General features: G+C 47.8%; 1 protein-coding gene and 1 long non-coding RNA gene across 3 annotated transcripts; one reads left to right on the top strand and one right to left on the bottom strand.

Annotated features, from left to right (window-relative positions):
- Positions 1–26,220: 26,220 nt before the first annotated feature.
- On the bottom strand, positions 26,221–49,138 carry LOC140849439 (uncharacterized). 2 transcript variants are annotated; one of them, XR_012131247.1, is made up of 3 exons: positions 49,004–49,138; positions 44,234–44,373; positions 26,221–26,599 (listed from the first exon to the last, which is right to left on the bottom strand). It is a non-coding gene; the product is annotated as an uncharacterized lncRNA (long non-coding RNA). The 2 variants fall into 2 exon arrangements; XR_012131246.1 differs by lacking the exon at positions 26,221–26,599 and adding an exon at positions 41,779–42,041.
- A 40-nt stretch (positions 49,139–49,178) lies between these two features.
- On the top strand, positions 49,179–57,610 carry CIMIP1 (ciliary microtubule inner protein 1). The gene is made up of 4 exons (XM_073236406.1): positions 49,179–49,343; positions 51,340–51,421; positions 52,866–52,967; positions 57,204–57,610. Exons 1-4 carry the CDS (start codon positions 49,276–49,278, stop codon positions 57,363–57,365), a joined length of 414 nt encoding a protein of 137 aa, XP_073092507.1. The 5' UTR covers positions 49,179–49,275; the 3' UTR covers positions 57,366–57,610.
- The last annotated feature ends 14,142 nt before the right edge of the window (positions 57,611–71,752 follow it).

Genomic DNA, 71,752 nt, shown 5'->3' with positions numbered 1-71,752 from the left:
GATAAAAGTACAGCATAGAGAATATAGTTAATAACATTGACATACCTTTGTATGTTGACAGATGGTAAACTACACTTATCCTAGTGGGCATTTAATGATGTAAACAATCGCTGAATCACTACTGTACATCTGAAATCGACACAATATTGTACATCAACTATATTTCAATGAAAACAAAAGAAATGAGCTATCACATCATGAAAAGACATGGAGGACTATTAAATGCATATTACTAAGTGAAAGAAAACAGTCTGAAAAGGCTACATCCTATGTGATTTCAAGTATATGACATTCTGGAAAAGGCGCAACTATGGAGACAGTAAAAGGGTCAGTGTGTGCCAAAGGATGGGGAGCTTTGTGGGGAAGAATGAAAGCAGAACACAGAAGATTGTTAGGGCATGAAAATACTCGAGTGGTACCATAATGATGGACACACATCATATATTTGTCTAAACCCATAGAATGTACAACACCAAGAGCAAATCATAATGTAAATTATGAACTTTGGGAGTTTATTGTGTGTCAGTGTAGGTTCATCAATTGTTAACAAATAAATGTTCCACCTGGTGAGGATGTTGATAAGAGGGGAAGCTATCCACACGTGGAGGCAGAAGACTGATGGAAATCTCTACACCATCCCCTCAATTTTTATGTAACTTAAAACTGCTCTTAAAAAAATTATCTGAATTTAAAAAATAGAACTCATGGCATAGACAATTTTGAATCTTTGTATCTGTCAAAAAATTTCAGCTAGAAATGAGAAAATTCATTTCTATGACAATAGATGATGCTTCAGCTCTGTTAAATCAAAATTTCAGATTTACAAGAATTTTAATACCAGAGACTGATATTTCCCTTGGTGTTTTATTCAATCTATGATACATATAAAATATCTGTTTTCAGTTTTCTGGAGCAGACTGAATAGTGTCATGGATACAACAGTTAAAATCATTTAGATTTACGTACAAATGCTATGAATCACCATCAGTTTATAGACCTGCTGAACACAGAAGATGATGAATGTAATGATCTTGTGTTCTCTGCTCATGGGTTGAGTCATGAAAGAGTTTTACAAAAATTTCCAAGAGTGTTAACTCCAATTCAAGATTTCTTTGAAACAAAAGATATACTTGCCAAGTATTCAATAATCAAAGACAACAAGGGCGGATTTGATTTAAAGTTTTCTCACTATTATCACACAACGCTGGAAAAAGCTCAAGCTGAAGCTCCAAAGAAAAGAAAAGCTTACTGGTGACCTAGATAGACAGGTGCCAGAATTTATACTGAAATTTAAACCTTTTATAATACAAAGCAATAATGATGATTTTCACACTTTTTCCAACATGCATCAACATGCAGATTTTAATTGCAATTGACAGCATTATGTAAATTGGCTGCAAAAACTGTAAGAAAAGTTATGAAGAATGCTCCTTTGATAAGAATAAATTTAGAGTTGTTTTTCAATTTATGCAATGCATCTATTGCCTTCAGTGTTAATAATACTGGGTTAGCACCCGAGTTAGTGAACTTACTTGGACAGTTTTAAAACCGATAGGTTTTTGCTTCAAAGTCAAATCACTTCTAAAATAGATGGGCCAGTTTTGCAAATCCAAGTATGAAAGAAAAATGACTTTTTATGCACAACTCAGTTACTGGAAAACTTTTCAGTATTTTTAAAACAATTTAGAGATGGGAATATACTTTTCCAATTAAACCTAATTTAAATACAGATCAACTATTTCTCATGAAAACTCAGCAGCTAAATTGGAATGCATGGTAAAGTGTAAAATACACATGCTAGGTTTCAACTTAAAACAAAATAAAAAGAATGTCAAATATCCATAATTTTTGTATTTTAACATGTTGGAATGATAATGTTTGGATATATGTAAACTGTTTTAAAAATGATTTTCATCTGCATCTATTTTTTTAGTGTGTTTCTAGTTTTTTACTAGGGATTTTTAAATTACACATGTGTCTCACGTTATATTCCCACTGAGCAGGGCAGTCAGACTTCCCTTTCAGAAAAGCTGAGGCTCACAGTGAGGAGCTGCCCTTCCCCCCTCGGGCTCCCCGTTTCGAATCACGAGTTCAAGCGCATTTTAATAAAAGTTGTGAAATGGTGGCCAAATCCAATCCACAAATTTGATTTGGTTCATGTCCAATGTTCAAAAAAATACATTAGTTGCCAGCATAGAAAACTTGGAAAATCACACACAAGCATTTGGTTCTTGGCCTTTTTTGAAAAGCCAATTTCTGCCAATCTGAGCCCATTTCCAAGGGGTGATACCAGGGCCAGAACCAGTGCCCGGTGGTCCTGGCTTGCTCAGTGTGGCCCTGCTTGTTGACCAACTTATCAAAGTTGGGTGTCCAGAGTTGGCCAGACTCAGAAAGTTAATTGAGAAGATTCTGTTCTTTTTCAATGGGATGATAAAGTCTAAATTACATCTTCTTTGAAGATTAGCTTGAACCCCTATAAAATCAAATTCATTTATTTTTATGATGGATAAGCATTTTATGTATTTAAGTACTCTATGATAAAGTATTTTATAATGGATCTTTGATGAATTTTTAATTTTTTTCTATGGTTTTTCCACATAGGGATTTTTCAAAGTCTTCTCATGTCAATTTTACATATTTATAGTGCTCCAGAAAGTCATCCACCATTTCACTACTTAAAATATTCTTATAAAAAATATTCTTATAATTTTTATTATTTTTTATTGACTATATTCCCTATGCTGTACTTTCATCCCCATGATTAATTTGTTTTATCCCTGCAAGTTTGTACTTCTTTATCCCCTTTACCTAAATGTTCTCTTATAATTTGTAAATAGCCTCATAATTTATAAAATCTTATTCATATCTGTGCTCATATGTTATTTACCTTTTTTTAATGTTGCAAATATTTCTTTTACTCTTTTTATAATACAAGTTTATGAGGTAGTTGTCTATCTTTGGAAATAGCCAACTCTATCAACTTTACTATTTTCCTAATTAATTTCTGCTTCATTCTCTAATAACTTTCTGGTTTATTTTTATTGTTTATTTTCTATATTATTTAGTTGGATGATTAGTTCATCCATATCGACTTGTTCTCTTTTTTTAATAATAAAAGTATTTTAGGCTATGGATTTTCCTCTGAATACAGCTTTGGCTACATCTAAGATGTTGGTACAATATATTGATATCTAAAAGAGATAATATTTAAGTTTTCATTTCCTCTTTGATCTAAAAATTATTCAGAAAAATGTATTTTAAAATTTTCCAGTGAAATTCTCAAATTAGATTAGCCTGTGGTAAATGCATACCAAGGAATACTACATAGCAATAAATGAGATTGATATACACAACAGTATGCATGAATGCCACTGACATCATGTTAAGCAAAAGAAATCAGATAAAGCAGACTACATGCTATACAATTCCGTTTGTATAAGATTCAAGAACAGACCAAACTAATCTATGGTGACTGGAGTTAGAAAAGTGGTTGCCTCTGGGGAGAGGGCATCAACTGGGAAGTAGTGTGGTGGAAACTTTGGAAGGTTCTGGGTGGGTTCACATGTGTAAAAATTAATCAAGGTGTATACTTAACATTTCTGCACTCTGTGGTATGTAAGATATTCTGTTAACTTTTTTTAAGGGGGAGGAAATCTATTTTTCTTACGAATATCATAGAACATCATTGGCAGAGAATGTGGCCTGTAAGTTATCTCCTTTCTGTAATTTGTTAACATTTTCTTCTTGGCGAGAGTAATGGACTCTCTTGATTTCCATTCGGCATCCTTTTCCCTGTCCTCCTTCCCTCCCAACCCTTATTCTGCTCCAGGATTCCCTCCCTCTCCAGGCAGCCCATGGGGAAGTGGGCTCCGTCCAGCTCTAGGGGGGATCATGAGTGGTCTCAATCATGATGATGCCATCCATCTTGCCCAAGGTTCCAGGTTTAAGCCCATCTGTTCATTCTCTTGGCAAAACTTTCTCGGCTCAAGGGAAGGTACGTGATATCAATTGGCCCAAACATGACCAGTGGGAAGGACTTTTATTCCATGGTGGAAAGAAGTTCCTCCCTCCTTCCCAGTGGAGGGAACAAAGGGGCTCCTGCCTCTGTTGCTAATTCTCCCCCCAGTCTCAGGATGGAAACATTACCATGGACAGCAGAGTGAAGAGATGCAGAGGACCCCAGTCTTTGAAGTAACCCATCCTGGTGCCCTTTCTGGACCACCTGGATGTGAATGCACACGTTTCCTCCTGGTTTAAACCTGGCTGAGTCCAGGTTTCTGCTTGCTGCAGCTAAGGATGCTACCAGTAAGCCAAGTCTATGACTAAATGTTGAGAATGCTCTATGGGCCAGGGAGAAGAACGGGGTCCCTCCTTTGGAACAAAGTTATATTAATAATGAATAAATCAAGCTTGTCAACTGTGTTGCTTCAATTCTTTATCTGCTCATTGATCCACGTGATCTATGGAATTAGGAGAGCAGGTCAAAGTCTATTATTATGATCATGGCTTTGTCAAGACCTTGTATTAGCATTTGCACTAAGTGAAGCATTTGGTGGATTACGATTCGTGCCTGTTGTAGTGTTTTGGGGGACCCAAGATTTTCTCAGTATCATGTGTTCCTCTTTTTCCTGCTCTGCTTTCGGCCTTCAGGTCTTCCCAACCTGACGTTAATGTTTCCCTCTCGCCTGGTTTTCCCTTTGCATTGCCCAGCTTGCCTTTCTCACCTCTTCATCGTTAAACTGTCCGCATCATTTTATTTGCAGTATGTCTCTGGGTACCAGGTTACAGCTGGCTTTTGTTTTTTACATAAGATCTGAGAGTCATAAAGGCTCCACCTGTTCAATAATAATTCAATATATCAAATATATCAATAATATATTCAAAATCTATCTAATTTTATTTTCTGTTCACCACGTTTTTTTCCTTTCTGTAATTGTACGGAATTAACCAAGTTTTCCCTGTTCTCCCTGTTCTCTTCTTGGACTTTGGAAATTGGACTATGCTTGCCTTTAAATGTTTTACCAAACACATTGAAGCCTGTATTTCTCTGTCAGTATCAAAAATTTTAAGTTAATTTCTCATCACCTCCACTCCCCAAGGCAAGGCCTCAGGCAGCTTCCGTGAGCAAACTATTTACAAGCGCATCCTCCAGCCCCAAACTGGAACTTCCCGTCCTCCCCCTGGTCTATTTCCTCCATAAAACTTACGGGCCCCTGGCCTGCCACAGAAGTGTTTGTCTACTCTCTACACTGGCTCCAAGAGGGCAGGAATATTCCTCTTTTTTCCATCTGTTATATCCCGAGGGCCTGGCACAATGCCTGGTATGTAACACAAATCTCTGTTAAATAAATGAATGAATGCCTTTATATCTCTCTCTTCCCAGGTTATAAGTGATTTGGAATTTCAGTCCCAAGATACTAATAATTTTTTCCTTGTGTATGTGATTTATGCACACAACCTATGAGGTTAGTACAAGAATTATATCCATGTTGTAGATGAGAAAATGAAAACTCAAAAAGGTTAAGTAGTTTTGTGGTGACACAGCCTAGTATTGGCCAAGCTGAGACTTGACCTGGGATGTGCCCAATACTAAAGTCTGTGTTCTTAAGCCACTGCTGGACACACGTGCACGTACACACACAGCCACACTGTAAGTGCTTGCTTTGGTCCCCTCTCAGCTCAGCTGGAGAAAGCTCAGGGCGAGGACCCCAAGCCATCCTGATTAATGGCACCCCTTCCTCAGGCTCTAGTCCCAATGCCTCCCTTTCCAGGGACACCTGTCCTGGTCTCTTCAGTCGGCATAAATCAGAACCTTTTACCTTTTCTTTGCTGACTGTGTTCATTTCTAACTTACATGTGAGCATCCCCTCAGTTCTCCAACTAAATCGTGTTCTCCCCCAGGGCCCCCATCTGATGTCCGTCTTGCCCACTGCACCTAGAAAAGTGTCCAGCCAATCTGGTGGACGGAGTTGCTGAGGTTTGGGGCCAGTGGCCTTGACTCAGCAAGTCCAAGATCCAGCTCCTCCAGGCAGCCTTCCTGGACTACTTCTGGCTCAACCGCGACTCCCCTTCTCTGACCATTAACTGCTGTGAGAATTAATTCTATGAATTCTGGCATTTGGTTGTTCTTAGAAGATAAACTAGCCAAATGAGAGTCTGCAAAGCCCTAGGAAAGAAAGCAACACATGCCTGGGAGCATTCTCTCTCAAGTGCTTCCCTCTTGTGGCCTAACCCTGGAACTGCAACCAGGCAACTCGGCCTGAAGTGTGATTTACTTTCTGATTTCATTCCTAGCTGGCCCGCCCTACACTCCTCCAGAAAATCATTACATCTTGTTAAAGACTTTAAAAATCTCCACTACTTTTCCTTCCAGAGCTCACTATTCAGAGTTGCCCATGTATGATGCGACTCCACTGCAAACCGGTATCTGCATTTTGCAGCATCCTCTGTGGTGACTTCAGGTTTGGGGTTCACTTTTGAAAGTTCTGTTTGTTTTCAGCAGATGCAACAGTGAACGGGACAGACTCTCCATGTACCCATGAGTGTACCTGTTAGTGGGGGAGACACTCAACAATAACCCCAGAAACAAGTGCTTGTGATTACGGGTTGTGGATCTACCATCCAGGATAGAAAGCTAGCCATGTCTCTAGTGGCCCTAAGTCAGCTGTTCTGTGTTCCATGTTCTCCTCTCAGGCATGAGGACACGGAAGGACCAGATTTCTCTGGGAACAGAGGCTACCAAGTGGCTTCAGAGGCCAGATTTGGGAAACAAGCTCTTTGCATCCTCTCTTTGCCTCTTGCAACTTATTTAACCTTAGGTAAGTTATTCTGAAAAGCCTTCTGAAAAGTTTCCTCATTTGCATAATGAAAATAATAATAGTACCCACTGCATAAGCTTCTTGAGGGAAGAAAATGAAATCATACCATCACGCCCAGTGTTGAGCATACAACAAGCACTTAATAAATGTAGCTCCTGTTTTACTCATGTGTGTCCACTGTGCTTAGTGTATGGAACTGGGTCTAAATCCCTCCTGACTGACTGACCTGCATTTATGTGCAGGTATATTCCATTCTACCAGGGAAGGTTAACACTAGCCACCTCTGTTTTTCCCAGACAGTGACAGGTCAATGTTGGGGACAATACCACGCAGGGGAAACTATCAGATCCCTGCCCAACATCATCCCCCTTCTCCTTTGTGAACTCATACCAGGTGGATTTGGGCATCAACAGCCAGCTGTGGGTCATGAAACATCCCAGCCTAACCAGAAATCCAGCTTCCCACTTTCCCAGCCTCCCTTGCAGCTAGGAGTAGTCATGTGACTCAGTTCCAAGTGGAAATCTGACTGTGGCTTTTCTGGGAAAGTTTCTCTTTTTCTGATGAATGAGCCATCATGTGGTTAACACAACCCTTACCCTTTCTTCCTGCCTTGAACTCAGATGCAACACCTGGAGCCATGGCTCATCTTGTGACCATGAGAGAAAAGCATGAGGAAGCTAAGCCAATATGCTGAGGATGGTGACACAGAAACATAGAAAAGGTTGGGTCCCTGAGGACATAGCTGAAAGCTGAGCCCAGAACTAACAACCCACCTACTACTGGAATTGCTTATAAGGACCCCAGGGCAGGCAGATTTTCTGCAACCTGCAACTGAAATTAATTCTTCATGATTTGCTTTGCGTGACCCTCAAGCAGCAACTCTAATCTGAGGGACTTTTCTGAGAATGGCTGTTCTCTCCCCAGCCAGTTCCAAGCCAGACTAGAAGGTTGGATTCCTCTGTTTGCCCAGGCAGTGGACTGACCTCTGAGAAGAGACCTTTTGTCAAGAAGGAACCCATCAGCCTGGGTATTTTTCTACCTTCCTATGCCCTGAACTAGAGCAGGCTGAAGGTAGGCAGCAGGGTGATTAAATAAGACGCTCTCAGCCTCTTTTCACCAAGACCCGTGGTTGCCTCACAGCAGACTCCGTGACCGCAGAAAAGAATTCTGGGGAAACGTGGATTCCCAAATTCCCACCCACCCCTCCTGATGGGCTCACCACCTTCTGCTCAAGGTCCTTGTTTATTATTATTAAAACTTCATGGTGTTTTGCCAACTGCATGAGCTGCAAAATTCCTAAAGCCAAGGGGGTGACATGCTGAAGTAATTTTACTGTTGGGCTTCAGGATAAAAAGGGTTGGTATGCCCCAAAGAGCAGCCAAAATCCCTCCCATCCTCCCAGTTTGCATACATCTCGCATGTGCACTCAAACCTGCCCTCTGCATGATGCTCATGATTCCCCTGACATGTCAGCCAGGGTCCCCTTGTCCTCTCTGCTCCGCCGGGCTGTCTTTGGCTGGACGTACAGAATTCTTGCTCCCTACGCCACCCCAAAGCTGTCTTCCTCCCCAGACCTCCATCACAGTAATTGGCACCAGCATCCACCACCCAGGAGCCACTCCTCAGCTCCTTTCTCTCATCCTCTGCATCCAATTCAGTACCAGTCCTGCCCGCTTTACCCTAAAAACATCCATGGAAACTTCCCACGCTCGCCTGCAGCTCTACCACTCGGGCCGAGCCCCGGCTCACCTGGAGGAAGGCTTTTCTGGCCCCGCTCAGCTCCTGCCCACGACCCAACGGCAGGCAGCCGCAGTGACCTCGCCACTCGCCTCTTGTCCAGCGGCTTCCATGGCACAGAAAATCCGGGGTCCTGAGCTCGCTCCGCCCCGACGCCCCCAGCCCAGGTGGTGGGGCTCCTACTCCGGAGGCCTCGCTCTGCCCCACCCTCCCTGGCCTCCTCTCTCCCCCAGGGACATGCCGGGCTCCTTCCTGCCGCCCTGCTCCGCCTCCGACCTGATGTCGCCTCAGCCTGGACCATCTTTGCATCTCCACGTGCCCCACGCCTCAGCCCAGGCCCGCCTCGTCACGCCCTTGAGCCCACGCGGCCCCGCCCACCGGCCCTCGCGGCCCCGCCCACCTCGTTACCCCTGTCAGTCACTGTCTTACTCTCCTCATGGCGCCTTTGCCTGCTGCGGTTTTCTTGTGTATTTACCTGGTTCTGTCAGCTTTGCCCCCACTCCCTGCCCACAATGCACGGTCTTTGAGGCCGGGGGTTCCTCACTCCTGCTTTCCGGGCGTCTGGGGCATTGTTCGGAACAGAGCTAAATGCCCAGTATGTGTTGGACGCTTCCACGACTCTCCAAGTTAGGAGATCCAAAAGTCATCTACTATAGGATTGCAAACGTCAACAAAAAAATTACAATTGCCAGTTAACTTTGAATTTCAAATAAACAATAAATTTTTTTTAGGATAAGTATGTCCTATGCAATATTTGAGACTAATTTATACTAAAAAATTGGTCATAGTTTTATCTGAAATGTAAACTTAACTGGGCAAGCTGTGTTTTCTCTGGCAACACTAATCTAACAGAGCCATCATCTTACGCTAAGGCATTAGTTTCCAGACCTGGCTGGGAAGCTTCCTAGAAATATCGACCCCTGGGCTGCACCCTAGACAGATTGATTCACCTTTTTGGGTTTGGGCCCAGCTGCTCCGTGATTCTGAGCATCGGCCAAGTGTGAGGAGCTGAATGGTGCTGAATGTCTCAGAACATGTCCAGCAGGTGGGCACCCAGCTCTGAAGGGTGGGGGACTCGCTACCCACCCTGGGGAGCTCTGGCTATTACTGGGGAAAACTCCCATTGTCCCCCTTTTCTGGACAAAGGGAAGAAGGCCCCAGCCCCAGCCCGCCTGGCCTGGCCCAGCATTGTTCCAAGTGTTTAGTCCTAACTCCCAGTGGTGGGTAGGATGGTGACCCCTCCTTCCCCCAACCAACAGATGTATCTGTGCCATAATCCCGGAACCTGTGAATGTGGCCCTATATGGAAACAGGATCCTTAGAGACGTAACCAAGTGAAGAGACTAGCAGTGAGGAGCAATGTCTTTCGAAAGCATTCCAAGTGACACTAATGTCTGACCTGGGCTGAGAACCATTGTCCTGTATGGTCTGACCCCCTGCCTCGTGCAGTCACTTCATACGGACTCAGTTTTCCTATCCTCCACTGATTCAACAGATGTTTACGAAGCACTGTGCCAAGTGCTGAGTAGGGGACAAGGGGCTGGCAGTCGAGCGCAGGAGGGACCACTGAATAAGCCACCGGCACGTATATAGCATAATGCAGGACGATGCTGAGTGCCAGGAAACGGAGCAGAATAAGGCAGGGAGGGGAATACAAGGGCTGGGAGTCCTCCCCCTCACCTGAATGAGCTGAGAGAGGGCAGCCTGGTGGCATCTGCGCCACAAACAGCATGTGCAAAGGCCCTGAGGTGAGAGCAAGCCTAGTGCTTCAGCCAGCTGGCAGGAGTAGAGTGGGAGGGGAGGCAGCAGTTAGCGGGCTTCATAGGAGAGGTGAGTGTGAACACCTGCAGTGGGAAGGCTCGGAGGCTTTGGGCAGGGACATTACGTGGGCTGGTTTTCCTTTTTAAGATGGCTCTGGCTGCGGTGCAGAGATCAGGCCAGGAGGGATTAGAGGAGAAGCAGGAGTCCCAGCTGGGGTCCTGATGCTGCCGGGGGCCTGAGCTGCAGTGGCCCCGTGCAGGTGGGGAGACGTCCAGGCTGGGGATGCACTTTGCTGCAGCAGGGCCAGACCAGCTCTTTGCTCTACCCCAACTTGCCACATCCACTCTGAACTGCACAGGGATGCCTCCCGACCCTTGTCACTCAGCCCACCCTGTGGAAGCCTTCCAGTCCCCCTGCTCTGTGTGGGCTACAAGAAGGCAGGGGCACTTCTCTCTGGCAGGAAGTCAAGAGAGGCCCAGGGAGAAGGTGAAGGTAGAATCTGAGCCTGTAGGTGGGGTCATTTGAGACAAGGTGCTCAGCCTTCAGCCCCTCAAACCTGCCTTCAGGTGGACTGTCTGGCAGGCTCACACCAGGAACTTCCCTAGGAAGCCTCCAAACATCCCCCAGGCCTGCATGGGCACCCCCTTCAGTCCCTGCAGAGATCTCACATTCAGTTCCGGCCACAGGCTGTCCTGATGGCCACCCTAGCTCTGTCCTCGTCACAGCTCTGATCCTCCCGCAGCCTGCAACCCCCAGGATAAGGAGGGTCCCCCAAAGGGCAGAGGTCCCAGGCAGTAGTGAAAGGGCCCTTTCTCCCTCACTGAAGGGCCCTATTGTCCTGTGATTAGCACAGGACTTCTTTGTGTGGGGATAAGGCAGAGAGGGAGTCATAAAAGAAACTATGAGCTGACTAGCGTCTCCATTTGCTGTGAATCATAGCACATCCCTTAGATTCCAGATGATTCCCCCAGATTACCTCCTTTTCCATGTCCCCATCCTTTCCATGTCTTTAAAGGACTCAGTGGGGCCAACAGCGGGAGGAGGTCGAGGGGCCCAAGGTCAGTCTCAGGAAAGCATCAGTCAGGAGGCAGAGTCCCTGCTCTATGGTGACAAGACTTGGCACTGCAAGCCCCTCCCCTGCCCAGAGCCCTCTCAGCCCTGGGACAACGAAACTGTCGGCTACTCTCCCTTGTTGCTCCCACTGCCCGTTTCCTGGCAAGAAAGTGGGAGCAGAGAGGAAGCACAGTGCAGAGTCTCCGTGCACACTCCCGGGATCCAGGCTGTCTGGGATCAAATCCCCGCTGTGCCACCTCTGAGCTGTGCGACCCAGACGGGCCTCCTGGCTCCTCTGCACCTGTTTCGTCACCTGAAGAACAGGCATGACCACTGTTCCTCAGAAGGTCACTTCTGGAACCAACCGATTTAACTTAGGTAAGGCACTTAAAACATTGACTGACACATGGTAAGTGATATATTGGCTATTATACAATTATTTATTTAAATATTCGCCTAAATGGGCTAAAGCCCTCATTTTGCCTGTAAATCAAGTAAAGGACTTTTAAAGTAATTTCAGCTGAGTGCAAAATAACATCTGCTAATACACCACAAGAGACACACCTACAATCAAATGATGCTGCCCCCCAGACAAAATATAAAGAGATCTGCAAAGGAGATGTAAAGATGCCCACACACAAATGTTTATTAAGTATGTGCATATATGTATGTATCCATGCATGTATGTATATATAGCAAATGAAAAAAAAACAACCACAAAAAGGACTATTAGAAATATTAAGCAATAGAATTCCAGGCAATAAGCATGACAAAGAATTCTATTTTGTATTTCTATACATAAAAGCTAGCATTCACAGTGATGATGTAATAGTCATGAACCTTCATGCATTAAATAACATAATACTAAAATACACGAAGCAAACTGATTTGAGATGTCATTAAACTTAAATGTTTCTTCCTGCAGAAAACCTTCCAGAGCACCTCAAGTCTTCTACAGGACACTCCACTTGTCTTATCACATTTATAGTCAGTATTTGTAATTACCTGTTTTAGTGCCCCTCCTCCACTCCCCTAGAATTTATTTCCTGGAGGATCTAAGGCAATGTCTGTCTTGCTCATTTTTCGTGTCTTCAGGGTCCAGCCTAATGCTCACCAGTTAGTGAGCCTTCAGTAAATGAGTTAAGTGCATGACAGATAGATACATATTCAATTCAATTATGTATCCCAAAGACAGAGTACACACATATTTTTTTCAAGTGTTGATGGATCCAGCATATATATAAATATTTGGCTAAAAGAAAAATAAATTTCAAAATGTAAGAACTGTACAGATAACCTTCTGTGGCCTTACAGCAAAAAGATAAATAAAAATGAAGGAACAAACAAAAATTCCAACCTGCCAGAAATTTAAAGATCACTTTTTGAAATTACTCCAAATAAGAAATCAAAACTGAAATGAGAAGCTATTTATAAAATATGGCATAAACAACAACAATCCACATAAAAATGTATGGGATGTGGCCAAGTTTGCACTCAGAGAAAAAAATGAGAGATTGAAATGTTTTCATATTTGAACAAGAAATAATTAAACTAAATGAAGAAAGCAGTCAAAGCAAGAAACTAAAAAAAGAACAAAATCATCCCAAGGAGAGCAGGAGGAAATGCATAAAGATAAAATAAAAATTAAGAAATTAGAAAACAGAACAAAACATAGAATTTACAAATGTATTCAAGAACGTGTTCTCTGAAAGACTAATAAAGTAAACATGCATATGGAAAGTTTAACATATAAACACATAGAGTCCCTTCACATTTGCTTTTTAAAGTATCTATAAAATATTTAGGAATAAACTAAGGAATAATTCTGTAAAATCTATAGGAAGTAAACCATAGTATCTTGAAGAACATTCTAGAAGACCTAAATACACAGAGAAAAGGGAGACTCAGTATTTGTCAGCATACTAGCCTTTCCCAAATTAATAAGTGAATTTAATACAATTCCAATTACAAAGGGGTTTGAGGTCAGAGAGGCTGTTTTTCATAAGCTAGTATAAAATTTTCCTAGGAAAACAAAGGCATGAGAAAAACAAAGACAGTTTTAAAAATAGAATAATGTGGGAACTGGATGAGATGACAGGGGTCTCCAAGCATGTGACATGGGAACTGGGATGGAGAGTTGGGTGAGCAGGAGCTCACTGTCCTGGGTTCCCTGCACTCTGTCCCTTGCCCATCCTCACAGCCTGCCTGGCCAGACCCATACCCATCTGGTCTCCCCACAAAAATGCTTTGATTACCCCACAAGAATGCTTCACCAGATGAGGCCAGCATCCCTTCCCTGCCCCCACCTCACTTGGAATTATGCCAAAGATCTAACCTTTGGTACTGATCCTGGAGTCCTAAGTCAAGGTGTGATGCTGTAGCTGTTGCAATGCGGCCAAAGGGAAGAAAGACGTCTACTAAACAGAGCTGGGGCAGAGGCAGTCACGAAAGATGGGGCGGCCCCCTGACCTAAAGGATGAATAGGTAAATACGGGTCCGGACTTTCTCAGGACACTGGCATCAACACAAAGGAAGAAGCTACAGGGTGGTACCACCCTACACAGTGTGTGGCGAGCTCACAGCATGGGCAAGCCCCCTGCCAAGGCAAGTTGGCTCTCCAGCCAGGCCAGCAACAGGTTCCCCTCCAGCCCCACCACTGCCACCCCCACCCCCAAGGTCCCAGGCCCACCCACACGTGCATTGGAAGCATAGGAGCAGCCCTCTTACTACAGTCCTGACAATGAAGGCTTTTTTATTCAGCCCATGTAAGGGGCTGTTTCTGACATGAAGCCGAACCGTGCTCTTCTGAAGCATGCACCCAGCTGGCTAATGGTGGGGTACATCGGAAGAAGGACAGAACAAGTTCTCACCCCAGAAGGTGGCAAAGGACGCTTCAACCTGTGGCCAAAACGTTGGCAGCGAGGTGTTCCATCTGAATCCACTTAATTGATGAATTTTCATCAACTGGCATTCGGATGAATAGGATTTTATTGGAACAGCTCAGATGTTCAAGGGAGACGGGTACACACACAGTGCCATTTGGAACAGAACCTGCCAGGCAGTGAGGAAATGATGAGAGACAGGTGTTGATGTGCACTCCAGGCGGCCTCACACGTCCTTCTCCTGGAGCACATTGCTTGGCCTTTCTTGGGGTCAGGTGTGCCTCCCCACAGCCTTGACCCCATGAGAGAAGGAGCCGTGCCTCGTTCCCCGTGGAATTCCTCCAGTGCCCAACAGTGGGGGCCAGTAGGTGCCTGGCAAATATTTGTGGAAGGAAGGAGGGAGAGAAGGAAGGAGGGAGAGAAGGAGGGCCAGGAGGAGGGGGGGAGAGGGGAGCACGCAGGCAGACAGCGGCCCTCTTCAACCAGAAATGGCCTGTGTCCACGCCCTGCGCAGTGGCTTTCTGAGGGCCCCACACAGCCCTTCTGCGTGAACAGGGGCCATACTTCCTCTTTACTTTCTGAGGATAATCTAATGCAAAACTGGCTTTTTCCTAAAACCTGGATCTTGGCAGCAGGCTGGTGGAGCTGTCAAGACGATGGCCTCTGAGCTGGCGTCTGGTTTCCCGCCCCAGCTGTCCTGGGGCAGCTGGTGACCTGGGGCAGCGGGCACACTGCTCTGTGGCTCTGGCCTGCCTGTGAGCTGCCGCAGGGCCTTTGGAGAACGAGTGGGGACCCTGGGCGCTGGCCCAGCGGGGGCCCACTGGCCCCCACCAAAGGGCAGGTGCGGCCAGCACCATCTCTCTGTGCTTGAGACCCCTGCCCCTGCGGCAGCTGCAGCCCAGGAAAGGAGCTCTGGCCTGGCGTCCTTGCAGAGAGAATCAGGGGTGCCCTCTGCCCTCCCAGGAACCTTCTGGAGAGCATCAGAGCCCCGGTCCAGGGGCTTCTCACAGGAAGGGAGAATACACTCCTGGGCCCTGGCGCTTTCCACAGGTGGTTCGCGGGGTCCTGAGCACACCTGGACTCGGAGGCCAGCCCTCCCGTCCCCTTCCTGCCTTCTCGCTGCCCCCAGCCCGGGAAGCCCTGGAGGAAAGACACGTGCCACACCTCCAGGCATCAACACAAAAAGTGGCAGCGCCACCAACAGCCGGTTCTAGGGGCACGTGGGTGGGGGGTGCCCATCCTGGAAACCAGTGCGTTTCCCGTTTCCCATTGTCATTTCAAACCAGCCTCAGAAAGGACAAGCTGTGCTGAGGAAATAGGCTCAGGGAGTGTTCCTCCCAGAAGCTCATCCCGTTCCTTCCTTTACACAGACCCGGGGGAAGGCTGCCCCTTCCAGCTGCCTGAAACCACAGATGTTGACCAGGCTGGTTTCAGGGCTGTGGCGAGGGCACCCAGCGAGATGTTCAACCCTTTGGAGGCCCAGAGAATCTTCTCTGGGCCTCCAAGGCCTCCCTGGTCAGAGCAGAAGTGGGATCATCGTCTCTCAGGTGAATCAATGAGAATAAGTAACACTTACACTGCATCTGATATTTTGAAAAGCACTTTTATGTCATAATTATTTGCTCAGGCCTCAGTTTCCCCTATGAGACTGTGACTTCCCTGAGGACAGACTCCTTGAATCAACCATCTTGCGACCTCATAGCTCAGCATCTTGTTTGGGAAATGGTGGGAACTTGGTAGGAATTTTATGTCAGTTCATTCACTTATGCATTAATTCATTGCTTCTAGCTCCACTATTGGTAGCTGAGCAGTGAGGGGGGCAGGGCAGTGATAGTTAAAATGTATTGAGTAACTATTTATGCCAAATAATATGCTAGTGGTTCTGGAACTTAGGAATGGGGTCCCTAACCTCAAGGAGTCTACCAGGAGACAGGATTTACTGTCTAAGGTGCTAGAGCAAGGCACCTTGAATTTTAACCTGCACACAAACCATCATGGTTCGTGTTAAAGTGCAGATTCTCATCATCTGGGCTGCAGTAGACCCCCAGGGATCTGCGTTTCTGTCCAGCTCCCGGGAGCCCCCGGTGTGCTGACCTGCACACACTGTGACCAGCCAGGTCCTAGGCACCTAAAGGCCATAACCAGAGGTGAGGTTGCATGTCTCACCCCCTCCGCTACCACCCCAAACTTGGTATTTTCCTTTAAATCCACTCTCAGTATTGTATCCTAAATGTATTTAAAAGTAAGTTATCACATACTGCCTTAAAGGAAACGCAGCCATCACATTCCACAAATAAAAAATAACCCATAATCCTAAGTATGATGGAATTTTCTAAATGTGATCACCGCTGGTTATATATTCCCCACCTGCAGCTTTGGAGCAGGAGTCCTATTCTCTCTCTTTGCTAAAAAAGGAGATGAGCGCGTATTCGAGATGTATTAAAACCTATCAGCGCTAAGCTGACCTTTCTCCTTGAAGCAATGAGTTAGAGATGGAAAACGGAGTGAGGCTCTCACTTTGTGGTTCTCTGTGTTTGGAGCCACACCTGTGTGCCACGGGCAGCCCATGCTTCCGGAAATCCTGGATTTCACACATCCAAAGGCCACCCTGTCCAGCCCACACATGCTCCAAGCCCCCAAGGCCCTCAGCAAATTTCAGAGCAAAGCAACCGTGCGCAGGGTAGGTTGACCAAGGGTGGGAAGAAAGCAAGACCAGACGCTGTTCGGCTCCAGGATGCCCATGTATGATCACAGCCTAGGAAAAGCACGTCCGGGTATCAACCCCAACGCCCTCCCATCTCGGGTCCAAGAATCTCCCCTCCCCCACCCCACTGTAATTGCTTTCGCTAGATGCTGCCCACAGGCTGCAAGAAACAAAGTGACAAATGTGGAAATAACTGATGCTCCACAGGCCACAGAGACCTGGCTGTGTGACTTTCTCTTCTGTATTGTGACTCTGTCTGGGGAACCTACAGCGTTGGAGTAAATTATGGTGATGGCTATCAAGCCGTTGCTGCCACACAACAAAGAGAAGAGTCGCAGTATTGTCTGGGCCTGGACGGGTGTCTCCCATCACAAACAGAGGTGCACAGACCAATCCATTCGTGCTGAAGCAAGTGGAGTGACCTGGTGCACCTGCCCTCCCCGGGGCTCAGCTGGCGGAGGGGGCGCCCCTGCCTGCCAAGCTGGAGAGGCTGGCAGTCACAAACTCAGCTTACACAAAATGCAGATGCATGGTTCCCTCCCATCCCTTTCACGATGGAGAGGACATCTGTTTTTGCTTGCCCCCCGCAGCCATTTTTCCTCTGGTAAAAGGTTCCTGGTTGTCTTGGGGTGAGGCAGGGACCCACCCCTCCCCTTCTGTGCTGTGTGATTTTATGTGTCAGCTGGACTGGGCCATGGGTGCCCAGGCGTTTGGCCAAACATTATTCTGGGTGTGTCTCTGAGGATGCTTCTGGGTGAGATGAACCCTTGGGTCCTCCGACGAAGTGCAGCCCTGATGTGGGCAGGCCCCTTCCTACTGAGGGCTCAGGTGGAACCAAAAAGCAGAGAGGGGAAGGTGGAATCCATTCTCCACCTGGCTGTTCCAGCTGCGACATAAATCTCCCCGCGGCCTCAGGGCTCCTGGTTCTGAGGCCTTCAGACTCGGGTGGAATCTACACATTAGCTAGGCATGGGCTCTTGGGCCTTCAAAGGGCCCCACTGGCTGTCCTGATCTCTGCTTGCACACGGTAGAACCTGGCACTTCTCAGTCTCCATAATGGCATGAGTGAATAACTTACAATAAATCTCTTTACATTATATAAACATATATACATGGTACTGTTTCTCTGACTAATACAGCCTGCTTGGAGAGGGCTGGTCTAAGACACCTTGCAAGCCCAGGACTCACGTGGTGTCAGGAACATGGTCGATGCTGTGTAATCATTTATTCAGTGAATAAACATTTCGAGAACACCACTTTTGACCCCACTGACAGACACCCTGGTTACTACAAACCCACCACCCACATGCACTAAATTAACCAGAAGGCCCCCAAACTCCCTTCACTCTCATTGTCCCCTGATTTTTTAAGGGTCAGCTGGAGTCAGGAATGGCTACAGCCAATTTCTGCACCATCTAAAGGACTGAGCTAACATCCTTTAGAAATAAACTAGGACAGTATTTTCTTAGCATTTCTCCAATATTTTTTTAACCACCGCTCTCCCTTTTTCCCTTTTGCTTTGATTTGGAGAGAAAAGCAGACGCACTAGGAGCCTTGAAGCACAAGTCAAACTCCAGGGCCTGATTTCAAAGCAGGCATCAAACCCTTTAGCCTCCTTTTTGGCTGCCAAGTAGAAACTTCTGACTCTCTAAGACAAGCCCAAAAGGCAGTGGAGGCCCCGTTGCTAAGAAAAATGACAGGTGAGTGACTCTGCTTTGAGCTCCCTGAAATCTGGAGGCTCCCAGGGTGGGCTGTACGTCTGCAAATCACAACGCGGAGGTTATGGTGCTGGTGGGAGCAGGCTGTAGGCTTGATTGACTCAAAATCACTAGGCGGAGAAAGGGTTTCTAAACTTTTACCCAGCTGGCTGCCTTTTTCCTCATCTCTTTCTCCCCATGAAAGTAAAACAGATCCTGAGAAGTGAGATGGGGACTGAAGTTTACAGTGACCGGGAAGAGATTAGCATTTCACGAGAAGAAATGCAGACTGAGAATTCTTCCAAGGTGGACGGAGTCCAAGTCAAGAAAGAAACTGGCCTATTGCAGTTCATTTGCCTTGGCAGCCAGGCAGGTGGTGTCACGGTCAGGGAGGTAGACCTGAGAGAACGGGGAGAGTGGGGACAGCTGTGGGGACCAGGAAGCCCAATCCCCATTCCACGTGGACCCACACAGCTCAGACAATTGTAGCTCTGGCACTGTCAGAGCTCTTGATTTTTTGGAAGTTAGATATCTATATTCTACCTCAAATCTGCAACGCTGAGACCAAATTACAAATTGCAGAAAGCAGAGTGCAGGCACCTGGCCCAGGGCCTCTCAGACTGGGTTGTGTCCTCAGGCCAGATGTTAAGGATTTGGCACTTGTCAGCAGAGGGGTCCTGAGGCTGCGTGCAGGGGCCCCATTTCTCATTAACTCCGGCGTGGGGTGGGGGTGGGGCGGGACAGATCGCAGTTACCTCTGTCATTGAAATAAGTTCTTGAACAAAAAGTACCGTGACCAACACATCCCAGTTTTAAAATTGAAAATCCTATTTCCCAGAACCCCTTGGATCCAGGAAACCAGGACAGTTGGTCTCCCTAATGAAGAGAGACTCAGTGAGCTGACTGGTTGTGCTTCCATGTGGGAGCCCATTAGTTAGACCCTTTGGGGACGAACTGGTCAGCAGTGGACACTAGACCCCAAATGAGGACAGACTGTGACGATGTACAGCCACCGAGATTTAGATCTTCCCGGCATGTGGCCCACCCTGACACCCAAGGCCTCCCTCCCCTCTTGGCCAGCAGTGGCTGGAGTGCGGGCAAGGGCCCCACCGAAGTTACAGCCGCTAGATTCCCTCCCCCAGACCTTGGCCTTGGTGCACAGGGGCCTCCATGGCCTCTACTGGCTGACTGAAGACAAGTGTGAACAGGAACCCTGGGGTGGTCAAGTGCTCAGGTGAAGGCACAAAGCTGGTGTCAGAGGCTGACGTGTGTCCCCCCAAACTCATATGTTGAAATTCTAACCCCCAGTACCTCAGAATGTGACCGCATTGGGAAATAGGGTCTTTAGGGAGGTAACTAAGTTAAAATGAGGTCACTAGGGTGGGCCCTCGGCGGCTGACGTCCTCATCAGAAGAGGGGATTAGGTAGGACAGAGATGCACACAGAAGAAAGACCACGTGAGGACATGTGACATCCGTGAGCCAGGGAGGGAAGCCTCAAAAGAAACCAGCCCTGCCAACACCTTGATCATGGAGTTCTGGCCTCCAGAACTGAGAGCAAAGAAATTTCCCTGCTTTAAGCCCCCCTTTCTGTGACCCTTTGTCATGAGGCCCGAGCTGAAGACTCTAACTGGCTTGAAGGGGAGGCAGAGATGGGGGCATGGGCTCCGGCAAGGAGAAGCTGCCCCAGCTCCTGGAATGTCTTGGTTCCTGATTCTCAGCCTCCCTGGGGTTTGAGTATTTCCTGGTCATCAGATCTCAGGGGTAAGAAATTCCCGTTTTTTGCTGAAGCTAGACAAGTGGATTTCTGTAACTTGCCATCGAAAAAGCCTTAACCCCATAATTTGGTTTCATGATTCCAGTCTTACCAGGAGGCCTTATTCCTATGAATGTCCTCAGCCCATCAGAAAAGGGAAATTTAATGCAAAACACTTCTGTGGTAGGCAGAAAAGTGGCCCCCAAAGAGGGCCTAGTGCATGAAACCTGTGGATATGCTTCCTCACATGGCAGAAGGGACTTGAGATGGGATCAAGTTGGGTGTTTTGAGGTGGGGAGGTGATCCTGAATTATTTCTAATTATTGAGGTAAACCCCATGTAATCACAGAGGTCTAATAAGGAAAGAAGGAAGCAGAGAGTCACAGAGACAGACCTGAAGAGGCTTCGCCACTGGCTTTAAAGATGCAGGGAGAGGCCACACGCCCATGAATGCAGGCGGCCTCTAGAGGCTGGAGAAGTGAGTGAATGGACTCTTCCCCTAGAGCCTCGGAAAGGAACCAGGCCTGCTGACACCCTGACTTTGACCTCCAGAACTATAATAAATCTATGTTTTTTAAGCCACTAAGTTTGTATTAATTTGTTAGAACAATAATAAGAAACTAATATACCTTTGAGTATTGTCCATAAGCTCAGGCCCTGAGCTTGCTGAAAATTCTTATTTCCTTCTCCCCAAAACTACTCATGCTGAAGAAAGGTCAATAAAAGAATGTACCCCAGAGTCAAATTCAACCAGAATCCAAAACAAAATGCAGTTAATGGGAAGCACAAACCCTCACAGTCGTGTGACTCTTCAAAAGCAAATTCCCCATCCTTTCTCGAGCTGTTCCCTGCACTCAAATGGTTTATTTGATAGTGCATATGGTTGGCGAGCATTAGGGATGTTGGAGAAGACCCATAGCTCTGCCTTGACCTCCCACCTAGGTCGTGGACCATCCGGGGCCCCCACTCCAGCCAGGGAAGAGCACATCAAAGGAACTTCAATCCCTATGCAAGTAGAACAATGGAAGGGTGCAGGCAGCCTCTCCAACAGCCGATACTTGGCTTGTTCTAACCCCAGTCTCCCAACAAGTCCCCCACCCCCATGCTAAGTGACATTGTGGGTTAGTGGAGGGGCACTGCTGGAGAGATGCTATTTTGCCGACGTCTGTGCTGTGGGTACAGTCACAAACCCCTCCGACTGGAAAAAGCAGACAGCTGGCTCACATGTGCCAGCTCCATCTGCTAAATCATTAAAACTGAGTCTTGGCAGAGTTTGCAGAAAAACACATTTGTTTTCTCCATAAAGAGGAAGAGTAAACTTTCCTGTCATCCTCATAAGTTTATGCAATTACTTTAATGTGCAAAGCACCTTGTACAAAGGCAGGAAGCTGTTACACAGGCCACGGGGCCGAGTTGCAGGCTTTCATTAAATTACATTATATGTTAAATCATGTTTGCTAGCTCTAGTGGCTTAACCATCACTGCACAGTAATTAGGCACATTATGCCAAAGCTCACAGCGATGTTCAGAGTCTCAACAGTTTGCCTTTCATGTGAGCTAATGCACGTCAAGGGGTAACAGCCCACATGGGGGGCTCCAGGACAGTCATTCAGAGAACACAGATGGTCTTGGGGATGGGAGAGGTATGATTCACACATAGCCCTGGCATCACCAGGAAAAGAGGGAATGAGTCCACGAAGTCTGAGGAGTAGGGATGCCCCAGCTTCTGAATCCAGAGAGAAACCTCATTTCCATACTGTTAATGTGTGATAGAGAATCTGTCCTAGACTTCAGATTATACACACACCAATCATATTCCTAATGCACCCCCACTGTCCCCCAAAATGGAGCTGATGGGAGCTGTTCAGATGGCCGGAATGTCCACCCTGTCACTCAGTAAGTATGTGACTCTCTGAGTGCCAAGTTTTCCAATGTGGAATGGGTGTAACAATAATACCTCCTCCTCGGGCTGTGCAGAGAAGTCAGGGAAATAATATATCCAAAGGACTTCTCATGGTGCCTGTCTCATAAATATCAATTAAGATTACTATTATCATTTCGTTGTGACTATTAGACACTTTCAAAGCTTATATCACCCTTTCCCATGCAGCCTGGCCCTCATTCCAAACCTGGTACTGTCATCTGTGAGACTGAGAGCAAATGACAGTTGTGGGCCGAATCCTGCTTGCCGCCTCTTTTTGTACACCTGCTGAGATAAATACCAGTTTTTACAATTTTTAGAGGACAGAGAAAAATCAAAAGAAAATTATTATTTTGTGATGTGTGGTAATTAAATGAAACTCAAATTTCAGTGTCCACACATAAAGTTTTATTGAAACATGGCCATGCCCATTCATTTATGTACAGTCTATGCTTTTTACTAGAACAGCAGAGGTGAGTAAATTGCAACAGAGATGTGGGGCCCGTAAAGTTGAAAATATTTACTATACATTTCTTATAGCAAGTTTGCTGACCCACATTCAAGGGAATAAAACCACTACCTTCGGAAATCTTGGCCCAATCTCACAGTTGATGTTGAAAATCCCCAAGACCCTAACCAACTAGGATGTAAGAAGCAACTAGAAAGACAGGTATTTTCATTAGTTCAGTTTCATTTCAAACTAAGACGATGCCAAGAGGGACTATGCTTGGATTCACAGGAGGGACCCTGGCACTGCGACCATGTTTGAAACCCAGCTTTGCCACCCACAGGCTGTGTGACTTGGACGGGTGAGCCAAGCGCAGTAAGGTCTCTACTGGAAATTGGGGTATCAATCCCTCTGGCACAGGGTTGCCATGACAAGTGAAACAATTGGCACCCCCCACCACAAAGGAACACACACTCTGCTGATGAATGAAATTTGTTAGCTCCTTCTTTCCAGAGATTTTCCTTGTGGACTGTCAAAAAGGAAAACATACCAAAAGAGAAATATTTTTCTTTGATATGAAGCATGTCTCAGGCTTCCAGTTTCAGCTCCAACATGTAAACAGCCTGGAAGTCGTCACTCTCATCCCTGCAACAACAAAAACTGAACGAACTGACCATCAGTGATTGTTCTTGGACCCATCAGAAAACTGTATTTTCAAAATAAACTACCACTTTGAACTCTGAAAAGACTGATGAATCCAGAGTCACAACTGGGCTGTGCTTACGTGGAACAGAAGCTGCAGAAGCCATTAGGAAGAGTTAAATGCTGATTTTCATGAATTCCTAAAGGCTGAGAGTGAGAAACTCCTGGAGGCAGCAGCCTTGTTGGGGTCGGGGGTTGGAGGGGACACCAATTTCAAGGTCTTTATCTCTAGGAATGCCACAAGGTTCTTACTGTGAAGACCTCTTTCTGGCTTCCTTGGTGAAGGAAAACCTAATACTTGTAAAAAATAACATCAGAGCCTTCCCACTCAGGCCTACTCTACAGGGGAAAGACTTTGCCGGAGACTTATCCCCACTGGGGGAAGGGTATCCCCCTTACTTCAACCCCCTCTGGCCTTCCTGTCTCCCCCAACAATAGGGGTATGGGTGAGAAACACTTGTGTAGGTCTCAGGCCAGACACACAGGCTCACTAAAAGGCAGATTTAACCTGATGATTATAGAACACTCCCTTCCCTGACTCCCACACCAACAGGACTCCAGTACATTAGCAGTGCATTACAGCTGGAAGTTCTAAGACACGGGCTCTCTCTGAGGAGGAGGATTTAGAGAAGTTCAAAGTCAAGAGGGAATTAAAAAACAAGCTCTCTAGAGGAATCAGAAGCCTCTGGCACCCACAGCTACAGCAGACATGAAACACAGTCCAACTCTGAGCCAGATTAACATAAATGCTCACACTAAAGGTCTGTTTACCTCAATATCCATTACTTGATGCAACATGTCTGGCTTGGAACAAAAAATTATGAAGTGTGCCAAAAGAAAAAAAATAGTCTGAAGAGACAAAGCAGGCATCAGAACCAGACTCAAGATATGACACAGATGTGTTTGTCATCAGCAGGAAATTCTAAATAATTATCATTAATATATTAATAAAAATAGACAATACACAATAAAATGTGAATAGAACCAGTGAAATAAAAACTCTAAGAAATAATCAAAAGGAAATGCTCAAGATCAAAAACACTCTAATAGAAATGAAGAATACTTTTGATGGGCTCATCAGCAGACTAGACACAGATGAGGAAAGAATTAGTGAGCTTGAAGATACAACAGTGGAAACACAAGGACATTAAAGAACAATTGAATAAGCAGGAAAAATTAGAAAGTGACTGTGCACATGCCCAGGGACAGGGTCAGAAAAGACCCTCAAACATAATGAAAGACTGAAAGCTTTTCCTTTAAGATCAGGAACAAGACAAGGATGTCTGCTTTCACCACTTCTATTCAAAATAGTCCGTGAACTTTTAGCCACAGCAATTAGACAAGAAAAAGAAAGGGATCCAAATGGGAAAAGAAGAAGAAAAATCATCCCTTTTCACAGATGATATGATTTTATTTGTAGAAAACCCTTAAGATTCCTTGCAAAAATTGCTAGAATAAATGAATTCGGTAAAGTAGCAGGATACCAAACCAATGAACAAAAATTAGTTGCATTTCTTTACACTAACAATGATCAAACTGAAAATGAAATAATGAAAATAATTCCATTTGCATAGCACCAAAAATAATGAAATATGAAAAATTAAATCAGTAAAATTTTTAAATTTTAAATTTTTCTTAAAAAACAATGAAATACTTAGGAATTAACTTAACCAAGGAGGTAAAAGACTAGTACAATGAAAACTATAAAATATTACTGAAAGAAATTTGAGACATACATAAATGGAAACATCCCATGTTCATTGATTAAAAAATGACATTGTTAAGATGTCAATACTACTCAAATCAATCTACAGATTAAATGAAATCTTTACCAAAATTCCAATGGAATTTTTTTGAAGAAATAGAAAAAACCCATCCTAAAATTCTTATGGAAATCAAGGAACCCCAAATAGCCAAAACAATCTTAAAAAAGGAAAAACAAAGCTAGAGAACTCACATTTCTTGATTTCAAAACTTACTACAAGCCTAAATAATCCAAAGAAGTATAATACTGGCATAAAGACGTGCATATGGACCAATGGAATAGAATAGACAGCCCAGAAATAAACTTTCATGTATCTAGTCTAATGATTTTTTGACAACAGTTCCAAGAACATTCAGTGGGGAAAGGGCAATCTTTTCAATAAATGGTACTGGGAAAACTGGATATCCACATGCAAAAGAATGAATTTGGACCCTAAACTAACACCATATAAAAAAAATTAACTCAGATGGATCAAAGCCCTCAGTGTAAGACCTAAATCAATAAAACTCTTAGGAGAAAACATAGAATAAAATCTTCACAACACTAGATTTGGCCATGATTTCTCAGACACGATGCTTCTGAAGACAGTGGTAACAGAAGAAAAAATAGACAAATTGGACTTTATGAAAATCACAGCCTCTCAGGAGGTCTGCCACCCCCAGTACCTTCCCAATCTAGATGTTCAAGTGCATGCTGTATATTCACAGAGAGACACAGACATACACAGAGACGTGCAGGGCCGACAAACTGCACATGTACTGCTCGGGGACACACTCAAGGCAGCACCCAAACACAGAGAGACTGTGGACACCCATTCTGCATGCCTACCTAGAGATGCTGCTTTTATCATTGTAGTCAAGATTTATAAAACACTCACTCTATAGCTTGGTTTGTTTCCCCCAAATAACAGGTTGATCCATTTGGAAGGCAGTGTTAGAGAACAGGAGTATGGGAACAGGAAATAAGGGAAGGAGGAAGGGCCCCAGTGAGGACACCTTACCAAGGTCTCTCAGAGGCTAACTGGGCTCAGTCCCTGCTTCTGGCCTTCCAAGGAGTGTATGAGACACTTCTCAGGATCCCACTTTTCACCATGACAAATGCACTGGTAGTTTACTGGTCTTCCCACCATAAACAATATAAAACTAAATAAGACATTTGAGGCCACAATGTCCAGGCAACGGACAATAGGCTATAGTCCGTAAGAAAAGAAGACCTGCAAGGGGATCCCATCCAATGCCAGCATGTGACTCGTGACAGGTCTCACCATGGTGCAGGAAGAGCCCTCACAGGGCTTGGTGGTTCCACGGAGCTGAGGAGGCAGAAAGCAGAATTCAAGGCAACTGGAGCAGCTGCAACCTGTGGATGGAGGCAACAGAAATATGGACACCTGTGCAAACAAAGGACCCCAGATGTCTATGTAGGGACCTCCTCCTCACTTCAGGATAGGCTGTAGACCATCTGAGGTCTGCCAGAGAGTGGCTGCTATATGGTTGACAGTATAGGTGTATTAAAGATTGAGCAGTACAGAGATGCTGTGATTCTGGCCCTCATCAGAGTGGGGAGATCTTATTAATACCTTATTAACATGCCTGGCATCCAGATGAGACCCTACATTGTTCTTAGGAGTAAGAACCACACTATAGAGTAGGGCCTACTCTAAAACTTTCCTAACAAAGCCTATAATCGTAATCTACAAGGCGTCTGCTGTGCTTAGATGTTGGGTCTCACTAAGTTGAGAGGCCTGGGAAACACACTTATGCTTTGCACAGACTCCTACTAGCAAAGCATAAGCCATGCCTACAAAAAAAGTTCAAGAAAATCATCCAGTAATTGAACAGACTGCTAAAACAAGGATGAACACTTTTCAGAGGAGGATAAAAGAATCCACTCTCTACAATATGGTTTCCACATCTCATGGATTCAATCAAGAAATACTAGACCTACAAAGAGAGAGGAAAACGTAATCCACAGTAAAAAAAATATCAGTCAATAGAAACAGAAACAAGATGGTGCAGATGTTGGACTTAGCAGACAAACACTTTAAAGCAGCTTTATAAATACATTAAAATAATTAAAGGAAATTATGGTCTTAATGACTGACCAAAAAGGACTCTCCAGAGCATAATGAAAATTATAAAAAAAGAACCAAATGGAAATTGTAGAATTGAAAATTGCAATAACTGAAATGTAAAATTCCTTACAGTACTTAACACGACACTGAACACAGCAAAGGAGTTGGTGAACTTGAAGACAAATGAACAGAAACTATCTAACCTGAAGAACAGAAAGAAGATGGAAGAAAATGAACAATACCTCAGGGATCTGTGGCACAAATACCACACATCCTATGTGTGCTGGGCGAATGTATTGTGTGTCCCTGTACGAGAGAACAGTAAGCTGGAGCAGAAAAACATATTCAAATAAATAATGGCTAAAAGCTTCCCAAATTTGATGGAAAACATAGATTTACACACCCAAAAAGCTCTGAAAACCCAAAACAAGATGAATACAAAGAAAAACTCACTTTCACACATCACACTTAAACTTCTTAAAACCCAAGGCAAAGAGAAAATTTTGAGAGCAACTAAAGAAAAAAGATAGTTTATATGGGGGAACAAGGATAAAAATTATGCCTGACATCTCACTTGGAAACAGTGGAGGCTAGAAGATGACGGAATGACACCTTTATAAAGTGCTGAAAGAGAACACCTCTCAGAACTGCCTACCCAGGGACCTCCCTGGAGAATTATTTAGCCATCAGCCCCCATTCCCCTGAATAACTGAAAATAAATTTGTGTTATTGTCATTTTCAGTTCTGCAATTTCTACTTGGTTCTTTTTTATAATTTTCATTTTGCTGCTGAGAGTCCTTATCTGGTCATTGCTGGAGGGTTTCCCCTGGGGTGCTAAGTCCCTTGTGCTTTCAGGCTGAATGTGTGTCCCTGACGAGCAGGTTCCCACCACTGGTTGCAGCATTAAAGCTTCTCCAGGGCAGGGGCATCAATTAAAGCTACAGGGCATGCCTGGAGGCTGGATCTACAATGGTGAGAGGAGTCAAAGCTTTCACAGAACCCACAGCAGACATGGTTGAAAGTACAGGGGAAGCAAGAGGTTATAATTCAGGGCACCAAAGAATCTGCTATTCCATCTGCCAGGCCCTCTTCTGAACACTTGACAGATAGTATATCATTTCATCCTGACAACAACCCAGCTAAGTTGGTACTATTAGCCCTACTTTAGAGGTGGAAGCAAAGGCAAAGAGTGGTTTAGTCATATGCCAAGACCTCACAGCTGGTTAAGTGTTAGCGCTGGGTTTGAACTCAGGTCTGTCTGGCATTCAAGCTTTCAGACAATACCCTACATTACTCTTGAGATGCATTGCGCACAGTCATTGTAACAGATACGCGTTGAATGCTTAGACCTCCACACACACATCCAAAGACATAGTATTCATACACAGATATTAAACTGCATGTGTATTGCCACACTGCCCCACATATGTGTGTGTGCGCACAGTCACACACACGGTCAGGGACATGTACACACACACACACACTCAAACCATATATGCATGCAGCAAAAATATATTCATCAGGGAAACATTCCTGCTTGTTCCTGGCTCTGAAGACAATCTAACTGAGCTCACCACGGGTGGACAAGGAGGGCTACCCTGGCCTGCAGGCAGAAGACCTTCACCCTCTTCTTCTTCCTCCCCACTTGTGGTTAGCTGATCACTGCCACCGATGTTATTCATTTCCTCCAATGACACCCCCCAACACACACCTCTCCTTCATCCCACCCACCCCTGGCCACCCGCCCACACACACTCTTGGCCCTCACGTGTGCTTTCCTGAAATCTCTACCCCTGTCCTGTCGCGGGAAGTTGGAATGAAATTCATTATCATTATTCTAAACCCTAGAGTGTCAGCCTCCCCCTGGAAGCAGGGCAGGCAGGGCAGGAAGTGCCTCCCTATCGGCTCAGGTTTCACAGAACTTGATCACATCCTCAGAGGTGCAGCCTCCTCCCTCCTGTCGCGTCTACCACCGGAGGGGCCAGTTCCTATGAGCTGGACGCCGAGACTACCCCCAAAATTCTAAAGCCATCCTTTCACCAACTCTTCATGAGCCATAGTGTGAGAATGTGGAGATGCTTTCTAAGCATCATATCACTTCTTTCATTCAATGAACGTCACGAAGCATCTACTATATACCAGGCACTGGAATCATTTTATAAATGCATTAAAATGGTTTCTGTTCTTTGACTCGCAATGCCAAGCCCAGTGCCTAGCATATGGTCGGTACTCAATTTGTGTTTGTTGGATGGAAGGGAGGGTGGACAGATGGATGGATGGACAGATGATGAGCAGGTGGGTGGGTTGAAGAGTGGACGGGTAGGTAGATGGATGGATAGATGGATGATAGATGAACAGATGGTGGAACAGGCCCTATACAGAGAGGTGTAGGCTCATAAATAAGACACAGTTGCCACCTCAAAAGAGCCCACTCTCCAAAAAGCCTTTGCTTATGCCACCCCATACTCTGGCTACACGGGTGCTAGGAGGGAGGAAGGGAAGTAGGCAGAGAGGGAGTAGGGGAGAGACATGTCACATCTGGCTGGGACACTGTAGGCAGAGCATTTGGGGGAAGCCTCCTCGACTACCTCAAGCCAAATAGGAGGAGCTGTGCGCATCCTCCCAGCCCACAGAAATGATAAGCCAGAGGCATCCTTACTGCGGGGGACCACAGGACCCTGAGGGCCGCTGGTGCGACCGAAGTGCAGCCAGACCGGGAGACCTGGTCCTTCATGGAGCCACCTGCCTCAGAGGGCTTGCTCCACCTCAGCGCATCCACAGCAGGTGGACGCCCTTCAGCGGATCCGTCTTGGTTACCCCAGGACAGCATCCGCAGCCCACCTGGCTGTGTGCACATGCCTTCAGCCTCTCCCCCCTGCATCTCAGCACCTGAACCCCCTTTTCTGTGTGCTCACTCTCCTTCTGGGAGTCCCTTCCTTCTGCACATACCCACCTCCTCAGCAGGTACATGTTACTCCAGGTACAGCCAGTGATGAGACCTGCCCAAACTGGATCTAATTCTGGGCCACCCCAGGAGTGTGCCAGTAATCTCTAGATAAGCCAGACCAGATGGGCTTCTATGAAATTCACTCTTGTTTTTAAGAAACTTGAATACCAAAGCAGGTATGTGCGCCCAAAATTCCACTCCGCGTCACAGAGGAACGGCACCGGCGCTGAGGGTCCCCATGCATCAACGGAGTGGCTGCAGTGAGCTGAGGGCTGGAACCTGCTCAGATTTCTTGTTTCCCACTTAACCGATGGGAACAGAGAGTCATAAATTCCAATCAAAAACATTCCACTCTATCAGCCCTGTTGTCAAAATCGCCCCTCCCCCAGCTGCAGCCTCCCTGCTTCCAGCACAGGTGGTGGCAGATAGGCCAGTCTCCCCGCATGTCAGGTCAGAATTACCCCAGGTGCCTCCGCATTCCAAGCATGGATGGAGATTCAGGGTGACCCCAAGCACATTTCAAACACCTCCTCTCCCTTCAAACCCTCTCAAGCTCAAGTTTTGACTTTGGAGCTGTTCATAAGGATCTCATGCAGCCAAAATTTCCTGAAGTTTTTCTGCTGCGTTCACAGGGGTCTGCGTGCCGACTTAGACAGTTGCCGTGGAACTCCAGGAGCCAACCAAGAGAAATGGGGAGGCGGCAACCCACACAGAGACACCCCACCTCTTCACTCCCCCCAACCTCCCCTCCGCTCCCCAGCATGCCCTCTTCCTCCTCCCCAGCATTCCTCCTCAGGCTGCCCATCTCAGACCTGGGCCGCCCGCTGCAGAGGGCCTGGGCTCTGCCCCAGCCCTATCGCCTGGCTGCATTCTGTGGGCACCTCCCCGCCCGGCTCCCCTGCAGCCTCTAGGACCATACCCTTCCCTCCCCTTTCCTCCCCTCCCATTCCCTCCCCTTCCCAAGTCTCCTTCCACTCTGCAGGGCATCCATAAATGCTCCCTGGACTTGCAAGCCAGTTGCCTAAATGCTCATGCACCAAATATAAATCTCCAGCCACAATCTCTAGGGCCCCCAAGCTGCCAGGTTCATTTTTATTTCTTTTTTTTATCATTATGACTATTATTACTGAAGTATAGTTGATACCTTTTTATATCTTTAAAGCACACTGAATCTCCCTCTGAGCTCCCATTTTCAAGAAACTGGACGACCATCCTTGTAATGAGCTGCCTGGGGTCTGTAGGAATAAGAGCCAGGAAAGCTGGCCCAGGAACACTCTTACACACTAGTTGTGGGGCCTCAGGCAAGTAACTTAACCTCTCTGAGCCTGAGTTCCCTGGTCTATAAAGTGGGAATGATTGCACACAGGTGCGCACACACACACACACACACCACATTCCCAAGATAATGGCTTGCAGCACTTTGTGGTCCCAGGCAGAGTATAAATATGAGCTATGGATGTTATTAATTACAACAGAAAACCTAAGAGTATTTTCATGTTTCTGCTTCGGTTTGGGTCTCCTGTGCATTCCGTCCATCTTCCTTTCTAGAGATAGATTTGTCATCAGTCACCAAAGATTACAGGCCCTGCCGATCCCAGCTCAGGGATCGCGTGCCCCAGGCTCTGAGGAGGCGCTTTGCAAATATCATCACTTGCTGAGCCCTGAAAGAGCCCCAAGAGCGGGGGGCTCGCGCCATCCCCATTTTACAGCTGGGTACACTGAGGCCCAGCAAAACAGAGAAGGCACCCCCAGTCACTCCCCTGCTCAGCAAAAGATGAAACCAGGTTCGAGCTGAGCCCGTGGGAAGCCCCGCCCCCACCCCAGAAGCAGGAAGAGTGATTGGCATAGGCAGAAACTACTATATACCATGTTTTATGAAAATAAAAATTATTGTAAAAATCCAGGCTTAGGGAAGTTTCTAAACATTCTCAAAGGCTTTCCAAACTTTCTCCACAGCTTCATGCCCAGAAATCAAACCCTTCTGGGCTTGTGAATAGAGTGAGGGAGGAAGGGACTCTAGTGTTTACAAGTCACTTTCCTCCGCCCCAGCCCCAGCCCCAGCCGCTGCCAATCTGTGCAGGGGATGCTGAGTGAGCATCTTGGTGATGGCTTTGAACTTGCCTCCGGGGAGCCAGGGGGGGAACGCCTGTGGGGGAAGTGAGAGCCTCCCTCGGGTGGGATGGTGGTTTTGGTCTTCTAGTGAATTTTTTTATTTTCATCCTCCCTGGCGCCTTTGCAACAAACTGCAGCCATCTTTTTTTTTTTTTTCTTCCCTTTCTTTGCCTTAGTGGAATTAACTTAATTAGGGCACTTGCTTTTAACGATGCTGGGAGATTTTTAGATACTGAACACTCCTCCGGAGACCAGCGGAAAGCCTGACACTCGGCCTGCAATTTTGCAGCAAATCACTCAGAACTCACCCATTTGTTGTATCTATTTATCTTGGGATATAAACCTTCATTTGCATTTTCCTTAGTTCTGTCATTTGTGCCGGGCAGTGCGCTAGACACTAGGGGCATGAGATGAACCCACATTGATGGAGAGCAGCTGGGGACCCAGACATTCCCAAATAGTCACACACAGAAACATGTAATGGCAGGATGGAAGAAAGTCACCAAGAAAGAGGACTTTGAAATGTCATCTTCTCTCGGGAGTACACCTCTAAGGCCAAGAATAAGTGCTGCTTTTTGAAATATTCTGTTTGAGATCAAATCCATCCCCAGCCATAGTCAATGGTTCGCTCAAATATTCCTTCTGATCACAGACAGCAGCCTGTGATCCCCTAAGCCCAGCCCTGAGCGGTCACAGGACACACTCAGAAGAGACATACTTTAGTGCAATCACTTCCAAAATTCATACGAAAGCTTCACTACCTGAACTCTCTACGATTAGACATATTTTCCAGTTTCTCCTTGGGTCACAGATGTGCCGCTTTCTACATCAACTTGTCAAAAAGACAAACTTTCGGTGTCAGGAAGCGAAGTACTGAGATGCAAAAAAAGAAGAGAAAAAGAAATCTCAAGACTTCATTTTTAACTTGCCAGAACCAAATGCTATCTTTCCCAGCAGTGACTGGCAACCACTCTGAGAACTTCACTGAATGACCGCTCCTTCCTTTATTAAAAAGGAAAAAAAGGGGGGTGTGGGGGGAAGGGTATTTAGTTGTCCTTGGCTACAACCAAGTTTCTCTAAATATTTCTGTGCATCTCAAAACACTATGTTGACAAGTTCAAGTCATAAAAGAACTGCCGTGGGAGTTTTGAAAAATGTAATGGAAGGATTGTGCACATTTTCCTGCCATTTAAGTCCTCCTCGGAGGACAAGTTCATTTTAAAGATAAATTGTGGTATTTGGAAGACTGAAGGCTGAACTGCAACCAGTTCAACCTCAAGGGGCTGCCTTCTCCTTCCATCCAGTGCTGCCAAACTAGCAGGTCTTGAAGGGGGACACACCCCACACGGGAGAGCACAAGATGACCTCGGAGGTGTGGGCACAGAACGCACAGAAGCACACACTGGTGACGTTATTCCTCTGTAATCCTTCTGACTTCACCTAGGAGATGAGCCAATTTTTAACACATCCCTAATGCTGCCACCACCCATTTTAATAAAGCAAGTGAGCAACTACAACATTGAACTGGAATTTAATAACACCGGTTTTCATTACTTTTAGGACCGCCTTCTACATATGGCAAATAGTACTGCTTTTCCATTTATGGTAATGGTTTAATGTTTCCTTTTTAAATAATTGTATGTTTTTCAAAGTATGCGAATATAAAAGAAAAGGTTAAGTAAATAATAGCAGAGATATGGTAGGTGGGATGCAAATGACAGGTATGGGAAAGAGTGCGATCGATAAAAAATAAAATCCAACTTGGTTCTCGTGCCTTCCGGTGGCTGCAGCTCAAAAGAAAACCAAGATTAATTCCTTTTGCAGCGTGATGGAGAAAAAAAAACGTCCAGAAGGAAATTCAACAAACCATTCAGAGCAATTGCCCCTAGGGAAGGAGCTTGGGGGCAGGGAAAAACATTTACTTTTTGCTTTAAACATCTGGATTATTTGAATTTTTGTGTTGCATAGAAAGTAACCCTTTACCTGCCATCTCAGCTATAAACGCTTTTTCCCAGTTGGTCATGTATTGCCCTTGTGGTATCTTTGACATGCAAAACTTCTTAATTTTGTAGGAGTCCAAAAAGTCAATCTTTTCTTCATGGCTTCTGAGTGTCCAGTCTTGCTTAGGAAGTTCTCCGCACCCCCAACCTCACCCCTCTGCCCCCGTAGATCGTACATGTGGTATTGTAAATTTCTTACACTACTATTACTATTATTTCATTACTTGTAAATCTTTAATCCTTCTAGGATTTATTTCAGTGTATGGAGGATGACTGGTGCCATTCTTATTTTCTCCAACCACCAGAGAGCCCACCCTTCCCCTCTGACCTGAACTGCCTCACCGGCACTCTCTGCGGAGACCTCAGGTCTAAGGGCAGCACGCTGCTCTCACCCATGAGCTTGCTCAGGCACCAGGATAAGCGTGCAGAGGCCTTTCGAGCACATTCTGTCATCTGGAGGGGTAACCCTCCATCGCTGGCTTACTCCTCACATTCTGGGGTCACTTATTCTTCCACATGAACTCTAAGATCACGTTTTTATGTAAGTACATGTCACTTCAGTAATTTTCAAAATAAAATTTCTTTTGTTATTAAAAGGGGGAAAGGGTCTTTTAGTGTTTTTTCCTTATATTCCAAGAACTAAGAATATGCCAGTATCCTAAGCAGAAAGTAGCTGAGGGTACTGGGCCGTCCGCTGGGGCTCCCTGAACTGACTGTACCAGGCAGGCAGAGGGACTGGGTGGGGAGGGAGCCCCAGACTTCAGATGCCCCACTTCGGGTGTCCAGCCCCCTTAGGCTAATCCCCTTCCAATACCTGAGCACAAGTGGGGAGGGAGACTGTGAAGTGAGCCCCTCACTGCCTTGTCACTGGCTGGGTGCTGGGAGCTGGATACTCTTGTGGAACCCCAGGGAAATGGTCCTGGCTTGAATAAGAATCAACTCTGGCTGCCAAGAACCTGAGAAGAAGCCCTCTCTCTCTCTGGGTCCTACCACAGGTGGGCAACAGCCCTCATAAGGTCCAGAGTGAGGAAATGGTCAATGACACAGATAAAAAAGGCAGGTCAAGTTCACTGGGCTCTTACTGCGTGCCAGACATGGGGCCATGGCAGAATCCTGCAACTACCTGTCATCACCCCATTTCCCAGACAGGCATCTCATGATGCTTCCTTCCCTCCCGGGGACCACACAGCTCACGGGCACCTGTTCACCCCCCAGACCACAACCCCGTGCAAGGAGCAAGACACCTGACTGCTGCCACCACCCTGGAGGAAAACACCCATCTCTGGATATGCATCTCCCTTATGTGTGTATTTATTAACTAATGAACCATTTGGGCTGGCACAGATATGCACAAAAACGACTGTGCCCGAATCACCATCTGAGACACAGAGGCATGGATGCTGGGAGCTGGCGTCTGGCAGCAGATGAAACAAAAAATGAGAGTTGCTCTTTCTAAATGTTTTTGTATCAAACCGAGTATCTGTTCAGCCCCTCGCTGTTGTTATAAGATCTGAGCCTCCCAAATGCACGGCTCAGCCAGGCCTTGGTCACTCTGCCCTCCAGCGTGCGGGTCACAGCACGTGGAAGGAACCGGACGGCCCAGGCAACTTCTCCTTCCCTTTTTAGAAGTTCGCTGTCCAAGTGGTTCAACAAACCCAGACCCTACAATGATATTTTGCTCAGAATTCCAGGATCAAAATACAGTTTCAAAAATAATATATTTTCTGACATCCCCCAAGAAAAAAATTACTGGTTTCTTCCCTCTAAAAGGGTTTAGATGGAATAACATCTGTGTTGAGAATATTGTGAATATGTTAAACTGACAGGCAGTCTCGAAGGCACTCCACTCATTAATGTTCTGTGCATAAAATTAAAACTTGAAATATATTTTTAAATCCATTTTGAACCATTTAAGCAATTCTCCTGCAAAGAAACTATTGTGCTGAAATAATATACTTGGAGCGAGGAATATGAAAGCTATTAAAATGTCTTAGACCCCCTGCCTTCACGGGAAGAGGAAGGGGGGAAAATGTTCTCTCTCTTTGATTTGAAATAGCCTCTGTATGAAATATACCCACCAAAGAAAACGGCTCTGAAATCACACTAAGATCCTGACTTAAGCTCAGAGGAGCCAAAGAACTCGAAGTTGGGTCTTCGTACCCCCTCCTCAACGCACTCAGCTGAGCCGGGAGCGGTTCGGTGGGGGTGTGGGGCTGCCCCGCTAGGGTTGGGGCCTTCCCTCAGCCTCCAGCAAGCACAGCCGGGAGCGTGGGACCCCAAACGAGGGAGGAAGAGACGCAAAGACGCCTTGTTTTGCCCCTGCCTTGTCATGCAGACACTTCCGTGTACGAGCAGAACAGTGATCACCAGGTGGTCTTCGGAGTCAGCTGGTAAGAGGCCGTGCTGAGAAGAGCAGACTGGCATTCCCTCATCATTGTCTCATTCATCCATTTAACAAAGTATCTACTGGGTGCCAAAAAAAGCCATCATTGTCCTAGACTCTGAGAGTTCAGTGTTAGGCAAAACCCAACTGTGAAAACTCACTATGAAAACGCAGTGTGACTGTAACATCTTCCTGTGCTGACAGATACTAACTGCACGAGTGGGGGTGAGGATTTATTAATATGGGTAACTGCTGAACCACTATGTTGTATACTTGAAACCAATGTAAGATTGTATGTCAACTATACATCAATTTAAAAAAGAAAAGAAAACACACTGTAAGGGGAAGGACAGGATGCTACACAAGGTGGGGAGGGCACCTGGCCTAGTCTAGGAAGCCTTCCTGGAGGAAGTGACAACAGAGTTACTTTCCAAAAGGACAGGAAGAAAAGGAAAGTGCATTCCCAGCATAGGGAAGGACAGGGGCAAAGGCCCTGAGGCAGAAATTTGCCTGAAGCATTTTCTAGATGGAAAGAGGCCAATGTGGGAGGAGCACAGATTGTGAGAGGTGGGAGGCGGGGCTCAAGATACATGGGTCAGCTCAGGCAGGGCCTTTGCCCACCATTAGCAGCCTCACTGTCCTTAACATGTGCCAGGCACTATGCAAATACCTTTGCGCACTGTGGCTATTCATCACTTCCTCACAACAACTGTTGAGGTGGGTATTACTAGTACTGAGTGCCAACAGTCCCCACTTCACAGATGAGGAAAGAACCTTCTCAATGTAGCACAGCTGGTGAACAGAAGATGATTGGTACCAGGGAGCCTTGCTCAGCACCCCAGCTCTCACCTCACTGCAGTGTCGCTCCAAGAACAAGGGAGGGTCACTGGGGGCTTCGCACAGTGGGTGACACCATCCAGCTTGCAGCTGTTGAGCCCGCTCTGGCTGCCAGGTTGAGAGCGGTGGAAGGGAGCAGGGAGCGTGTGGGGTCCTGGGGGGGCTGATCAGACAAGACCAGAGGGGGATGCGGCCGGGGGCCTGCGCATGATGCCTCCCGGCCCAGCGCTGTGCCGCGGTTCCCTCTGCCAGGACACCGTTCTCCTGGCCCCCACTCACTCGGCCCTGCTCCCCCTTTGTGACGCAGCTGTGGCAGAATGTCCCCTTGACCATGCTGAGCTGGGACAGGGCGGGTCCTTGATGAAGCCCTGCATTCTCCTTCCGGGACCACACAGGACTGGACATCCCCAGCCACCCACAGTCCAGGAGGTCCTGGAGGCTCAGGTGGGGCTTATTCACCCCGTCCCCCCACCCACCGACCCACCCACCTGGGGCTTACGGAAAGGTCCCTGACGGCAGTGATCACACAAGCCTTGCTCACCGCTCCATGTGCACATGGGGCACTTGTGAACTTTTGCTGAATGAATGAATTTCAGTGTGAACTGAAATAAGTAGACAAAGCATGGAGTCATGAACTTTTAACACTTCCAGACTGATGACACCTTTCTGGTTAAAAATCTGAGGTTCTAAGAGGCTGCCAAGTTGTCAGAGCCACCTGAGACCATCTCCTCCCACCTGCGGCCACCAGGGCGGCGCCCTCTCACCTTGTGGGCCATTTGCTTACATGCTTGCTATTACAGCAAATCTCCAGAGTCCTCTGGCAGGGACATTTTCACCTATTGTCCCCACTTCCTTGATGCTAAGACCCTGAGACTCCCTGTCGACCGGAGCCACTCATCAAGACTTAGATTAAGCCCACCTCTGTGTGACCTGGGAGGGAGCACCAGACGTAGTAAGCTCTGAGTGATTTTGCAGAAATTAGATCTGGCAGAAGAGCAGGCAGCGAGCAGAGGAGGCCACACCCCTGCTGGCCCTCTGGGGACACTGAGGCCGGGCTCTTCAACCTGGACACTGGGTCTCTATTCTTGCCAGACCCAGGTTCAAACCTCTGTATTTTGATTCTAACACATCTGCTATTTCACATTATAACATCTCTGAAATTGAGATGCAGTTTAAGATCAATGGATATCAGACTTCAGGCCAGCCTGAGGATGCTCCCCAGATGACCTGGGAGGCTCTCTTTCTCCCTTCAAGGACCTGGCCCCACATGTCTGAGTTCACTCTCAGAGACAGGATGATCCAGCTGCAGGACTCTAGGAAGCATCTGCTGCAGCAAGACCAGCCCTTGTGGTTAGACATTCCCTGGCCTCCATCTCTGTCCCTGGACAGAGCTTTACAAGGGCAGGATCCCTCTGCCCGGGCCCTTCTGAGGCGCACCCCAGCCAAAGCACCGTTCCCATCAACAGCAAGCACCCAGGGGCCACAGTTCCTCAGCCACGTCTCTGCCAAGGCTCTCTGCAGCAATTCTCCTCTGTGCATGTTTGCACATGAGCCCCCCTGTCATGGCACCTGCATAGTGCCATGCTCTCCTGCAAGCACGTGGCAGACAGGGTACCCCATTCCCGAGGACTCCACTCAGATCATGTGAGGAAATACCTAACCCCTGCCTGGCCCAGTGGAAGGGCTCCCAGCTGGGGCTCCTGTGTTTTCTGGGGTATTATGAGACACAGGAGTCTGGGAGAGGTGGAACCCCTAACTCTTTCAAGCCCACGCCCTTCACTGGTTTTGAACCACAGCCAAGAGGGGAAGCTTGGGCTCAGAATCACTGACACACAGTGACCAGCCACAAGCAAAGGGGCCTCAAAGCCAAATGGGAGAACCTGTGATCCCAAAGGGCTCGAGGTCAGTCTTACAGGGTGAGGGGCATGCAGATGGGAAGGCGCATTTTTGGTAGAAGACTCAGCAAAGGGCCAGAAATGTCTGGACCCCCACATGCTGGCTCGGGACGAAGCCTCACCATTTAACCACATGTCTATCGCCACCCTGACCCACTCAAGGACATCCCTAAACAAAGGCTCTGATGTTCCCCACACAGCAGACTTAGCAGCAAAACATTTTTTGCATCAGATTAAAAAACAAAAAGTTTTCCTGGAAACCCCATCATCAGTGGGATAAGCCAATTGTCCCAACAAAATTGTCTTGTTCATCCTTTTCCCCTGAACTCCTGAGGAGTGGGGAACACACAGCAGTGTGACAGATCTTAAGTAAGAGATAAAGTGGAAAGGACAGCTGAGTTATTGGCAAATTAAGGCTGGATCTTCACAAATCTATAAATCAGGGACACCAAAGTCTGGCAGAGCCAGAAGGTATTTGGTTTGATTCAGTCCAATTATTACAGCTTTTGCCACTCGCCCACCCCTTGTTGGTGGGCTCAGTTCATGGTACCCAGGCCCAGCCCCTGGTCATACCTCAGCGTGGTGCTCAGTCACCTGTGACGTCCATTTCCTCTCCATGCCCCCTGGGCCCCCACGCCCTGTGCGCAGGCATTTGCTGAGTTTGCCTGCCAGCACCATGACCATTTCTCCAGGAACCAGCATGTCCCCCTGTCCACCCAGGAGTTGGAGTGAACACCCAGCCCTTTAGTCAGCTCATTCTGTCTGGTGGCCATGGTGATGGCCACGTATCCCAGAACAGTCCAGGCAGAGGAGCCCTGAGCCAGGGAAGCACCCTGCATCCAACCTAAAGCCTGGAGCTGCCAGAGAGAGCTTGCCCCAAGTAAGCGAGCAGGGAGGTGCACAGAGCCACGGGGTGGAGGAGACCAGGTCCCAGTGACATCACTCCCCAGCTCCTGGATACAGCCTTACCTGAAGCCTACAACTCTTCCAATACAGGTGCTAAACAATTCCCCTTTTTTGTTCCATCTGATTGGAGCTGAATAGCTAATACTTTCAGGTAAGAGTCTTAGCTGACACACCCTCCTGGTTTCTCCCATCCCCACCATACCTAACTTTCTCCCACTCCAAATGCCAATTCTCTGGGCCTAGCCCTTGTCAACACTTATCTAGGTATCACCCTCCCCTCACCAACTGGGTCCATGGCCTCCAGTCTACTTCAAGGCCCATTCTCCAGGCCTGAGCAGCCCAGACAACATAGAGCAGGGTGCACCCTCCCCAGGACAACACCTCCCAAAGGCTCCCAGCCAAGACTGAGTCCAAGCTGGGTGCAGGACATCTGGGGGTCTTGCCTTTGGGGGTCTCCCGCAATGGGCTTCCCTTTCTTCTTGGAGGCTCCAAGCTCCCTCTCATCCAGGAGGACAAGCAGCTTCCAGGTGAGTCCGGAAAACTCCTCTATCTTGGAGCTTCTATCTCACCTCCACAATGGACAGCGTCAGGGGATCACAAACATTTCATGACTCAAACTCTGCTCTCCTCTCCCTCTCTCTCCCCCTACAATCGCAGCAGAAATGAAGGACAGGGAGGCGGACTGCAGACAGCAGCCCCCTCCCCAGACTATGTGCCCAATAGTCTCCTCAGTTCCCTCCTGAACACTCCCTTCCAAGCCTCAATGATTAGACAGACGGCCAGGAGCTGGGGGCCATTGCAGCTGCTATTCTTATTAAGTAGCTTTAAAAGACCTGCACGTATGTAGCTCCTCAATGATCTCAGTGCTAGCAAATCCCTGAAATAACAGATATTCCCAACTTAGCCTCTGGATCTCATAGAGCCCCCAAGCTTTCATTTAAAATCCATTTTATATGAAGTTATCTGAAAATGAACAATAGGCGCCTCAAAGAGATGTCTCCCCAGACGCCAGTGTGAAGGATGCTGAAAGAGATCAACCCACAAAATCAGTTTGCCTTTTAGATCAAATATGCAGTCTCAGTGGGTTCTGTCTCCACACCCACGACAGGAAAAGCCCTCACCTTGACACAGAGAGGAGACCCTGTCTCAGCCACTCATGTTGCCATTTCAAGTCCTGGGTGAGGCTTCTGGCCACAGAATGATTAGAACAGCCTTCGTTCAACCAAGCAAGTATCTGTGGAGGGTCTGCTGTGTGCCGGGCACCGGCCAACAGCTGGGACTGGAGGGAGGACCAAGACTTGGACCCTGGACCACCCACACCGGGAGCTCTGCACAGAGAAGGCCCTTAAACAAATATCTGACGGATGCTCACCTGGAGGGCCTTTCACTCAAGCCGGCAGTGGGAGGGGGACAGGAAAAAGCCATGCAGTTTGCTGCCTCTTTTACCATTAGGACTGTTCAGACTGTCCCAGGGGCAACAGCATATTCCTGATGACTGTCCATCTAAGAGGCCCAGAGGGACATTCCCAGTGATCTTTCCGTATAGTCTGCCATGCTGATGACTCAGTGTGTCTGGCTCTTGGCTTTCTGTTTATAGCTGTGTGACCATGGACAAGTGGCTTAACTTCTCTGATTCTATGTCTGCCTCTGCAAAATAAGAATGGTCATCATTCCTATATCATGGGGCTGTTGTGAGGTTGAAATGCAGCATGCTTGGTAAGTAGTTATTACAAGAAGTACTTAATAAATTTCAGCTATTATTTCTCACTATCATCATCCCATTGACATCTTAGTGCTACGTACAGCAGGAAGCCAAGCTCCCAGCACTGTAGAGAAAGTGACACTATAAAGGAGAGACACAGAGCAGCTCCAGGTGCTAACTGGAGTCTTGGGGAGATGTGAGAGTGTCCCCAGAGCTCTAAGATCACAGTTCTGGTCCTTGGGCCACCCTATGGCTCCTCTGTGTCACTTCCTCATCCCTCCAGCACCCAGCCATGACTTTCTCCAGCGCCAGTGTGGGCTCTGGGATGCCCTGACTCACAGGTAACCCTAGGACCAAACACAGGCCCTGGTGCAGAGCAAATAGCCCAGGAAATGCTTAGACAGTGAGCAAAGGAGCCGTGGCTAAACTGGCCCACAGCCACTGAGGCAGCTGGGGCCACAGGGGGCCCACATCAAGCAAATCAAGACAAAGACCATTTGACTAGAAGGATCTTAAGATACTCAGCCATAGGACCCTCACTGGGGCAGTGAAGTTAGATGAGTTTCTGGAATGAAATGGTCTGAAATTTGTTCTGTTGTAAGTGATGGAAACCCATCACAAACAAAACTGAAGTGGGATTTATTGGTTCAAATAACTGGGAAACCCCAAGGTGGGACTGGTGTCAGGAGGCTGCAGGCATTCAAATCACCATTAGATTCTCTCTTTCTCCCTCCCCCGGCCTCTCTGTCTTTGTGCAGTGGCCTCGGGTTTTCCTATAGCATTTAGGCTTCATCCATACAGTGGGGCGAGCACCAGTTATTGGGGCAAAAGAGAGGGGATTTAGCTATGGACAGCTCTGAGCTTTCCTTACACCAGCCTAGGGACAAAAAGAGAGCTTTTGTCATCCCAGCCTGGTGTCTGTTTGTAAAATCCCAGGGAAGGAGTCTGATTGGCCCTGCTTGAGTCACATGTCCTCCTGTTGGGCCAGTCACTAAGCCAGGAGGATGAAGCCTGGTGATTAGCTAGGCCTAGAGCGAGACTGCAGTTGGGGGCAGTAAAATTAGCTGTTACCACAGAACTGCTTCAGACAGGTAAGAGGATGCTCTGCAAAAGGTTTCAGGGGCACAGCCTTCCTTTTCTCTCTCATGAGGTCTCAGCCTTGAATCCCTGATGCCCCTGGCCAACCCTGGACAGCAGCCATGAGGAGAGGAGAGAATGTCGTCTGGGGGTCACTGGGCTGCAGGGGTCTTGCCCAAGGCTTTCAGAGCTCTGCAATGTGCCAAGACTGGACAGAGCTATGCAATGTGCTAAGGCCTTCCCACCCAACGCGATATAGACCCCAGCCTGCAAGGCCTGCCCAGCCCGCCCCCACTGGGGTCCTCTGCCATCTCCAGGGATGGCCTCCTGTCCACACTGGGATCCCAGCTCATATCCCACCCTTCCTGACCACCCTGTTGAGAGAACTCCCTGACCCCACACCACCCTTTATGGGCTTTTACAACACTCGTCCCCATGTGGAGATCTCCTGGTTTATTTGTTTACTGGACTGGAAGCTTTCTGCGGTTGGAACTAGGCCTGACTTGTCCTGGGCCCCAGCATGTAAAAGACACTCAGTAAACGTTTGTTGGTTGAATGAATAAATGAGTGGACAAACGGCCCTTCAAGCCCATCCTGCCTCAGGCCTCAGCACCCGGAGGATGGGGGCAGTTTGCCTGGTACCCTCAGCTAAGCTAAGGAAGGAATGCCATGATCTTACGGAAGAGAACATGGGAACACTCTTCCTCCCCCTCCCTACCCAGTATCCTCCGAACCTTCTGTCTGACCCTCTGCCGGGTGCTCGGGGTGGGGGCAGCAGGTCCTCCCTGGTAGCAAGACCCTCTGCAATGCCAGCTCAGTAAAATGTCTCTGGGACAATAGATGGCCACCACACTCAGGTTCCCACTCCGGTTTGATGCGTGTGACTGCGAGCCCAGCTAAGCCCTTCAGAGCGGGCGTGGCTGTTGTCAGAACACATGCCTCCGTCCCCAGGCCCCTCTGCCGGCGCCCAGACCTCATGGGAGATGGAGGTGGCGAGAGCCTGCCGACACCCTCTGCTTTCCATCTGAAGGGCCGCAAGAAGCAGGTCCCAGGCACTTACCTGCTTAAATTGCTGCAGTTGGTGAGTGCTGCTAACACTTGGAAATCAGAGTTGATTCTTTTCCCTTCCATTCACACTGACTTTGCTTTTCACCCAGGGGTTGGGCTTTTCTCACATCCTAAGAGCTGGCACAAGAGAGCCTGGAAAGGAAGGTGTGGGGGCGAGAGAAGAGGGGGACAAAGTCACTCTCACCCTGGTGTGGGGCCCCTAATTGGAACAATATTGACAATTAGGCCTAATGGCGAACTGCTCAGGAGGGAGGCTTCCAAGGCCCTGTGGGACGGATCAGCTTCTTTCTTCTTCAGTGAGACCCCGAGAATGATGTTAATTGCTACTTTAGGTGTGCGGCGTGTAGGCTGTTTGTGGAGTAAGAGCAGAGTTCTTTTGCTGCCACTAAAGAGAGCATAAAGCATGAGGGGAAGACCAGAACTTTTGAGTTCCTTAGGCTGAGGCTCAGTGAAGCCGTCAAACACCTTCCCTGAAAATTGGCACTTTCAGCTCCAGCCTTCATGCCTTTGTGATGCAGTCGAGGTCATAACCACCATGCTGAGAAAAAGACATACTGGCTGGTGGGAACGCTGGCTGCACAAAGCATTCTTTGGTTTGGAAAAAAAAAAAATCGTAAAATAAAAAAGAAAACTGTTTAAGCTTAAAAACTAAAAGGAAGCAGTTGGCTCCAGTTGCTGGAATGTTTTATAAAGCCACAGCAAGATGAAAAAAATGAAAAAATAAAAACTGTCCCAGAATGCTGAAAGCCAAAAAATATTAATATGCAGGAACACAGCAAGCCTTCGACAAGCTGTAAATATTTCATTTCTCACGTATGACCAGCAAGTATGGCAGAACCTCTCCCCACTCAGCGCTTCCTGTTTGAAATCTACACTGAGCACTTCTTCCAAAAATAAATTAATTAATTAAAGTGTCTGGTAAAGAAATTGTGTGTGCCGGAGGTCCATGAGTTTCTTGCTTCAAATACATTGGAAGAGGTTTCAGCCCCTAGAACCAGGAGAGAAGATTGAGGGTCTATATAAAGCAAAGGAAAACAGACCACAAGAAATAAAAAACAAGTGGAATTTCATATATGCAAATGCCCTGATTTGCTGAGCCCGTATATATGCATGCCAGTGAAGAAATGAGGGTAGGATGGTCAGGTAAGATACAGCATGCCCAGCTAAATTTAATTTCAGATAAACAAATAATTTATTAGATAAGTACAGTGTAGTGTAAGTATGCTCTGTGAAATTCAAATTCAACTGGACGCCCTGTATTTCTATTTGCAGAATCTGGTAGTTCTACGGATGGAGCATTCTGGAGGCTGAGCTGCTTGAGGGTTGATAACGCACACCGGGACAGGACAGGGATCCTGGCTGTGTTTACAGTTGGCTGCAGCAAGTCCTGTGCTTGTGGTCCAGGTGGGAGTCTTCAGGGAGGCCCGGGGAGCCCATGTCTCAGGGTCTCTGCATGCTCAGGCCTCTACCAGCTTCGGCTGCCTGAAAGCAATTGCGATGAAATGCAAAGCAGGCCCTGAGACCTCTTTGCCAGGACTGCCATCAGGGAAACTTCGCCTTGTACAGACATCCCCCTCCCAAAAGCCAGAAGTGAGATTCCCCCCACCCCCAACCATCATTTGCTGCTTAAATTGGACACCTACAACCAAGGTTCAGCCACTTCAAAATCATCCAGACAGGAAAGGAATCCTCACTAGTCAAGAAAGAGAGGAAGACCAGGATCCATAGTGTCTTGCCAATGAAATGGGTCTCAGCCAGGAAAAGCTCACTATAGATTCAATGAGACCAAAGAAATGACAGTGGAACGTTCTTTGGGTGAAAGGGTTTATACCCAACTTTATTCCCACGGTGGCAGGTCAGTCACTAGAATCCTGTCCACTCAGAGTGTGTCTGCATGCAGCAAGCCAGTCTCCGCCTCCGCACCTCTCTCCCCCGCAGCCATTTCAGTCTGTCCTCGGTGCTGCCACCACTCCAGTCTTGTCTCTGCTCTCCTGCAGCCTTGCAACCCTGCCACCCTGTCGCCAGAACACTGGGCGGAGCTCTTTATATAGAGTCAGTAACAACATATTGCCGGCACATGTGCAGTGAGCTAGCGGACCAGAGCCAGGTGAGAATCCTGGCCACAGGCACCTTCACTGTATCCACACGTGGACGCCCCATATTCCTGCAGGGCCCTACCCCAAGGAGCAGAGATGCCCTCTAAGCCCAGAGTTTATGATAAGACAGGGGGCTTTGGGGGTTTGGTTCAAATCCGTCCTCTTCCATTTATTGTTTGAGCCAGTTTTCCCTTCTGCAAAATGGTCACAAATGAATCCCTCCTCCACCTAATTGGAGAAGGCAGGGCCTTCTCACTGCCCTGGTCTGGTGAATGTTGGCGCCATGATGGCCATGCTGGCAGCCTCAGGGCAGGCCAAACAGCAGCCCGGGTGAGTGCACCTCTCGCCTCTCAGGAAAAGGGAACTCCTACCTTCCAAGCGAGGCCACCAGTTGTCCACAGCCTCTTCTTTAAAACTGACATCCTCGAGAAGCAAGTCCCAGTTCCCCTCAAAGCCCCATTTCCATCTCCAACATTGTCCCCCAAATCTTGGTGCCTTGGCTGAAGACCCCTCCTGAGCTGAGGCCCCCCACATGCTATTCCTTGGATATGCCCTCTGTTATCTGTGAGCACCAACCACTCCAGGCACCATTCAGAGCCGTTCACATTTGCTCCTCACAGGCCCTAAGATCCCTACAGGTTCATTTTACAGATGAGGAAACAGGCTCAGAAAGGTTAACCAGCTTGCCCAAGGTAACTGAGATGGTACACAGCAGAGCCAGGCCTTGAGCCCACATCCAGTCCCAAAGCCTGAGCACTTAACCATAACACTCTATCCTAAGCCCATCCCCCAGGGAGTGCCATGCAGACAGTTCTGAGAAGAATGGGCAGGACCAGCAAACTCTTATTCGTTCTACAAAACCCAACTCAGTCATCACCTCCTCTGCATTTTTCCACCTCATCTGGTCCTCACTGTGAATCACATGCACCTTCTTGTTATTTCATAAATCCCTCTGCATTCTCATCTGGTTGCATTCACATCCATGTTCCTACTCTACTAAACTGAAAGGCATTGTGCTTGTTTCCCACTTCTGCACCCGGCCCCACCCTCCAGGGAACTCTGCAGCTGCACTGGCCTCTTTAATGTTTTTCCAACACCCCAGGCTGGTTCCATCCACCTCAGGAGCTTTGCTGTGAGCTTCCTTCCTCCATAGGACAATCTTTGGATCTGCGGTATGTGTCCCTCCCACCCCAGATCTGTGTGCAAATGACCCCTCCTCAGACAGGCCACCCACCACTCACTTAAAAGGGTCCCTCTGGCCCCACCTTCCCTGCCTGTCGGTCCCCTGCAGGCTGCTGCTGCGGATTAACTTCCCTTGCAGCTCGGCCTCTCCCCAGGCTGTCTGTGTGCATCTGTTTACTTGCTTCCTTGTCTGTCTTTCCTCCAGACATGTCAGCCCCAGAGGGACAGAGACTTTGTCATCCTGTTTCCTCCTGCCTCCCCAGACACGGAGGAGGCACTCAGCAAACATTTGTAGAATGAACGAACCCTTGGTGTCTGGCATATATAGGCATTCAGTAAACAAACTTACCCTTAATTAATCATCTTAGCAGCCTCTTCTTAGAAGCCTCCCAAGGGGGAAGCAGTCTTACTTGCCCTCCTTCCTGCCTGATGGAACCTACTCTCTTCCTAGCCGCCCTCGCCTCACAGTTCCTCCCAGGACACCTGTCCTCATCTAGGAACGGGGACCTTAGAGAAGAGGACCAGAGGAAAACCCCACACCCGCCTGGACCCCTGCCCACCCTGTGGCAATCCGGTAGCAGCTTGCTCGGCCATGGCACAATGTGTTACACATTCATTCATCGGTTTAACCCATTCAGCTCCAATTCCAGCCCCTCACTATTTTGACTAAGTAGGAGGCTGGACCACCCCACTCGTGGGCTTCTGCTCAGCATTTCCATCAGCTGTGAAGAGCCTCATGCTTTGTGTGGGGGCAACATGGTTATGAGAGGAAAACACATCCTCCTAACACCACAAAAGTAGGAATCTGGTGCTAAGGAAGGAAGGAGATGGGGGGCGGGGGGAGGAAGTTGGGAGACACACCAAGAGAATCAGGGATGCGCAACTGGAAGACGAAGACGCCCGTGTCCTCTCCGAGTGGCCTTGGTGATTGTTCAGGAGATGACCTGTAGATCCACAGGCACTAACGCGGCTCTCTCCTTCCCTGAGGCTCTGGACACCAGTGTATCCCACGGCTGCGCATGTAGAAAAAGCTCCCCTGCCCCGTGCACTCCTGTGCATACAGCTCTCTCTGACCCATTAACACTTCCTGGCCTGCGACAGCGCGGGATGGTGGAAGCCTCAGGGGGTCCACGAGTCAGTCGGCAAACACCGACTGGGCCCCCAGACGGTGAGGGACTCGTGCTGATGCGCGGGAAGCAGGGAGTGGGGCGCGGGGATCGGAGGCGGCACTATCTGTGAGTTTCGCTTGGGGGTTGTTAGAAAGAGCCCGTGCCGACAGAAGCGCCCCCACGCGTGTCCTCCGAGCGCCGTGGGCAGTCCTGTCCACAGCGGCCCTCGGGGCCGCACCCTCAGCTCCCGCGGCAGAAGGGGATGCTCCTCGGCAACCCGCAGCCACGCAGTGCGCTGCGCAGCCACACGCAGAGCCTCTCCGGACGCTGGGCCAAGGGAGCCAGGCGCAAAGGCCACGCGGACGACCCACTCACGCGAAGTCCAAGCAGTGGCAGCTCATCCGCCCAGAGAGGGCGACAGGCGGGTGGGCGCAGTGTCCCCTCCGGCGCTGGCTGCTGGGCAGAATTCACTGAGCCTGGTACGCCTGTCGGTGCGCCTGCTTGCACTTCAAGTGTGAATCTGGAGCGGGCCAGGGGGCGCCGCGGAGGGTTCGGAGGGTTCAGAGGGCAGAGGCCTTCGCGCCCCGCGTTGCTGGGTGACCGTCTCCCGGGCGACGCGAGACGCCAAGCGCGGCTGCTTCGACCGCATGGCGCAGAAACCGCTCAGCGCCGCCGCGGCCGAGCGCATGAACCTCGTGGCCCAGGACGAGATCTGGTAACGCCGGGATCCGGGAACCCGGTGGGCTGGGCCGCCCCTCCTGAGGTGTGCGCACCTGGCGGCCGCAGGGTCCCCGCCAGGCCCCTGAAGGTGTGGACCTCTGGACACGAGGAGCGTGCGCTGGAGGCGGTCGGGGGCCACGGGGAGAGGGGGCAATGTCAGGGACCCCAGGCCTGCGAGACAGCCTTTCTCCTCCCAACACACCACGAAGGCGTGGAAGATTTTTGCATCTGGCTTTACAACCATCTGACAGTTGGGTTTGTTGAAAGCCAACGAGCATGTTCTGTTTTTATGACCTAACTGATTTTTTTAAGAGAAACAAAACAAAAAATAAATTCGTAATATCTGTTCAATTTAAATGAGAGATACACGTGCCCTTTACACTCTCTCTTGACTTTCTTGGTTTTTTAAGTAATAAGAAATTTTAATTTAAAAAGTAGATCCATTTTCTAAAAGATTTATGTTCAGCAGACATTTCTAATGAATGTTTTTACTTGATATTCTCTCTGATTGCTAAATATTATCCCATCTCTTTGAAGTTTTAAACAGTATGGAAAGTTACTAATTTAGATTGCAAGCAAGTAAATTTTAGTAACAATAAACCATAATTGCTTGTCTTAAACTTCACTTATCCTATTTGCCATCTCTATGATTTTTACCATTTCCTTGTGAAACCTGTTATCACTTCATATTTTTCTTTGAATTGGCTTTGTTTCATGCAATAAATTTATTTTTATGGGAAATTTTATATCACTCTTATAAATGGAAAGCCAGTATTACCTGGCATTATACACAACTATTAATTTTTAAAAATCTTTTCTTTATTCCAGTACCTCCTCCTTGTAATACCTACAAGACTACCACAGCAGGGTCAATGCCCTTTCCTCCCTTTTCCACCCAGTGAAACTCCTACTCATCCTTCAAGACCCAGATCAGATGGCCACTATGTAAAGAGAGCTGGTTAAGCCCTTAGACTGTTCTGTCCAAAATCTAAAGTGACTATTGAGCATTTGAAATATGATTGGTCCCAATTGGGATGAGCTGTAAATGTACACACCAGATTTTAAAGATTTCATACCCCCCAAAATTAATATTAACATTAACTTCACCTGTTTGTTTTTACTTTTTTTTTTAGCATGGTTGCTAAAAGTTTTTTAATTATGTATGTGGCTCATATTTGAGGCTTACATTAAGTCTCCTCTGGAAATAGGCTCCTCTTTAGATGCTCAGTGTCCAGGGCAAAGAGCTTGTCCAGGACTTCCAAAACTGTTGAGGCACTGGCGGATGGTGTACAGCTAGAGATTCCAAAATAGGAAAACAAACGAAAATCAAAATGAATAAATGTTTAATTATACATATTTGCAAATTGTGGCACACCAGTTCTTCAACTGCAACTCCACTCGGCTAGTAGGCAGTTATATATGAATTATAGTCAATGTGGAGCAAACGCAGGGCCAAAGATCATGGTGGCATGAGAGGACTCAATCTCAAGGTCATGTGGGTGCTGGCTCTGCACTTGCAGGAACCTGAGAGTGGGCGCCTCCTTAAATTTTGCACCCCAGATGCCTCCTTCACCCTGCCCAGGTCCTTGCCTGGGGAAAAAAGGTGGTTAGTATGTACCTCCATAAAGATTTACCACACCCTTGCTGTGGGTCACAGTGGCCTCCAAAATAAGGAGTCTAATGCCCAGATGACACCTTGGATGGAGTCCTCCCCCAGCCCCGTCCGCTCCCCAATGTACTGTCCAGCCGGCATCCTGGGTTTGTAGACAGTGTCTGCCTCACAGTAGCACGAGGTCCGCAGCCACAGGGGCCCTTCCTCCCCTCTGGTACACTGCTCCCTCCCTGGCACTCCGCTCCCGCTGGCACAGAATCATTCTGTCAGTGTGCACTGAAGAATGTAAAATTTCCCCAGTGCACCTTCTGGAGGGGGGAGGTTGGTACTTGAACCTTTTTTCGAAGGTAGTCCAGCACTCGAGAATTTTCTTTTTCAGGAAATACCGCCTGAAGGCTGAAGCTAAAGCACAGCAAAACTGGGCCAAGAACTGGGGATTTTTAACAACCCCCCTTGAGGAGGTAAATATAAATTTTATGAGAGAGGAGGTTATAGAATTGATCATTTTGAAGAATAAATGGGTATGCTGTATACAATTTGCAAGGATAAAGTTAAAGAGAGCATTGCATGTGAAGATTGCCAACTCTGAAGCCTGAAGGCTCCTACGTTTTGTGAATTTACTGAGCACGTCTGCCCTCCATGCCCAGCTTGCCCTGTGTGCTCCATCAGGATCCGCTCATTTCATCCGCACGACCCCTGTGCAGAGGGGGTGCTGTTTTACAGCATTTTATAAATTAGGAAATTGAGCTCAAAGCAGCACAAAGTCACCACACAGTCAGTAAACAGGCACCAAGGGGGGAAGCTAGTCTGTCTGATTCCAGGGCCACTTGGCCTCAGACTTCCCATCTGTAAAATGGGCTGATAGTCCTCACCTGCCTCAGTCAGTGATTATGAAGTTCAGATGGAACAAGAAGTAGAAGCTGAGGGATTAGAGGAGGGATTATTAGGATATATGTCAATTACCTGTGTGTTTCCTAACCCAGACAGTAACAGAAATGGAAGCGAGGACCAGGCACAACGAATAGGGAGTGATGGGGATGCCAGCACAGAGACCGCTGGCCCCACCCAGAGGCGGCCACCACCGGCCAGCTGAGCGCCACCACACGGACCGTTAACTGCATATTCTGACTGTTTATGAGAGTCCAGAAATCCACATGTTTCAATGACATCTCCTGAGTCTAGAATAGTGGCCTTGATCTATAAAACACCAGGCAGACCCAGAAAATGCTTAGGTGGGCTTCCACAGGATGGGGGTAATGAAATGCAACCTTCCAGGCTATCTCCAGGACACAACTTGGGGGAGCCACATTTCTTTGGGGGGGATGTAGAACCACAAAAGAACCACATAATGCAAAACATTCATGATTCAAGGCAGCGTAAACCCCGCTTGTAATTCACCCCATCCCACTAGCTTGGAAATTATGCCATTCTTAATGAGTTTTTTTATACTTAGAGAGTTATACAATTTGAAATTTTATGCATAAAATGAGTCCTTATTAATATAATATGCATAAAATGGATCTATATTAATATTCTTTATATGTAATTAAATTGGGTTTTTGAAGAGTTCAAATTGCTTTAAAAATGAAAGTGGGGGATGGAGTCTCTCCTCTAATACTTTAAAGATTGGTCCTGGAACCTAGTTGACATTTTAAGTACATAACCTGTAAAAGTTTCTCAAATTCCTTCTCAGGAATATAAATTAGCTGCAAGCAGCAGGTGGGCACAGCCGTTAGCCACAGCTTGGGGCTGAGCCGGCCTGTGTGCCAGTCCTGTCTGCCCCCCCACCGGTAACCGTGTAGTTGGCACAGGCACCCACTATTCTTAGCCACACAGCGTTTTTGGGGGAACGAGGAAGGAACATTCCCACATGGGACCTTTTCTGTCTCTGGGATTGTGTTTCAGTTGCTCAAGTGTGAAGAAGAAACCCCCACCCCAAAGCCCAAAATTGAGCTTCCCGAACGGTTCCGCATCCGGCCAGTGACCCCAGTGGAGAAATACATCAAGGTTCGCAAAGTCATTTTAAGTACTTGTTTTCCTAAGTAAGCTATAAGCCCTGCGGGAAATCGTGTTCACCCCACGTGCACAAAGCCAACCCCAAAGGTGAGAACACGGTGGTGCCCACACGTGGGGGGTCTGGTTTCCACACCCTTTCCCAGCCTCTGAGCCTGGCTCTGCAGATACAGAGGGAAACCAGGAAAATGAGGGGCTCAATCCTTCATTCAGCAAACGTTTACAGGAAGTGCGATGTTTTACAAACATTTACAGTAAAGCAGAAAGGGTAAAGGCCCGGACTCTGGAGTCAGAGCTGAGATCAAGGTCCTGCTCAGCGGCTCTCCTGTGTGGTCTTGGGGAAGTGGCTTGACCTTTCTGCGTCTCCTTGCCCCTCTGTACAATGGGGATTAATGAAAGCACCTACTCCTGGGTGGTGTCTGTTGGGGTTCAGTGGGGTGATGCCTGGGAAGGATTAACACTCCCCATCACTTTGGGAGAGAACTGATGACTGTTAGCTGTTAGTAGGTTCCAGGCGCTTGGTTGGGCAAACAGTGGTGAACAAGAACACAAGACCCCAGCCGGCACGTCTGAGTTGGGGGTCGGGGTGGGGGGGCAACATAAAACAAGAAAATCAACCAAGTCATTATGCCCTGCACTAGACGCCATGGAGGAAAGCCAGGTGCTGTGCTGAAGGCTAACAGAGGAGGGAGTGGGGCCTGTTGAGCTGAGGGCTGAAGGATGACAAGGAACCAGCCCTCGGAAAAGCATTCCATGCAAAGAGAACAGCATGTACAGAAGCCCTGAGGCAGGGCTGGGTGGGGTAGGGCTGGGAGGGGAAGGGTTCTGGATGGAGACATGGGCGAGGCCACATCCCACTGAACCTCAGAGGCCAGAGGAAGGAGCTGGGATTTGGGCCCAACCTGTACTGGGAAGCAGGGCTGTGGCATGGTGGGAAATTCAGCCTGGTTGCTGAGTGAGTGGCAGTCCCAGCGGGGAGGAGACTTAGGTGGTGTTCCCTCCTAAGGCCCATCAGCTGTGGACATGGATCGCATGCCTCTAGGAACTGCTGAGTTCTCTGTCCCTGGGCCTCCTCTCCCAGTGCTGTCACTTTGGCCCCGTGTTCTGCCTTCTGTCCAGCTATGAAGAAAGTAGTTCTGTGTCCTGATGGGGAAAGAGGACAAAAACTCAGGTGGCCAGGGGTGGAGGAAGCTAGGCTTTCTGAATTCTCGTTTCCTGACACGTCCTCAGGGTCTGCTGGAGGGCATGGTGAGTGCTCAGTGGGTCCCATCTATTAGCCCAATGAATGAATGAATGAATGAATGAATGAACTCTGCCGAGATAAGCTGGGAGTGTTTCCTCCCTGATTATACAGCAATATAGAGTCACTGATATTTTTAGAAATGCAGCAAAGTATAAATAATAAAATGTCCACATATACCTTGGCCCATGGCTGACATTGTGGGCTGCTCCTTCCGAATGTTTTTTTGGTGCGTCTTATTGTTGTTTCCACAACAACCCTGTACCATCAAACCCATTTTGCAGGGGAAATAAAGCTGGTGAAGGCTGATGACCTTTCCAAGGTCACACAGCAAGGGTGTCTGATTCCAAAGCCCTTCTCTTAAATGTTATCCTCAACTGCTCTTCCAATACACACACACACACACACACATATGAAAATTACACACAGAAAAATCAAACTCCACAGACACTTTTGTAATCTCCTTTTTTCATTTAATAATATATCCTAGATGTATTTTCATGCAGTCATTCACAGTTTCCAAATATTACTATATTAATGGCTGCATTTTTCTCCATTGTGTGGATCTACTACATCTTGTTTAACCATTCCCCTAGCCCTGGACATCTAGATTGTTTCCATTTGAGATTTGGGGGAGTGTTACTGCAAGATACGCCCTTGGTGACTCAGCTTTTTGCTCTCAGTCGGTAAGTTTCTTGGGATAGGTGCCTAGAGATGCAACAGTTGTTCAAATGAAATGCACACATGTAGGGAGCTCGCTCTGCTTGCACAAAGCCTGATTAGAACACTAGGGTGGCCAGCGGACAGAGGGAGAAGGGCAGGAAGCAGGTCTGATATTTTTCTAGGACTGGGTTTTAACTCCACCAAATCCCTATGCCCTACCCACCCCACCCCAGGAGGAAACACAGTGTCAGCCGCATATGCCTTGCCTGCGGTGGGCCTGGACCCCTCCCTCTGCCACCCTGACAGATGGAAATGGCCCCAGTGCCTACTCAGTGGGGACACCATGGCCAGAATCGTTATCTTTCCAAAGGAAGCACCCCACCTAGAAATGAGAACAGCATCTTCTCCTGGAGGAAGAACAGAGGGGAACCATCCTGGGGCTGGAACAAAATGAAACATGGTTTCTTGCTTAGGAGCAAGGGCTCCAGGTGGAGGCTGCAGGCCCTGACAGGTGGGGCGGAGGGCCCAGAGGTGAGCGTCAGGACCCCGGGAGAGCCTAGGAGAGCCTCTTTGCCTGCTTCCCTCTGAACTTTCCTTCTTGCTGAAGAAACAGTTCCTTTCTTTCCCCTTCCCATCCCTTCTTTGACTACACAGAGCCTTTAAAAATACACTGATGTTTTTACAGGTATCCTATGTCCCAAAGACATGCCAGGAAAGGCCTCCTTTCCTCCCCTGCCTCCCACAGCCATTGCACCACCTCCCGTGACCCCTTCCATAGGTAGAACATGCATGTTGTAGCATGTATGTGGGTCCCCAGCCTTTTTTTCTTACTATGCTATTTGTACCATATTTCACATATTTTATGCATCTCTTAGCAGGTTATCTTCAAAGTTGTTCTGTCTCAAAATATACAGACCTGCCTTGTTCTTTGAAAGGGCTGCACAGTATTCCATGGTGAGGAGGGGCCGCAGTGAAATGAGTCCGGTGTTGATGACAGGGAGGCTGTTTCCAGCTCTTACAAGCAGGGTTTCAGTGAGCCCCCCACACTGACATCAGTGTGTAACTGCAGATATTAGAATGGTTTAGGGTACATGCCTAGGAGTACCTTTCAGGTCCAAGAGTGTTTGCATTTTCTATTTTTGTAGGTAATTCCACTATTGCCCTTCACAGGATGAACCAGCCTGCTCCCCTGCCCTTGTGGATGGTGGTGTTTTCACCTCCTGGTCAATCTGGAGGAAACACCATGTCCCTGGTGGTTTGTGGTTGCGTTTCTCTTGCACGTTGGATGCAGGCTTGAGAGCTGGTCTGTGTGTTCCCGTCCAGACAAGCAGCGTGGAGAGCGGCTTGCCATCTGCACACTTCTGCCTGTTGTTGGCTCAAGGCAACTTTGGCCCCTCTGGCATTTATTTGTTGATGACCCTCCCTGCATGTGGCCTCTCAGGAGATTAATTTTAATACTTTATCAAGAACGCACATTAAGGGGTTTCATCCACCAGTGGCAGCCAGCGCACCGGGCCCATTCCCTCCTGCCAGTGCCTGGCTCAAACATCCCTTTAGCTAAAGGTGAAAACTCATGACCCCAAACCTCTTAGGCTTCTTTACCTCAGTTCCTCTGTTAGAACAAATGTTCCTCACTATTGTCATCACTCAAACCACCCTGTAGAGCAGAACAGAAGATTCCTTCAAATGGAGGGGGGAAACCTGCCCAAACATTCACCCCCATTTTCCAAAAACTTCAAGTCTGTCCAAGGAATTGACCAATGAAACTGTGTTTTACTATTTCAAATAGAATCTTATGTTCCTTTTGGTTTTGAATTCAGTTCAATTGCTTTTCAATCCTGGGGTCTCTACAGTTTGGGGTGGTAGGGGGGAATGTAGGTGCATACACACAGGTATCATAAAGCCTTCTAATCAAATCCGGAAGACTCCAAACCCCCAGGATACCGTTTGACAACACTGTCGTTTATTTTACAATGGGCAGTGTGAACTGTAGTATTTTATATTCCTGCACCTTACTTTTTTTCCTCCTCTTTGCTCTTTTACCAAATAAAAATGATCACACTGGAGGTCACAAATTAAATGTGTTAAGCCCTGTAAGATAAAGAAATGTGCTTGATGTTTATTACTGTCAGGAAGCACATGCGTCTTGGGGTCCAGCTCGTTGGAATGTGCTGGCTTTCCAAGCACCTGGCTTAGGGACACTTATCCTTCCGGAATTTCGTTGTCTCTTCCCCATGAAGGCCTCACGCGCCAATCCTGATGCCTCCATGGACGTGCCTGTGTCACTGTGGCCCAAGGGAACTAAACCCTCTGCATTTCTATTGCAGGTCCTCCCATCCCCCCCAGTCCCAAAGACCACCCAGGGCCTCATCGGCTGGCGGTCCGGAGTGCCGGGCCTGAACAAGTGTCTGGAGCTCAGCGGTGAGATCAGAAGCTGCAAAGGCGCCTTTGCCAAAGAGCTGAGCTGGCCCAAGCAAGGCATCCACTGAGACCGGACAGAGATCCGGCCTGGGCAGGAGGGGTGGATGGCCAGGCACCCAGTGCCATGTCTGGGAAAAGGACAGTTCCTTGGCACCCCTCTAAGGACATAGTTCCCCTCCGTACTTGCTCATGGGGTGTTGCAAAGAATACAAGACAGCCCTTCAACATTTCCAGTTCACCAAGGCCTCCCTTCTTGTAACACATTCATTCTTGACTAATGTAAGGAAAAATGCAAAAATGATTCTCTGAAAATCTTTTTGATATCTTGAGAATTTCTAGTTGTGGCTTTTTAGAAGACATTGTGATTTCATTTTAAAAATACTCGTCTAGGTCCTTTGTTGTCACTTTCAGTCCCATCTCTCACCAACCCTGTTCACAATGTGACTGTCAAGCAGGTATTTCTGCTTTCCGGGAGGAATGAAGCTTTCAGGATTCCTTGACTCTCCTTTTCCAGGATATTTGCAATAAGTTAACAGCTTTGAAGGTACAAATGGGCCCAGGATTGGCTACTGAGGGGCTTTATGCAAACCTCCCGGGCCACCTCATCACAGTGGCCCAGATAGCAGCCAGGCCATTTTCCTCCCCCATGCGCATCTGGCATTAACCCCTTGGTCCCTGCCTAGTCCTGAGGCTTGGCTCCAGGTGTACAAATGGTGGTGGTTGGGCGGCAGCAGGGAGGTAGGGGAAGGGGGCGGAGCAGAGTTTGGAGGTGGCCTTGGAAGCTGGTTTGCATTTCATGCCAAGGAGCAGAGATTCGGTGCCCTCCTCAGATGGGCTCTTCCCGGGGGGGCTTCTACCTGGTGGAATCCACTTACAGGGCCCATCCACCCACATTCTTCCTGCTCACCTTCCTGTCAGGGTGTGAGTGGCGTGGTTTACCCAGTCGAGCATCTCTCATCTGGAACTTCCCCCAACCCTGAATACTGGCCTCTCTCTCTCACACACCTCTAAAGGGACTCCATGGCAGAGAGACAGAATCCCCCTGAATCTGGGCCACCCCCTGCAAGTCCTGGGCACAGTCTCTAAATCCCAGGAGGCTCTGGCAGAAGAGCTTCCGTTGCTCAAGGACCTTGTTCTCTGCCAAGTGTGCAGAACGTGGTCTGAGTGACCAGCCTGCTCACTGCCAGGGCCCGGCTATGAACACGTCAGAGCTGGCCACTCAGGCACTGAGAACAGCCACACAGAAAAATCTCTCCTCGGCCGCCTCCGTGGTTCTCTGTCCCCACAGCCCCCGTCTGGTCCAGGTCCTCACAGGCTTTCCCCGGAAGAGCCAGAACACAAGAGACACAGCCCTCCAGGAAGCCTTGTCATTGTGAGGCTGGTGCCCACAGTCATCACCTGCCACGTGGGCCGCAGCCACCAGTGAGTCCCACGGTCATGGCTGACAGCCTGCCGCCACCCGCAGGCAACCCATTAGAAGGAGAAGTGTCACAGTGATCTAGGCTCTGAGAAAAGGAGGCGCCATGGCATTACAGGTTGAAGCGTGCCCCCCCAAAGAGAAATGTTGAAGTCCTGACCTCCAGTTCCTGTGACTGTGACCTGATCTGGAACGAGGACCACTGCAGCTGTAATTGTTTCAATGAAGACAAGGCCGCACTGCAGCAGGGTGGGCTGTGAAACCAATACCACCAGCGTCCCTCCAAGAAGAGCAGAGGCCCGGGGAAGAGAAGGCCGTGTGAGGACAGACACATGGGGGAGGCCACGTGACGACAAAGGCAGGAATCGGAGTGACGCATCTCCGAACGGAGGGATGCCGAGAGCTGCGGGCAAGGAAGAAGCCAGGAAGAGGCGAGGAAGGCCTCCACTCTACCGGCCGCACAGGGACCATGCCCAGCTGATACCTTGATTTTGGACTTCCAGACCCCGACAGTGAGAGAATAAAGTCCTGTTGCTTTAAGTCGGCGGGTGTGCGGTCCTTCAGAGCTGCAGCCCAGGAGCCCAGTCCAGACATGAACACCGCTGTTACCGCCTCTTCTCTCTGACCCAAAAAACATCCTTCTCTAAGCATGTGTCTTTCATTGGTCTTGACCCAGGCTGTCAACATGAGAACAGGTCACGTGGCCCATTCAACTCCAAAGATGTTTCCAGTCACCCAGATGTTTAGCCTGATGTAGACTAAACAATGGGATGCTTGGCCAAGCCTGTCCCTTTTCAATCCTAGTGTTTTGGCATCTCAGTCATCACAACGAGCCAGGCATCTACCCTTGAAAAAACCCAAGTCCCTTTGTGTGATCAGATGCCCCCCCGGCAGGTGAGCAGAGCTGTCAGGAAGAGCCACTGCGTGGGGCCAGGCTTCGCTTCAGCCCCACCGGGGTTGCATTTCTACCTGACGACCAGGCATGAGGCAGCACAGACCTGTGGTCTGGGATGAGCTTCCCACGTCAGTTACTTTTCGTTCCAATTCCTGATCATAAAATGAATCTAAGAGCCATCCTCCAACATCTGCAAGTCTACAACATCTGGCAACAAAAAAGGTCTAGCAAAAAAGATGGGCTCCCTTGATCCTAAGCCTGGACAGGAATTCAGCATGTCCAGTTTGACTCTTCGGAAACTCGCTGGTGGGCTGACTTTAATTCTGATTTTAACTGACCAATCTGTGTTGACCATCAGCCCAGCCTTAGGGAGACTGGTCAGCAGATACTATCAATGGAAAAGACCAGGCTGGAGCAGAGCGGGCCACGCCGCTGCATGAATAGCTGAACCTTCAGAAAGACCATAAGTTTGGGCTGTAAAGGGTCTGGAGGCTGTCTTACCTCTCTCATGGCCACTGTGCACCAGTGGAGGAGAGAAAGGGCCACCTCCATACCCATGTTAGAGCAATTAACTCCAACTCCCTGGGAGAATAAAAATTCTAGAGACTCATAATAATCCTTGTGCAGGAAATGGGTGAAGGGAGTCAAAAGATAGAAACTTCCAGTTTCAAGATAAACAAATTGTGGGGATGTAATGTATAGCATGGTGATTAGATGTTCTAAAATTTCTTCTAAAAAAAGAGAGAGACTCAAAATCTGAAGATGCACACATCCTGTGGGCAGTAAGAACACAAATCATTTACATTTCTAGGAAACTATGTGATGCTCTTTGCTACTGGTTAATTTAAGTGAAGCTTACTTCAAGTTTATGTACATATGTTTAATGCCCCTTAAAAATACTTCTACTTAAAGTGTTAAAGTTCGGACATTTTCTACCCTTTTGTTCTCATCAATACAGAGATGGTTTGGTTTTATGAATGAAACACGAGCTCAGAAACCTCAGTTGGTGATTTTTTTCTGCCTCCAATAATTTATTCGCCAACTCACCACATATGTGTTGTATTTTAAAAACTAAAAATGACGCAACATTTCTGCAAGTATCAAATTACACTGCCATGAACCTCCCCAACTCTGTCCCATCTCCCTGAACTTAGTCTGACCTGAGCACTTTGGGCCGTGCCGGTGGGCTCAGAACAGAGTACAAATGTCCAGTCAACGGCCTCCGCTGAGAATTGAAGTGGACAACACTCAAGGATTCAATTACCCTAGATGGTTTCAAACTTGACATTTAATCTATGGAAATCAGCCTCTTTGTGGGTGTCCAAATAGGCTCAGAAATGTCAGCACACACTGTAAAATACCAGCACATTTCCAAGGGTGAGATGAGGCTGGTGAACCTGTGTACATCATGCTGATTTCATCACAGCAACGAACCTCCCGACGGGTTTGGTCTAAATGAGTCATCTCTGCAGTGACGCAGACATAATTGGGCTGGGGACTCAGAACGGATTCTGTCAGAAGCCCATCTTGGTCCAAGACAAATTAGAAACTCCTGTGTTTAGTTACAACAAAATGACATGATCAGATAAAATTAAACTATTGGAAAATGCAACTGCTCCTACACATTCAGACACACTGGGGCGTAACTGTCCCAGGGGACACCGGACTTCAAGTATCCGTAGCTTAGGACCAGATGTGTTTGTGAATATAGAGCTCTCCAGATTTTAAATAGTACATTTACTATATTCTACATAACCCCTCAGGCAAGGTCTGGGGAAGTGCCACAAAATTAAATCCATGAATATTTTTGTAGCAAACTTGGGAATATCACACTAAATGGAATCAAGACTCTAAGGAGCTGCTTACCAGTGTGGTTCAGGTTTTGCCACCCAATAAGATTTGCAATCAAACTAATAAGAGTATTTCTGGATTTGGGAGTGCTTTGGAGCTTGGACTTGATAAGAGATTTTGGACCTAAAAAGTCATTACCACGTCCCAGGTTGTGCCAGAAGGCTGCGCCTTGCGCCCGCAGCTTGTGCGTCCCTGCTGCCTCTCTGGCTCTCGGTCTCACTCCCTCTCTGCTCACCCTCTATGGTGAAGCCAGCTGCTGTGTTGTAAGATGCCCAGTGGAGATGCCCATGTGACAAGGGACTGATGGAATCTGCTGTCCAACAGCCCACGGGACCTGGGTGAGGTCTTCCTCCAGCAGCACACCGGGACCTAAGCCCTGCCGGCAGTCACGTGAAGGGGCCAGGACGCTGGTCCTTCCCAGTGAAGCCTTGAGATGGCAACAGCCTGTGAGCGACCCTGACCCTGAGGACCCGGCCGAGCTGCCCCTGAATTCCTCACCCACAGAAGCTGTGACTCCAAAAGTGGTGTTTCAAACCACTAAGTCTTGGGTGATTTGTTACACAGCAATAGATAAAAATACAGGCTGTTACCAAATAGCGAATCCACCATTCCTAGGAAAGCCCAGAGAATTCTCCACAGCCTCGAGAGTGTCAGGATTCAGGGACATGTCCCTGAGCTTCATCCACGTGACCATAAGGAGCAGAGCCCTTTTGCAGGGACACAGCCTTCCGGAAGCTCTTCCTTAAAATTGCAAAAGCTGGATCAGCATTCCAGGTGACAGCTGTCACTTTCATTTCAGGGGACAAAACCAGAAAAATAATTCACAGTCCCTCTAACCCCCAATTACCATTTAAAAACTGCCCTTAGAGGTCCACAGGGCTGGATGTGTTGCCTTGAGTCAGTGGGAAGGGGAGGTATCGGGACAGAGTACTCCCGGTGAAGAGCAGGGCTCAGGAGTCAGGCTGCCCTGTGTTTAAAATCCAGGCCCTTGCCCTTCAGACCCAGTGGCCCTGTGCAGATGGTTGGGCCTCTCAGTCCCCTGCTTCCTCAGCTGTGAGATGCAGACACAACACTCAGTCCCACAGGGGAGGTGTAAGGACTAATCGGTATGAGGATGGAGAGGGCCTGGCAGAGGACATATACTAGAAAAAATGTTAATTCCATCCCTTGTAGCAAAAGAATGGATTCTTCAGAAATGAGGTGGAGACCAAATGAGATGCTGGTGATGAAGCATCTGTTAAATGTCTGGCCTGGCCACGGGGTCCAGCCAGGAGTGGCGGGTGCTACTTTTATTGCTGTTATTGTTGTTAATGAAAATGATTCTACCTCCATAAAGTTAGGCTACTCTCGGGCTTTTCAATTCTGTGCAATTTATTCAAGTTTAACACCTACCAAGTTCAAGAGCTGGCTGTTGCCAGGGCTCAAAAGAAAGCTGGCTGCTCCTTCAAAAATCCACAGGTAAATTAAACTCCTCCCAGACCCCCAGGAAAAAAATAAGCTTTAATATCTTTCTGAGGCCATTCACTAAAACCTTAAAAAAGGAGCCCAGAATCATTGTGGATTTTATACTCGCTGTGTGTGATTGCCTTATTAGGAGGTAACCTGACTGGGCTTTCATTTTAGGAGATGACCGTGTGGTTAATAAGCTGCGTTCGGCATGCATGGGAGAAGATTCTCATTCCACGAAATGCAAACGAGGACTCCTGGGTGAGCTGCAGCCTTGGAATCCAGGCACCCGAGAGAGCTGCTTGTCCCCCAAGAAATTAGGCTCAAGTGTAAGCAACTGTTGTCTGTGTTTGCGTATGGGGATGATTGATTGATTTAATGTGCAGGAAGCTCTCTTTTAATTAGGAAATAAATCTTGCTTCTCGATGTCTGACTATAACATTCCCACAAGGACACAAATGGGATGGCAATTGCTGTGCCCTGGCTGAAGAAGTCACTCATGCCCGTGTGGTGGGCACAGCCAGCCAAGGAGGTTGGAGCATGGAGTGCCCTGCAGAAGGTGCACATTTCCAGGCCTGAGCCCAGCTGGCGCCCTTATAGGGGAAACAAGGCTGGAGGGTCACCAGCTTGGGGGACAAAACAAGGGCTAAGATCGATTATACTTACTGGGTCTCTAAAGTACCCATGTGATAGACTGACTCCACTTTTTTATGTTTAATGGCTGACACCTTTTAAGTGCCACCCCTCCCAGTCCCTCCTGCCCACATCTGGGCACACTGGTAAGAAAACTGGGGTGCTCACTCCTTTGGCACCAGTGGGAAGTTCAAACCATACATAGAAACCCTCACTCCCACTCCATCCCCTTGTTACCATCAAAACCCTGACCTGGTCTCCTTTCCCAGCATTCTCAAGCCATTTTAAGACCAGCTTGGCAAACCTGCCGGGCTCTCCCCAGGAAACCTTGTTAGTCAGTTTGTTCCTACCCTCTTGGGATGTTGGTGCCATCCATCAGCCTGTACATTGGACTAGGCTTGGGGTGTGGTCCATCCTGTCTCTGCAGGTGACTGGCTGTCACAGCGGCCAGATGCTGTGCTAAGCTCACTTCACCTTCTCAGCGACCTGCAGACCTAATCCTGTTGAGGGTCCCTATTACACATGGAGAAATGGAAGCTACACAATGTGGAGTGACTTGCCCCGGGTCATGAACAATGGAGTTAGATGGCAAACCCCACTCTGCATGACTCCAGAGACACCACAAACCCACTTTAGAAACATTTCACAGGCTTACCAAGAGCCTACCAGATGTTAGACACAGCTGTTCCCATCTGTGCCAGGACTCCAAACCTTTATCCCCAGAACCTGTGGCCCTGAGGAGACATCACTGTTGTGATTTTATTATGTTTCATGGCACCTTTGACCTTGAAACAGGAAGATTATCTGGATTATCCCAGTGGGCCCCAAACAACTGCATGAGCCCTTAAAACTGGAGAATGTTCTCTGGCTGGAGGCAGAGAGGAAGTCAGGAGATCTGAAGATGGAGGAGGCCACGTGAGAAGGAAGGCTGCAGCCTCTAGAAGCCGAAAGTGCCTCCTGTCCAACAACCAACAGGAAAATGGGGACCCCAGCCTTCCAGCCGCATGGAACGATATTCCGCCAAAAACTTGAATCAGCCAAGGACTCTCCCCTAGAGACTCCAGATAAGGACTCAGACCAGTCAACAGCTTGTAAGACCTTAAGGAAAGAACAGCAGAACCCAAATGGATTTCTGACCTACAGAGCTATGGGAGGATAAATGCATGTTGTTTTAAATCCCTAAATGTGTGATGATTTATTACAGGAGCAATAAAAAGTTAAAAGTTAAAACACTGGGTGCGTCAAGAATGCAAGTCCCTGACTGCTCCTTGCCCAGGCTCTGTATCAGGTTTGTGTCTGTAGTGAGCAACATTGAGGAACCAGAATTCAGGCACAGGCACCTGCTCACTGCTCGGTATACAGTGGCTGGTTTGCAAGCTCAGGGTCTCTCTGCCAGGACATAAAGCCACATCAGCCCTGGGGGGTGCCAGGCTGAGCCACACACACGCTGATGCTCATTCTGCTTGCTGGGTAATGAAGTCCTTTGTCTCTGACCCAGGAGACTTTTGTCTTCTGCCAGCATCTGTAGTTTGGTAACATGCTAACTTCTTCGCTTACGAGTAAACTCAGAACAAATCCCAGAGTGGCTGAGTCTTCCTTCCCATTTTCCCCATTGAACTCCAGCCCATCCTCAGCTCTCAGCTGGCAGCCTGTCTGAGCAGAGCCTCCCCTGCCCATCCCACCCTCCATGCAACACAAGCCTTCCTCCGTTACAGCTCACCACCCAACAATTCTATATTGTTTGTGTAAAATTTTCACTAATATATCTAGTCCCGTAACACTTCAGTGTTCCTGGTAGGCCAGGAATCATGTCTAGCTTTTTTCACCATTATACACAGTATCCAGAACAATTAAGCACACAACAGGCACTTAAAATTTGTTGAAAGAAGGGCAATATTGCTGGTGATGAAATCAGAGGCATTCAGCCCTTGAGGCAGTCACAGTCCAAAATCACCTTTACAATATACATGATAATAAAATGGCAGGCAACTCTTGTGTTCAGATGTAAAGCTTTCCTAAAAACATGCATGAAAGTTCAATAGTGGAAGTCCTAGCTGTCACTTTACATGCCATCAGGAGGGTCTCTTCCCATAAAGGGAGAACATTCTCACAGTCCCTAATCACCCTTTGTCTCTTCAATGTACTGTTTAGTGACATATCTCACATGCAATTGCTGCTGTCATTGCTGTTTTTCAAGACTAAACAGGGAACCACCAAAGTTACATCCAGGGATGTGCCACCAAGTCTAATAACACCTGTGACGGTTACATTCGTGTGTCAACTTTAACGGGGCCACAGGGGTGCCCAGACTAAACATTATTTCTGGGTGTGAGTGAGGGTGTTTCTAGAGGAGATTGGCATTTGAGTCAATGAACTTGGGAAAGCAGATCACCTCCCCAGTGTGGGGGGTATCACCCAACCCAACTGAGGAACAAACCTGGTGACAGAAAGTGGTGACAGGAGGAATCTCCCCTTTTTCTTCCCATCTGCCTGCTTGAGCTGGGACATCTCATCTCCTGCTTTCCTGCCCTTCAACTGGGAATCATATGATTGGCTTCTCAGTTCTCAGGTGCTCCAGCTCGGGCTGGGATTACATCACCGGCTTTCCCAGGTCCCCAGCTTGCAGACAGCAGACTGGGGGACTTCTCGACCTCTGTAATCAAATGAGCCAATTCTTCATAATATGTGAATAAATAATATATATATATATATATCTCCTACTGGTTCTTTTTCTCTGGAACTTCTAATTATTACAACATCCATCTTGGTTGCAGTGGCATTAGTGCAAGAGACTTTCTCATTCCTGGTTTCAACAATTTCCTCTTTCCCCACTCTTTTTTATAAAGTAATTATACCAAAGTATAGAAGCATATTCAAACACTTGCAACAACAAACGCCACAGGAGCCACCGAGATGGTGCCGGGACCGTCCCAAGCTGGGTGCGCAGGCCGCCCGCCAGGTGGCAGCTGCCGGCCAATACATGGAGAGTTCCCTGCGACACACAGGAAAGTGCACCAGGGGTGAGAAAAAGCTTGCGCCATCCTGATTTCTTTGAAACGTGGCTCTCCGGCACTATCTTTTGTTTCCCCAGTTTTAATAGAGACTCGGAATGGAGTCTAAGTATTAAGAAATAGTTAAGGTTCGTCTCTACTACACAGAACGCAGCACCCTGAGCCAAACAATTCCTGGCAACTGACGTGCGGGCGTATAGGGGCCCTTGGGGAGGGGCAGAGACAGTGGCAAACAGGAGCCCATGGCCTGCCGAAAGTGGCAGTTGCTCCCCAGCTCTGGCAGATGACCGCCTCAGGAAACTGGGGGCTCAGAGGGGCCAGATCTTCTAATCACCGAAGCAGGCAGAAAATTTTGGATTTTATACTTGTAAAAGCTCCCCAACTGTTACCTGTTGTTAAAATGTTTTAATTTTTCATATTTAAATTACAGTTAAAGACTGCAAGTTCAACCAAATATGCCAGCAGCCCCACTTCACAATTTCTAAAATAAACTCGTATTTCCAATTGCTTTTCTGACATCTCCATTTGGATGTCTAAAAGGCATTTCAAACTTGACAAGTCAAAAAGTAAATTCCCAATTTCAGCAGCCGCCCCTCTCCACTAAGCCTCTAGCCCTCCCCAGGGTGCCCAAGTGAGTCAATGATCCCCCCATCCCTGCAGCCAGGAGTCTCCTCTCCCTCTCTGCTCCCACCCCAGCAGTGGGGCGGCAGAAGTCTCCGCTTCACCTTCTCCCAGCACCACCCTCTCTGTAGAGTGGGCGTGCAACACATTTTGTCAAGGTGACAGGAGGGCGGTGCAGCCCATGACTGCTGCTGCAGCCAGAGCACGTGCCAGCCTGGGAGCGCTTCAGCCTGGAGGTGACACGTGTCACTTCGGTTCACATCTTGTTGCCCAAAGCCAGTTTCTCAAGCGTGCATAACATCTAGGGGGCAAGCAACCATCCTTAGCATTAACAGTGTTTACCATGGGCACTAGCAACTTCTACCACTGCTGAATTTTTATTTCTACAAATAAAGAACATTTAAAATAGATAACCACCACCACCACCATTTATTAAATGAGGGGTGGTCATTTTTGTCAGGAAAGTTTTATTGGCACACAGCTGTGCCTATTCATGTGCATGCTGCTATTTCCGGCCACATGACAGAGAGAGGGGGTTGCAACAGAGGGAGGGGATGTCCTGGAAAACTGAAAATGGTTCCTATGGGGCCCTTCACAGAAAAGGTTTGTCAACGCCTGGACTGCGCCATTTGCTACCACAATTATGTTGTAAAAGAGCAATTTAACATAAAAAAAAAAAAAAAAAAAAGCAGTTCCTGTGTGCTGACCTCCAATGAGTTCTGCACAGTGGTATAGAGGGCATGTCAAAGTGTGGGCAAAGGGTCTGTTTGTTTCTACGCAGAAGATCAAGGCCTAGCTTGGATACCCAGAAAATGAACTAAGATACGATATGAGGAGGAGCTTCCGGCATCAGCACTCTCTGGAGGACTCGTGCCGGGGGATGATCATCAAAAAGCCTCCACAGGGATCCGGACGATGCTGCGGTTGTGGCTGCATCCAGCCCACCGTCTCCTGGACTTGCCATAAGAAGGAGGAGGGAGATGTCTAGGCTGGCATGTGCATACAGTGAGACAACGAATTTGACTGGATCTGTACTGTTGGAACTCAACCAGGGGTTGGGAGGGGTGCAAGTTGTAGCACCCCAAAATCTCATGACTATAGACTATCTATGGTTAAAAGAACATATGGGATGTGAACAGATCCCAGAAATGGGCTGCTTTAATTTGTCTGATGGTTCAAGTACAGTTGGAAAATATCCATCATATCATAGATAAATTTTCACAAATGCCTAGGGTGCCTAAATGGTTTTCTTGGCTTCACTGGAGATGGCTGGTAATTATAGATTTGCTTTGTTTATGTCACCGTATTCCTATTATGTTAATATGTGTGTGCAAATTAGTTAGTAGTTTAAAACCTATACATACTTAAGGTACTATACAAGAAGATATGTCAAAGAAATAATCAATCCTCCCATGTTTCCTTCATATGCTACATCTATAGCTTTTCTTCTTCCTTCCTAATTACAAACCTTAAATAGAATTCGTGCCTCATATCGAATTTACCGAGTATCATAATTCCTCCAGGTGGTAAAGATACCTCGAGACAAGTGCTGGGCATAGAAGCCACAGGGCATAAATCTGCAAAGAAGTAAAAAGCTAACCTTTGCAAACAATATGGCTTCTCTCTCACTTACCAACTTTACATTTCCCTGTATGGCCCCGGAAGATGACTGGTTAGCCAGAGACGGGTAAGATTCCTCAAGGGAGGAACAACCTAAGACAGGCACAGTCGCAGGGGGGCCATCAGGTGAGAATTTGGGGATCAACAGAGGTGAGGCTCAGAACCTCACCCCCCCTGCTTTGAGAGTAATCTTCTGCATCCGTGGATGTCTTGCTGCCCTTGTCTAGCCTGGATTAATACTTAGTCCATAGGCACACACCTGATCATCTGATCATCTACATTTGCCTTCTTACAGCACTAAACTATGTTTTCTACCTTTATCTTGCATCTACCTACCACTTCAGCATTTTATTAAAAATAAAAATAATAATAATAATAGGAGAAATGTGGGATCAACATATAAATCAAGTACAAAAATCAAATGAATATTCATATTTGACCTGATGGTTTATAGGTCATATTGCATGATCAAAACCGAAAGTTTCTGTGATGAATGCCCTTGTACTGTTCACCATGTAAGAATTTATTCACTCTGTAAGAATTCGTTCACCATGTAAGAACTTGTTCGTTATGCTTCAGAAGATTGGAGACTGACGAGAATTAGGCTTGAGATGGATTAATGATTGTACATTGAGCATTGACCCCCCTATACTGAATTTTATTGTTGTTAACAACCATTTGATCAATAAATATGAGATGCCCTCTCAAAAAAAAAAAAAAAAAAAAAAAAAAAAAAAAAAAGAGCAATTTAACACTGAGAAAGGAGAGAAAATAGTCCCTCATAATAGAGGCTGTCTTGCCAATAGGCTTCAGCCCCGGGCAAGTTCACTGTGGATTCAACAATGTGACCAAAGAAGTGACAGTAGAATGGTCTTGGGGTGAAAGGGTTATGCCCAACTCTATTTCCACGGCAGCAGGTCAGTCACTAAAATCCCGTCCTCTCAGAGCGAGTCTGCACGCAGCAAGCCTGTCCCTGCCTCTGGGCCTCTCTGCCTGCACGGCCGTCCTCTGGGCCCCTGTCCTCGGCGCTGCCACCCCTCCAGCCTCTGCTCCCCTGCAGCCTCGCAGCCATGCCACCATGTCGCCCAGAGCACTGGGCGCGGCTCCTTATATAAAGTCAACAACAACGCATTGCCTACATGTGTGTAGTGAGCCAGGCGACCAGGGCCAGGTGAGGATCTGGCCATAGGAACCTTCATTTTATCCACAGAGGCCTTAAATCAGACCTTAACGGAAAAGATGTGACGCTTCATTTTCTTGATTTACCTCAGGGAGGAAACCTCACCAGAGACCTGCCACGGGGCCCAGAGAGGTGTTGGGGAACTCCTGGAGGTGGGACCCTTTGGGGGCCACAAGCCCAGAGGCCCAGGGAAGAGGCAGCGGGAGAGTGAAGTGGGTGCGTGGCCTGGGCCGACTGCAGAGCGTGGGCCCACCTGGGGCCGCCGTGCCGCTGGAGCCTGGCAGCCGGGAGCTGGGCCCCGGGCAGCCGGACCTGCTGATTGGCCCGAAGAGGCTGGCCCGCAGATCTCCCGCTGCAGATCAATCCCCCACTTGAGAAAACACTGTGAAGAACTAATTTCATGACGAGGCGAGGGAACAGGAAACAGAAATGTTGCTAGGGAGCAGAGGGCTCTCCGACCTTACCAGGAATGTGTCACGAAAAATGACTTGGAGCAAAAGTGACTAGAAGCCACAGAAAGGACTGAAGCACACCAAGCTCTGACACCTGCCCCGACGCCCCTGAACCTCAGAACGGGACGCCAGGGGAAGACGCAGACACGAAAGGCCGCCTGCTGCATGGTCCAGCTTATATGAAATGCCCAGAAAGGGTAACACAGGGACAGAGAGCGGCAGAGACTGGAGGGCAGGGCACGGGGAGTGACTGCTGATGGGGCTGGGTCTCCCTTTGGAAGGATAACAATGTTTTAGAAGGAGATAAAGGTAATGGTTGCACAATATGATGACTTCCTAAACAATACTGAATTGTACATTTTAAAAATGGTTCTTTTATGTAGATGTGAATGTCACTGAAATAAAAAAGTGGAGGTTTTGGAAGTTATCAAGTCTGGATGATGTGTGTGAAATTATTCTTTTATGTACTTCTTCAGTCTTTGACATTATATTAAAATGTATATTACCCTCTGCACAGTTCAGACGAAACATGGTGGAGGCCATGATAGGCCCTTGAGCCACCAACTGGCCATGTTGGGCCACAGGGTGGCCATGTGGTCACTACTTCCGTTGGCTGTCACCACCCAGTGCATCGGCTTAGCGCAATCCTTCCCAGCCTCAGGGAAAACTGCTCTGGTGGGATCAGAGATCAAAATAAATCTTCAGGATGCTGGGCCAAAGAAGCCAGACACAAAAGAGAACGTGCTGTATGATTCCATTTATATAAAGTGCAGAAACAGAACCGATGCTGAGAGAAGGCAGGGTGGGGGGCTGTGCGGGGGCAGGGGCCGGGGGACACCAGGAGGCAGCGCGGGAGGCTGGTCCTGCTCTGTGTCTTCATCCGGATGATGGCGACAAGGGCATCTTCAGTTTGTGACAACACATTTAGCTGAGCAGTTAGGATATGCTCGGTCTCCCATATTCTGCTATCCTTCGGTGGTAAAAAAGTTTAGAAGCAAATAATAAATGCAGAAATCCATCACATACACTAATTTCCTGGCAGGCCTCTGTGAGGCAGGCCCAGGTCTGAGCTTCAGGTTGTAAGCCACCAGCCAGGTGAGTCTCTGATCCAAACCTACATACCTGGGGGTATTTGGGCACTATTTTAGGAAACTGAATGCACAGAAGGCGGATTACAAATGCTTATTACAACTTCTTGTTTGTGTAAACTGAAAGAGCCTTATTGGCCCTGAGGGTCCCGTCTGGGGATCAAGATATAAAGCCCAGCAGGCAGACAGCTCACTTCAGCCCCACCCGACCCAGGGAGCAAGGCCTGTGGACACTGAGAGC

Source organism: Manis javanica, chromosome 5 (genome assembly GCF_040802235.1).
Source record: "Manis javanica isolate MJ-LG chromosome 5, MJ_LKY, whole genome shotgun sequence".
Taxonomy (NCBI): domain Eukaryota; kingdom Metazoa; phylum Chordata; class Mammalia; order Pholidota; family Manidae; genus Manis; species Manis javanica.
This window is presented reverse-complemented; position numbering and strand designations above follow the sequence as displayed.

What these genes read in the sequence shown, in the direction of transcription:
- CIMIP1 (XM_073236406.1), top strand. Translation starts at nt 49,276, where the DNA reads ATGGCGCAGAAACCGCTCAGCGCCGCCGCGGCCGAGCGCATGAACCTC. An exon ending in GTGGCCCAGGACGAGATCTG is followed by an intron (nt 49,344 to 51,339) that starts GTAACGCCGGGA and finishes TTTCTTTTTCAG; the next exon opens with GAAATACCGCCTGAAGGCTG. An exon ending in TAACAACCCCCCTTGAGGAG is followed by an intron (nt 51,422 to 52,865) that starts GTAAATATAAAT and finishes ATTGTGTTTCAG; the next exon opens with TTGCTCAAGTGTGAAGAAGA.